This window comes from Coffea eugenioides, chromosome 9, assembly GCF_003713205.1.
Source record: "Coffea eugenioides isolate CCC68of chromosome 9, Ceug_1.0, whole genome shotgun sequence".
Taxonomy (NCBI): domain Eukaryota; kingdom Viridiplantae; phylum Streptophyta; class Magnoliopsida; order Gentianales; family Rubiaceae; genus Coffea; species Coffea eugenioides.
In genome coordinates, this window is record NC_040043.1 from 27,722,560 (window position 1) to 27,794,648 (window position 72,089).

The window sequence follows — 72,089 nt, forward strand, 5'->3', positions numbered from 1 at the left end:
AAAAATAAACCCTAGAAAATTAGAAAATTTCCGGGTTCTCAAACTCATTTTTTTTTCGGGGCGTCACAATCTCCCCTCCTTAAAAGAATGTCGTCCTCGACATTCCATCTTGTACTAATCAAGTCAAGACATCCCACAAAAATCACTAATATTGCAAACCAAACCCACAGTCCGGCATCCTAAACTTCAAGCCTAGGATACACTACAGAGATCTGAAGCCTAAGCTCTGATACCAACTGTCACGACCCCACCTCCCCCTAAGGCGAACCAGAGGGTTCGGCGGGCCGCCTGCCCAGCTCTCGCCGGGACTCAGTCGATCACTACAGTCCTCAAACAAATACAAGATAAAGTCTCAAATAGAAATCAAATATTCCAACATTTACATATCAAAAGCGAAGCGTCCACGCTTCCACTGCCACTCTGATCCTTGATCACAATTATTACACAGGAGGAAGTCCAAATCTTGACTATTACACATCCAATCAGTTCTAAACGTTCACTACAATCCTGATATGAATGAATACACAAAAGGAATCCAAATTCAATCCATACATGAGATAATCCATGAATAAACACTACAAGCCACTCCTTCGCCTTGAGCCCTGTGGAGGGGAATAAAACATTTTTGGGGTGAGCTAGAAGCTCAGCGAGTAACCAGTAAAATCAGTAATCAAATCTGTTTAACAATAGTTCATTTCAATGATGTCATTTCAATATGGAGTATCACTAATTCAAGAAACATTTACAATGTAAAGCGATAGTAACATTCATGAAAGGATACGTTCGTTCTCCTGTCATTTCATTTCATTTGTTTTCATTCGAGCATTCATTCACCCCGTCCCTGGCTTTTGGCCAGGCTCCACCAACCTACAAGGTAATACTCGAGTATACCGAAACGTTCACCCAAGTTCCTAGTCGCCCGACCGAGTCCGTTTCTGGCTCGAAACGACCGGTAACAAGGGGCAATGGCCAGTTCAGCCCAAAAGGCTTACATTCATGCGCAAGTAGCATTTAAACATTAATCATTGAAAATTTCATATTTATTTAGGTCGAGTGCGATAAAGTACACACTCGCCTAGAAAACTCGTTTTAACAATCGTTGAAAGCAAAATCAATAATAACAAGACACTAATGCAAGCACGCATGATATGTAAGAAACAGTTCCAAAAGTAACTTTGAAAACGGTTCAAAAGTAGATAATGCAGTAAAGCGGTTCAAAAGTAAATTTGGAAACAGTTTGAGGTCACTCACCTCCACGACTCAGAAATCATCCAGCATATAACATTGCCTTGCTCAAATCCAAGTCTTAGATCACAAACGCAATGCAAACAAATCCCTTCAACGTTCGGACAGCACTTCCCCTGAATTTGCTTACTTTTCCAGCCATCACGGCTTCATTACTTCCTCAAATCAGTCCCAAAGGTACACACACAACAACAAGTTCATCCAATAACCATTCAGCAAACTCCAAGTAGTACGAAGACAAGTCAAGCTAGGGAAAAGTCCGGAAATGAAAGTTAAGCTCAAAACCAGAAAAACAGTTTTGACGTCATTTTACGGTAATGGTATCAAAGGCGCTACGATTGTCGGATGGAGGTCCAAGACCCACCGTTTCGAAGCTAAGAACCAGGGATACAACAATGAAGAAGGTCACTCAGTCCAAATCCCAGCACAACTAAGTCCAATAGGCCAAATAACAAACCAGAACCGTAATTGCAGGTTTCCAAATTACACTATGCTGTAATCAGTACAATTCAGTCTATACAGGTCCAAATGCATTGATTCCAAAGGTATATGGTAGCTAAGGCATCAAGATACATTTCATCAGAAGACACCAACATCCAAATCCAAAGAAATTCCAGTCAAAACATACGATTACAAGCGCAGTTCGCACATTCTGATCAACCCAGAACAGCAAAAGTAAAATCGACATATGTCACTCTACACTACTCCAAATGACCTGAAATTTTGTAGGTACCTTTAAAATGTCATTCCCTACAACTTTCATGTTTTGAGCTAAGGCCAATTCGGCCTCTATCTAGGACCAAAAAATTCGGACAGAATGTTCATCACAAAACCCTCACTTTTCAATTTTTGGTCCAAAACAGAAATTGGTTGCAATTAATCACTTTTTCCACCTCCTAGAGTCATTAAACATCATTTCCAATCATCATACATAACCACATAATCATACTCATATTAAAACAGAAAAATCCCCAATAATTATAAAACTTCACCAATTCAACCAAAATCAAGATTTCATCCATAAATTTGCATCTTATACAACCACCAATCATGAATTACACATCATTAGAGGGAGGAGAGGGGCCCTTCTCAACTCACCTTAGTAACCAAAGAGATGGAGCAACCTTGCACTTAAATCTTCCAAATCACTTCACCAAGAACCTTAATCCTACCAAGAGAAGAGTTTTTATGGAGTAAAACTAAAATTAAACGGTTCAAAGTGAAGATTAAGCAAGCTTGGAGCAAAGAAATTGGAGAGCTTTTCTTCCCTTATTGCTTGAAGGTGGCCGGCCATATGAAGCTTAGAAATGAAGATATTTTGGTCAATTTTTGAAGTTATTATGGTAAATGGTAAAAGGTTGAATAGTAAGTCAAAGTCCAAGACTTAATCTTATGGTGACACTTGTCACCCTTAGGTTTAAAACTTATCTTTTTGTCTCTCCAAGTACAAATATCTTAACACCTTATAAAATAATATCACTTAATACAAAATTCCAACAAGTTGTAAAAAAATATAATGCATTTACCGCACTAGCGGGTCCCACGTCCAAAATACGCTTTTAATTTCTCAAAAACTAACCGATACTAGAAAAATCATTTTAAAACTATCTTTGCTCATAAACTTTATCTGGAGAATTTTTCTAATCAAGAAAATGTAGAAAAGGCGGGCAATTAAAAAAAATAAACCCTAGAAAATTAGAAAATTTCCGGGTTCTCAAACTCATTTTTTTTTCGGGGCGTCACAATCTCCCCTCCTTAAAAGAATGTCGTCCTCGACATTCCATCTTGTACTAATCAAGTCAAGACATCCCACAAAAATCACTAATATTGCAAACCAAACCCACAGTCCGGCATCCTAAACTTCAAGCCTAGGATACACTACAGAGATCTGAAGCCTAAGCTCTGATACCAACTGTCACGACCCCACCTCCCCCTAAGGCGAACCAGAGGGTTCGGCGGGCCGCCTGCCCAGCTCTCGCCGGGACTCAGTCGATCACTACAGTCCTCAAACAAATACAAGATAAAGTCTCAAATAGAAATCAAATATTCCAACATTTACATATCAAAAGCGAAGCGTCCACGCTTCCACTGCCACTCTGATCCTTGATCACAATTATTACACAGGAGGAAGTCCAAATCTTGACTATTACACATCCAATCAGTTCTAAACGTTCACTACAATCCTGATATGAATGAATACACAAAAGGAATCCAAATTCAATCCATACATGAGATAATCCATGAATAAACACTACAAGCCACTCCTTCGCCTTGAGCCCTGTGGAGGGGAATAAAACATTTTTGGGGTGAGCTAGAAGCTCAGCGAGTAACCAGTAAAATCAGTAATCAAATCTGTTTAACAATAGTTCATTTCAATGATGTCATTTCAATATGGAGTATCACTAATTCAAGAAACATTTACAATGTAAAGCGATAGTAACATTCATGAAAGGATACGTTCGTTCTCCTGTCATTTCATTTCATTTGTTTTCATTCGAGCATTCATTCACCCCGTCCCTGGCTTTTGGCCAGGCTCCACCAACCTACAAGGTAATACTCGAGTATACCGAAACGTTCACCCAAGTTCCTAGTCGCCCGACCGAGTCCGTTTCTGGCTCGAAACGACCGGTAACAAGGGGCAATGGCCAGTTCAGCCCAAAAGGCTTACATTCATGCGCAAGTAGCATTTAAACATTAATCATTGAAAATTTCATATTTATTTAGGTCGAGTGCGATAAAGTACACACTCGCCTAGAAAACTCGTTTTAACAATCATTGAAAGCAAAATCAATAATAACAAGACACTAATGCAAGCACGCATGATATGTAAGAAACAGTTCCAAAAGTAACTTTGAAAACGGTTCAAAAGTAGATAATGCAGTAAAGCGGTTCAAAAGTAAATTTGGAAACAGTTTGAGGTCACTCACCTCCACGACTCAGAAATCATCCAGCATATAACATTGCCTTGCTCAAATCCAAGTCTTAGATCACAAACTCAATGCAAACAAATCCCTTCAACGTTCGGACAGCACTTCCCCTGAATTTGCTTACTTTTCCAGCCATCACGGCTTCATTACTTCCTCAAATCAGTCCCAAAGGTACACACACAACAACAAGTTCATCCAATAACCATTCAGCAAACTCCAAGTAGTACGAAGACAAGTCAAGCTAGGGAAAAGTCCGGAAATGAAAGTTAAGCTCAAAACCAGAAAAACAGTTTTGACGTCATTTTACGGTAATGGTATCAAAGGCGCTACGATTGTCGGATGGAGGTCCAAGACCCACCGTTTCGAAGCTAAGAACCAGGGATACAACAATGAAGAAGGTCACTCAGTCCAAATCCCAGCACAACTAAGTCCAATAGGCCAAATAACAAACCAGAACCGTAATTGCAGGTTTCCAAATTACACTATGCTGTAATCAGTACAATTCAGTCTATACAGGTCCAAATGCATTGATTCCAAAGGTATATGGTAGCTAAGGCATCAAGATACATTTCATCAGAAGACACCAACATCCAAATCCAAAGAAATTCCAGTCAAAACATACGATTACAAGCGCAGTTCGCACATTCTGATCAACCCAGAACAGCAAAAGTAAAATCGACATATGTCACTCTACACTACTCCAAATGACCTGAAATTTTGTAGGTACCTTTAAAATGTCATTCCCTACAACTTTCATGTTTTGAGCTAAGGCCAATTCGGCCTCTATCTAGGACCAAAAAATTCGGACAGAATGTTCATCACAAAACCCTCACTTTTCAATTTTTGGTCCAAAACAGAAATTGGTTGCAATTAATCACTTTTTCCACCTCCTAGAGTCATTAAACATCATTTCCAATCATCATACATAACCACATAATCATACTCATATTAAAACAGAAAAATCCCCAATAATTATAAAACTTCACCAATTCAACCAAAATCAAGATTTCATCCATAAATTTGCATCTTATACAACCACCAATCATGAATTACACATCATTAGAGGGAGGAGAGGGGCCCTTCTCAACTCACCTTAGTAACCAAAGAGATGGAGCAACCTTGCACTTAAATCTTCCAAATCACTTCACCAAGAACCTTAATCCTACCAAGAGAAGAGTTTTTATGGAGTAAAACTAAAATTAAACGGTTCAAAGTGAAGATTAAGCAAGCTTGGAGCAAAGAAATTGGAGAGCTTTTCTTCCCTTATTGCTTGAAGGTGGCCGGCCATATGAAGCTTAGAAATGAAGATATTTTGGTCAATTTTTGAAGTTATTATGGTAAATGGTAAAAGGTTGAATAGTAAGTCAAAGTCCAAGACTTAATCTTATGGTGACACTTGTCACCCTTAGGTTTAAAACTTATCTTTTTGTCTCTCCAAGTACAAATATCTTAACACCTTATAAAATAATATCACTTAATACAAAATTCCAACAAGTTGTAAAAAAATATAATGCATTTACCGCACTAGCGGGTCCCACGTCCAAAATACGCTTTTAATTTCTCAAAAACTAACCGATACTAGAAAAATCATTTTAAAACTATCTTTGCTCATAAACTTTATCTGGAGAATTTTTCTAATCAAGAAAATGTAGAAAAGGCGGGCAATTAAAAAAAATAAACCCTAGAAAATTAGAAAATTTCCGGGTTCTCAAACTCATTTTTTTTTCGGGGCGTCACAATCTCCCCTCCTTAAAAGAATGTCGTCCTCGACATTCCATCTTGTACTAATCAAGTCAAGACATCCCACAAAAATCACTAATATTGCAAACCAAACCCACAGTCCGGCATCCTAAACTTCAAGCCTAGGATACACTACAGAGATCTGAAGCCTAAGCTCTGATACCAACTGTCACGACCCCACCTCCCCCTAAGGCGAACCAGAGGGTTCGGCGGGCCGCCTGCCCAGCTCTCGCCGGGACTCAGTCGATCACTACAGTCCTCAAACAAATACAAGATAAAGTCTCAAATAGAAATCAAATATTCCAACATTTACATATCAAAAGCGAAGCGTCCACGCTTCCACTGCCACTCTGATCCTTGATCACAATTATTACACAGGAGGAAGTCCAAATCTTGACTATTACACATCCAATCAGTTCTAAACGTTCACTACAATCCTGATATGAATGAATACACAAAAGGAATCCAAATTCAATCCATACATGAGATAATCCATGAATAAACACTACAAGCCACTCCTTCGCCTTGAGCCCTGTGGAGGGGAATAAAACATTTTTGGGGTGAGCTAGAAGCTCAGCGAGTAACCAGTAAAATCAGTAATCAAATCTGTTTAACAATAGTTCATTTCAATGATGTCATTTCAATATGGAGTATCACTAATTCAAGAAACATTTACAATGTAAAGCGATAGTAACATTCATGAAAGGATACGTTCGTTCTCCTGTCATTTCATTTCATTTGTTTTCATTCGAGCATTCATTCACCCCGTCCCTGGCTTTTGGCCAGGCTCCACCAACCTACAAGGTAATACTCGAGTATACCGAAACGTTCACCCAAGTTCCTAGTCGCCCGACCGAGTCCGTTTCTGGCTCGAAACGACCGGTAACAAGGGGCAATGGCCAGTTCAGCCCAAAAGGCTTACATTCATGCGCAAGTAGCATTTAAACATTAATCATTGAAAATTTCATATTTATTTAGGTCGAGTGCGATAAAGTACACACTCGCCTAGAAAACTCGTTTTAACAATCATTGAAAGCAAAATCAATAATAACAAGACACTAATGCAAGCACGCATGATATGTAAGAAACAGTTCCAAAAGTAACTTTGAAAACGGTTCAAAAGTAGATAATGCAGTAAAGCGGTTCAAAAGTAAATTTGGAAACAGTTTGAGGTCACTCACCTCCACGACTCAGAAATCATCCAGCATATAACATTGCCTTGCTCAAATCCAAGTCTTAGATCACAAACTCAATGCAAACAAATCCCTTCAACGTTCGGACAGCACTTCCCCTGAATTTGCTTACTTTTCCAGCCATCACGGCTTCATTACTTCCTCAAATCAGTCCCAAAGGTACACACACAACAACAAGTTCATCCAATAACCATTCAGCAAACTCCAAGTAGTACGAAGACAAGTCAAGCTAGGGAAAAGTCCGAAAATGAAAGTTAAGCTCAAAACCAGAAAAACAGTTTTGACGTCATTTTACGGTAATGGTATCAAAGGCGCTACGATTGTCGGATGGAGGTCCAAGACCCACCGTTTCGAAGCTAAGAACCAGGGATACAACAATGAAGAAGGTCACTCAGTCCAAATCCCAGCACAACTAAGTCCAATAGGCCAAATAACAAACCAGAACCGTAATTGCAGGTTTCCAAATTACACTATGCTGTAATCAGTACAATTCAGTCTATACAGGTCCAAATGCATTGATTCCAAAGGTATATGGTAGCTAAGGCATCAAGATACATTTCATCAGAAGACACCAACATCCAAATCCAAAGAAATTCCAGTCAAAACATACGATTACAAGCGCAGTTCGCACATTCTGATCAACCCAGAACAGCAAAAGTAAAATCGACATATGTCACTCTACACTACTCCAAATGACCTGAAATTTTGTAGGTACCTTTAAAATGTCATTCCCTACAACTTTCATGTTTTGACCTAAGGCCAATTCGGCCTCTATCTAGGACCAAAAAATTCGGACAGAATGTTCATCACAAAACCCTCACTTTTCAATTTTTGGTCCAAAACAGAAATTGGTTGCAATTAATCACTTTTTCCACCTCCTAGAGTCATTAAACATCATTTCCAATCATCATACATAACCACATAATCATACTCATATTAAAACATAAAAATCCCCAATAATTATAAAACTTCACCAATTCAACCAAAATCAAGATTTCATCCATAAATTTGCATCTTATACAACCACCAATCATGAATTACACATCATTAGAGGGAGGAGAGGGGCCCTTCTCAACTCACCTTAGTAACCAAAGAGATGGAGCAACCTTGCACTTAAATCTTCCAAATCACTTCACCAAGAACCTTAATCCTACCAAGAGAAGAGTTTTTATGGAGTAAAACTAAAATTAAACGGTTCAAAGTGAAGATTAAGCAAGCTTGGAGCAAAGAAATTGGAGAGCTTTTCTTCCCTTATTGCTTGAAGGTGGCTGGCCATATGAAGCTTAGAAATGAAGATATTTTGGTCAATTTTTGAAGTTATTATGGTAAATGGTAAAAGGTTGAATAGTAAGTCAAAGTCCAAGACTTAATCTTATGGTGACACTTGTCACCCTTAGGTTTAAAACTTATCTTTTTGTCTCTCCAAGTACAAATATCTTAACACCTTATAAAATAATATCACTTAATACAAAATTCCAACAAGTTGTAAAAAAATATAATGCATTTACCGCACTAGCGGGTCCCACGTCCAAAATACGCTTTTAATTTCTCAAAAACTAACCGATACTAGAAAAATCATTTTAAAACTATCTTTGCTCATAAACTTTATCTGGAGAATTTTTCTAATCAAGAAAATGTAGAAAAGGCGGGCAATTAAAAAAAATAAACCCTAGAAAATTAGAAAATTTCCGGGTTCTCAAACTCATTTTTTTTTCGGGGCGTCACAAATCACGCGCGCGAAAACGCGTAACTTCGATTTATGCGTGATAGAGTGAAATTTCTAATAAATTCTTATAACGATAGTATTACTAACTAATAATTGAGTACTTAAACATAAAAATAATTGTTTTAAAACTAATGTATGAGTCTTCAATCTCCAAGGTCACTGTACTCTCAAATCGACTATTGCCTCCAAACGCGTATTCGCTAAAACTCACTAAACGAGTTTGTAAAAATAAAATTTATTAAGGGGACATTTTAAAATATATGCAAGTCATGGATCCGAGTAAATTGTTCTAAAATGGTTGAAATAAATTATTCGAAGAAAACGGGTGAATAAATATTTAAATAAACCAATAATGTTCGATAAAAATAAGAAAATTTTCGGGTCCTCACAGATGGGCTAGTAATAGTACTCCAACGTTTGAGGGATAGGGCATTATACTAATGCAATTAGTAACATATATATTTTTTAAGTTTAGTGCTGTCGATTATTTTGTTATATTTTATTTTATTTCTTATATTGAGGTTTTAGAGTATGGGGATTGATGGTTGTAGTGGCCATAGAGATAGTGATATTGATTTAGGATGTGGGAATGTGAAAGGTTTGGAATAGTAGCACAAGCATTGAAATTTGATTTGTGTTGTTATGCATGTTCTAGTGTTTTGATATCTTTTTTATGAGTTTTATGGGAAAGTAAAATTAATTTCACAAGTTCATGATGGCATTTTTAGGTCATTCCATACAAATTATGTCCATAGAATAGTTTGTATTACCAAGATTTTTGAAACCTCAAATGTGAGAACTCAAGAAAATTATGTGTATGCTTTGCATTTATTTTATTTTATTTACTTTGATATTAGAAATATTACATATAACGAATAAGTGGATAAATTAAATGTCTAATTGAATTTTTATAAAAATTGAGAATGTAGAAATATCCTATAATGGTGTAAATTTTCTTATAGGAATATACAAATTAGAACAAATAAAGTTAGGAGTCAATGCATGAAATAATAAAACTATAGCCTTAGTAAGCAAATAAGTTAAAGCTAAAAGACCAATTTAACCTTGAAACCTAAACAAATAACCATGCAACCGAGGGAAAAACTTCTGGAGTGGAACCGAGTGGAAGCAAGGTAATCATCTGCTAAGTCTAAGCGGTGGAAGTGAGGAAACAAATAGAAATTGGCTTGCTAGTTTGGGTGGTGACTAATATCTGCTAAGTCAGCTACCAAAGAGAAATCAGCTGCCAACATTTGTTAAGTTAGGCGGTGACCGAGAGAGAAGCTAAGAGAAATCATTTGCCAAAATACTTGGGCAGTGGCTGAGTGGAGAAGCAAAGCTTCAATTCTTTTCTTTCCAAACCAACACCGAGAGCAAAACTGAGAAAGTGAGAGTGAGAGCTTGGTTAGCTTCATCACCAACTAACCAAGGACAAGAAAGAATACCGCAAGGAAAGTATTAGAAACTGGAGTTAAGACTTGAGGTAACAAAGCTGGAAAGGAAATTGATCCAGTCTGTAATTTATAACGTTTAAAGGCAAGAGGTAAACTTTCTGTGATACATATTTACTTGCTGAGTATAAATGAGTATTATTCAAACTGCAAGTTAAGTTCTAGCAGAGGAGAATGAGCTTCGGTAGGAGAAAATTCTGTTTTGAGGATGAAATGAATATTTGACTGAACTGGTAGGAACCGAGAGATAATTGACTGAGAATTACAAGTTGTTATCAATGGAAAGATGGAAGAGTAGAGTAGAAAATACATGAAAATGTTTGTTTCTGGTATAAGGTGAAATTTAGCTATAGGAACTTGTGAAAATTGGAACTATGAGCATGAAAAAAATCTGATGCAGGCTGCTATGCATCAGATTTTGCAGCCTTGTGTAAACTTGAGATTTAATCCAGTTTTTCTTTTGAATTCTTCTGGTCATAAACTGCCATGCTTTGCTTAAGATAATTTGTGATGGAATCAATATACTCTGTACGTTTGATTAGAATATGAAACTGAGGAGGAACTAAGAGGAAATATTAACTGCTAAGTTACTACCTGCTGGAACCTATTAACTTCAACCGAGATGAAAAGCTAGGAAACTCTAGATGTCCCCTACAAATTCTAGCCTCTAAGCTAACGTATTAAGCTGTAATATGTTGAAAGATCTCTTAACTGCAACATGCAAGACAGAAATGAGTGGAAACTAAAGTGAACATTGAAGGGAAGAATGAATTTAATTGACTGCAGGTAGGTTGGCGGAGGGAATGAAGCAGGCTATGCACCTTGTTGTTGCTGATTCTTGAACTTTTACTAATGAACACATGGAAAATATGTTAATCCCTTGATTTAATAGATAGGTGCCTTTGAAATTAGCAAACTTAAGAAAAGTCTAGCTGAATTTGGTAAAAGAAAGCTGATGCAATCTGCTATGATACTGAGAGGGAGGAAATCAACTTTGAACAGCTTTCCTTCCAATTTCCAACACTATAAACTTTCATAGATGATAGCCAAGGCTGCTCTGTGGTTTAGTAACTATGTTTAGCGCTATGAGTAGAGTTAAACTAAGGCAAATAAGGAGGAAAGCTGTGAATCAAGCTGCTGAATTACATCATGGCCGAGAGAGAGTGAAGAGTTTGATCAGTCTTTCCTTTGAGTTTAGCTACCAATTTTCTACGTTTTGTTTAAGGCTACTTTGTAGCTTAATATATATGATTTGCCTGTTTAGTTGGAACATGAAATTGAAAGGAAGGATTTGAGAAAAACAACAAATGTTAGACTGTTACACTAGTAGAAAATTTAGTTGGGGAATGCTATAGCTAATGACAGATTTTGTATGTGTTTTTGGCGGAATAACATGCTGAAATTATGAGTTACTCACCTTAGTTCATGTTGAACAGAATGTATGCTAAGTGACTAATGTTTGAGCAAGTGAAAGATGGAATTTGTTGAAGATTTAGAAACATTTGAGCTAAAATTCTTGCTTTGACTGACCGAATGTGTGACGCCCCGCAAGAATGAGGGTGTCATTTTATATATATGAGTGTGTGTTGGGTATATTAAGTGTAATTGTGTGAGGATGTAGGTCTCTTTGTTGGAAAAACGGACGAGCGTGTCGTTTGAATTTGGAAACAAAAAGAAAATTTCTTGGAGGCGAAATTTTGTACTGAATCCGGCCGCATATCCGGCCAGTTCTTGGCCGGATTGTTGTTGGAATTTGAAAAAAAAATAGATTCGCCACGGCCTTGAATCCGGCCTGGAATCCGGCCGGATTGTGACGTGTCGCCTCAGCAGGCAGGTTTGACTGGCTGTTTTTCCTTCATTCTTATCTTGTTTTGGCTGAAGTTAGTCTTCATTTTTGCTCCCTCTTGCCCGGCTCTCTAGAGAGGAAAAACAAGAGAGATTTCTTCATTTTTGCTAGCTTTAATCTTTGCTCAAATCTTGAGATTTCACCGATGGTTTTGGAAACTACCCCATACAAGTGTGTACTAAGGAGGTTTAAAGCTTTTGGTGGAGTGATTTTTGGAGAAGAAGCTCTAAGCTATTATCTTTCTTGAGTTTATAAGGTACCTTACTTGGAAAATTTCCTTTTTGTTCTAATAATGGTAAATTAGTGACTTATGGTAGCTAAATATGTGGTTTTGTGGAAGATTTCATGATTTGAAGTAGAGTTTGATAAATTTAAGATTTTATTGGTGATTTTTCTAGTTTTATATGATAATTGTTGGTTGGCCATGGAATGATGGCTTGATATGGTGTCAAATGGAGCCTTTGTGTGTTAATTATGGTTGTTTGCGAAAAATTTCAGATTTGTGCGGAAAATTTCAGTTTTAGGGTTTCAAATTTGGGGCTTTCTTATGGTTGGTTATTGAGCTCATAATTGGTTTAGATTTAAGGGTGTTGTGGCCCTACTTAGGTGTGTTTTATAGCTTATGATTTGTATGTGAATATGTGGTTGAATTGAGATGGTATTAGTGTTGTTTATAGGATGGAAAATAAGGAAATTAAAGGAAAATGCTGTCCAATCTTTGAGAGCATTTGATAGTTTTGTTATGTGTAATTGTGGTTATATACAAAGGTTAGTTTAGAAGTGTAATTTCAGTTTTACCTTGTTTCTGGCCTCAACTTGGACTGCACATTTATCCGTGTTTTAGACCGAACCAGCTTTTGGACAAAACATGAAAGTTGTAGAGATTTGAGTTAGCTATCTACTTGCAAAATTTCAGATCGATTGGAGTACTGTAGCATGTGAAATGACCGAAATACCCTTGACTGCCCTTAAGCCCTGTTCGCGGACAGTTTCCATTTTTCTCTTAGATTTCGGTTTTTGACCATGAATATGTATGATTTGGCTTTGGAGGTCTTCATAAGAAATGTTAGTATATGTCTTAGCTTCATAACGCCATAAGATTCGTTTCAATCGGATAAGTGTAGTTTCAATTGTGCTTAAAATGCCAAAAGGTGATAGGAACTTGATGCTTTTAGATTTCCTTTTGTTTGACATAATATTTGTGATCTAGGGCTTGGACTTGAATAAGGCAATGATTTATGATGGATGAGGTTCATGAGCTGTGGTTGGTGAGTGATTCCTCAACTATTTGCAAAGTTATTTTTTGAACTATTTCTTGCATTGCATACTCGATTGCATATCATGAGTGCTTGCATGTGGACCATGACATATTGTGGCTCAAACGGGTACTTGCAATTCGTGTGCTTAGAACCAACGTCTCTACCCCTGATTATTTGGAGCAAATGGCTCCCTTGTACTGTTTGACTGACTGGATCCATTTGAGCGTTGGAGTTCTAAGTACGATGATTTCACTGGCTCACAAGAGCAATAAACGTACATTTGATCATTGATTCATAATCTCATTTAAATGCACTATTGTGAAGTTTATTTGATTACTGATTTTATTGGACACTCACTGAGCTTCTAGCTCACCCCAAAATTATATTTTCTCCCCACAGGGCTCGAGGCGAAGGAAGTGCTTGTAGTACTTATTCATGTGACTAGATGAAATATCTCCTGTACAGTTTGTTTTGGAATTCATCATGTGTAATAGTTGGGATTGTATGAATGTTTGGAATTGAACGAATGTATGTGCACGTTCCACGCTTGGAACTAGTATTTGCTTCGTTTTGATATGTAATTCATGGAGAATTTGATGTATATGTGAGATTTACTTTGTAATTTCATTGAGGACTGTAGTGAGTGAGTGAGTCCCGGCGAGAGCTAGGCAGGCGGTCCGCCGAACCCTTTGGTTCGCCTTAGGGGGAGGTGGGACTGTCACAGAATGTGTGAAGAGATGAAGTTCTCATGAAATTTTTGAAAATTTAAGTTAAATGGTTGTGAATTTATATGGAGCATCTTATAACATCTTGAAACCATTTTTATGAGCATTTTAAAGAACTTAAAACTGGAAAATTAGTAAAATTTAAACGAGATTTAAGCTATATGCAACTTAGAATCTAGTTTAATCTAAAAGGAAAGAATGAAAAGTCTATTTGCCTTAATTTTAGAATATTGGATAGAAAATGGTTTAATCTTAGGCTAAATGTCTTATAAGACTATAAACTTGGAATATGTATATTTCTTCGTTTAAAATGATAAAGTAGATAAGTTTTGAGATAAATTTAAGAAAAGGTTGGATATATTATATCTTGTATTTGAAAGCCAAAACTTGACTTTAATAAGTTTAAATTATAAGGTCATAAATGATAAGTGATTATCTACGAATTGAATCTTCATTTTAGAGTTATAAATTTATCTCAGCGGGTAGCTGTGAGCCAGAAAGCAAACTCTAGACTCGAGAGTAATTTATTTGGAATTTGGTGAGTGTTTCTACATTTGTGTGTTTAAATTGCCTATGTGTTAGTTAAGTGATGTTTATGTGATTATGCTAGTGTTTTATTGTAAAGTGTTTTCAATTGTCCTTCGCCTTCTAAGTCGGGAGTGTATTTTATCACACTCGGCTTAATTGAGTTTGAAGGTTGATAATTGACCAAGTATTACTATAAGTGTGCATGATTGTAAGCCGTGTGTGTACTTTACCACACTGGCTGAACTGGGGCCCAAAACCCTCTGTTCAACGAACTATTCTAGCCGGCAAAGGGCTTGGTCGGGTGGGACGGTAGCTTTGGGTAAGTGTTTCAGTATGCTCGAGTATATTACCACGAAGTAGCAGATTACTGATATTGATCTGGCCATCTAAGTGAGGGAAGTGTTTGCTGTTTTGGAGGTAATAAGGAGGAGTTCGGTGGAGTGTGTAGTGCATTGAAGTGGCTCTAATGCAAGCATCGTATCCTTTTAGAAGTGATTGTTCAGTGAAGTGTTCTCTAATTCATTCAGTGAAGTGTTCCTTAGTTGCTTAATTTTGTTACTGGCTTAACTGGTTTAAGGGTTTATTGATTGTTGCTTGTGTGGAACCTCACTGGGCTTCGCTCAACATTTTAGCTTTGTTTTCCTTACAGGAGTTGAAGTTTGAAGGACAATCAAGTAGAGTTAGAGTGTTTTCAGAGGTCTAATGTTATATATTGATGTTAATACTTGCATTTGGTATCTCTTAATTGATAGATTTATATTTTACACTAGTTAGTGATGTACTTAAGAATGAGCGTTTGGATGATTTACTTTTGTAATTTGTAGTGGACAAAGCTTTTGTCTTACTTAGAAGTATTAAGAATGGATGTTTGGATGATTAATGAGAAATGTTACCTCTGAAGTTAATGTTAGTTAATGAGTCCTAACGAGAGCCAGACAGGCGATTTGCTAACTTCTAGGGTACGCCCTAGGAGAAGGCCGGGTCGTCACATCAAAAGCACCATGTTCTTTCTTGTTTTCAAAATGTATTGTACCGCACATTATGTTTTAACTAAAATGACCAATGTCTTGCAAATTGTACCCTTAGATTCGTGGGTTATATAGTTCAATTTGTGTGACGACCCCACCTTTCCCTAGGGCGTACCCCAGGGTTTGGCGGATCGCCTGCCCAACTCTCGCCAGGACTCACTCACTTACTTTGAATAAAATAAGTTACAACCTCAAGAGTAAAAGAAATAATAGTTCCCAAGCTTGGAATGTACAAATACATTCATTTCTATCTCAAACATTCATACAAACCCAACCATAACAAAAAATTTGAGCTTCAAATACATTCAACCCTAAACGAGCACTAGCGTGAGTACAATCGTAAAGTTTCAAAAAAAAAAAACTAGACTATATTAGCCTGTACCAGTCTCACGCCCTCGCTCGTACCTCCTGTAAGGAAAACAAATTTAACGGAATAGAGTAAGCTAAAGCTCAGTGAGGTTCCAAATAGCAAGTTGACCATTATTTAAAAGTGCAAGTATCACAGTAGCAAAGTAGCGAGCATAACAAGTCAAGAAAAGGGAGCAATACCACTTCATAAAGCCAATCACTGGATATTTAACATGTCAAGAAAAAGGATACAACTGCTATTGCAAAATAGCTCCGTCATAGCTTGATGAAGTAGTAGTTGACACTCTGTCAACTTTCAAGTAAAGTAATCAGTCCAGTAGTGCCCCACTTAACTCCAATCTCCGTCCATCATTCAAACCCCTTACTGGACCCGAACTCCAAGATAAACATTGGTGGTAATACTCGAGCATACCTATTAGTCGAGGAGATATCACTCCACTCGACAAAACTAGAGACCCAGGGTTCGTTATCTAATCGACCAGGCCCTTGCCGGTTCGACTCAATTAACTAGCCATAGGGTTTCTGGAATTCCAAACAGGATGCAAGTCATATGCATGTATATCAATTCAATTGCAACCAAGGAACGAGAATATATCACATTAGGGCAAGTGCGATAAAGTACACCTTGCCCGACCAAACCAATCAAATATCATCCGACCACGTTGGTCAAGCATTTAAAATAAGTATCAAGTTCAACCATGTATTTAGAAGCACTCACAAAAGACTTAGTGCTTGTCAAAATCACGCTCAGGTACAACTCCTTGGTTGGAGTCGAAATCTGCGATAAAATATCATTTAAGAGTTTAAAATCCACTAGGGTTTGAAACATAGGGGTTTCGCTTCAAGAAAATTAAGTAAATGAAACTTGTTTAAGTAGTAGGTTTTATGGCTTATCAAACTCTAGAAAATTCATGCTCGCTCTTTTAGTTTCGATAATGAAACGATTAAAACTTTTGAATTCACTCTTGGTATGAAAGATCGAGAAAATCATATTTTTAAGGGTCGCTACTTTCACTTTTTAAAGGGTACGAGTTTCGGCCAAAATTTCAACTTATGTACCTCTTACTAAAGAAAACTCAAATACCATAAACAATCGAAGTTCGCTTCAACCTCGAGTCGTCGCTCAAGTCTCGAGTTCACTCGCCTAATCCTCGAGCAAAAATTTGGGCAGCATTTCCCCTATTTTCTTACTTTTCCCATCCAAGTACAACTTGGATTCACAAACCAACAAACCTCCAATCCAACCACAAGTGATAACCAACAACATACATCTATTCAAGGCCTCAAAACCAACCAAATAAACCAAATAATAAACTTATCACCATGGATATCAAAGCTGGAAACCAGTTTAAAGAAGAAATTATAAGTGGCAGATTTGTCATCCTTCGGTGTTTTGGTTATAACTACAGCTAGGTATATCAGATCGAGGTAAATTTGATGACCTTTCGAAGCTAAGACATAGGCCTACAACTTTGATGAAGGCATCAAACACCAGTTCAAACATTATCAAGGTCGAAATTGGAAAAAACATAGACATAAAAATTCTATCGGAGCCAAAACAGGGTAACTGAACAGTTTTGTTAAAATGGCCATAACTTGGTGTAGAAAAATCGAAATTAAGCTCCGTCAGCGGCATTTAAAACTAGATTCATAGAGGTTTCCAACGGTATAAAAATCAAGTTCTAGTTCAACTGCTACAACTACCGGCAAGCTCAGGAACTTGACTGAAATTCACCACCAAATGCTGGAAATTCAACTTTCAACTCTAAAAGTAATGAACATATCACTTTACAAGTTCCATTTCCAAGCTCAATAACAACATTTGCTAGTTAAACAACATAATCATGGCTGGAAAATATAAAACTCTAGCTGAAATTTTCACTACACCACCAAAAACTAAAAAATCATCCATCATATGCCAAGATTAAAAGCTTCTATAGCATATTTAGCTAGATTAAGAAAGATAAAAGGGAGTTCTAGACTTATACCTTACAAAACGTTCTTGAAAGTGAGGAACCAAACAATTTCTCCAAAACTTTCACCACACCAAGCTTCCCAAGCACCAAGATCAACGTTTAATCGGTTTAGTTTTTCGCTTCAACTCAAATAAGGCAAGATTCAAGGTAGGAATTGAAGCTCCCTTCTCTCTTTTTTTCTCTCCAAACTCACAGCCAACCAAGCAAGAAATGAAGCCAATTTGGCCCAAGGGAAAGATAAAGTGAAAGAAAGTTATCTCAGTCAACCAACCCTTGGATCTTTGACACTTGTCAAAGCCAAGTTTTCTCTCTTTTTTTTTTCTTTTCTTTCCTTTTCCTTAGTCAATAATGGTGGCTGACTTAAGGGTTAATTTAGGGTAATTAGCTGAAATAAAAACAAGAAGATTAGGGTAAGAAAGTATTGGTCAAGTGGTGTACTCAATCGGTAACAAACGGTGCACGTCGGTTCAAACCTATTTTTCTTAACTCTCTTGTACTTGTGTTTTAACTTATGATTCACTAACTTATTATTAGCACTTCTAATCATACACTTTTCTTATCTAATACTCACTCTTATCCACCAAATTTAGTACACACACCTCACCAATTAACCACACTACCAAAATACACAAAAACCCTATTTTACCCTAATTATAAAACTAAGGGCAAAACTCTTAATTCTATTGTTTATTACAACTATTGAGGGAGTAAATGAGTAGTAAAGATATTATAAAGTAATTTAATCAAAATAAAAGAAGAAAATATAAGCAAATTTTCGAGTCGTCACAATTTGATACTAGTATAGAGAGTAAAATGAAAATTATTGCCAATATAAGATCTAATATTACAATTCACGTTGGGTTGTTTTACACTATGGTGAGATCGAGCAACCTAGTGATGAAGCAGACAACTCATGGTAAAGATGGTTATAGGTCATGCATATTAATTTGTTTGAATATCGATTGAGAACAGATAAAGATCTTCTAAACTATGAACAGCCCTGATTGGCCATATTAGTCTACCATTTTAGTCCTTAATCTTTACGTTTGTGTGCAATTCAATCATGTTAGGTTGAGAAGACCAGTTGTTTATTCTAGGAAAAATAGCATTTATAGGTTCTCCCATACGTGTTGGATGAATCCTTCAATTGACTTGATTCCCTCCGTTGGCAACTTTCTTTTGTGCCATTAGCAAATGCTATTCATGTTGCCGTCCCTCAATTTCATCAAATAACCCATACAGTTAATGTTTAAGACTAAATTACGTGAAATAACAAATTGGGGGACATATTCGGCCGTACAAAAAACGTTGGATGACTTAAGTGCAAGTCACATGAAATTTCAGATGCTTTCGGATTTGCCGGGAATTTGGTCTGTCATTTGAAGAGTAGGGTGGGCCAATATAAGTGTGGCCCAATGTAAACTGCAGTCCAATTCGCTAGTTGGCCCAATATATCTATTGGTGAAAATCACGCATAATTGTAAATTTGCAGGAATTTGGCCCATCAATGGACCAAATTGGTAGGCCAATATAAGTGTGGCCCAATGTGAATTGCAGCCCAAATCACTGGTTCGTCCAATATAGCTATTGACGAAAATAGTGAGTCTTAGTTTTCCAAATAATGGGTGTGCTTAGATTGAGAAGACTTGAAATAAAATAATCTGTTTCACAAATTTCAATCACGTTTGTATCTTTTCAATTACCTTTTTATCTCACATACATCACATCATAAAAAGTGCTACAATAATTATCTCAAAAAATCATCTAAACAAACTCCTATCCAAACAAATTCAATGGAATTTGCTACTGGCACAAATTCTACAATATCCCTTGTGTTCAGTTTTTATCTACTACAGGCATTAGCAATTGCCACTTGTCATTAAAAGTTTGCGTTTTGTTCAGATCGACATCCAAGGAGATCAGGCACATATCCCTACATAGGAATGAATGCAATGTTTAGAAAGAAGCAGCCAATACACAAAAGGTTAACCTTTTCAATACTTTTTCTACTGCAATTTTTTTATGGAGCTTACCTCATTGTAACGGGAATTTCCCCTATTGAGGAATTTGATACAATATGCATTAAGTAGTGGTTCTATACCTGATTCATGACCTCTAACATTATGTTCTTGAGTACGGAAAACATTCCACAACAAATCATCATTGTGCAAGTCTAACCATTCTTCAGAATTTCAAATACTTTAATATGCATTTGTATAAATACAACCTGATTTGCAGATGACAATCTCAGCCGCTGAGTACCATAATCAGAGTTAAGAAGCTGATGCTCACTACTATTGTTGTTTGATTGCATAAAGATGTCATCAGGTTCGATAAAATCTGCATTTGTAGCAGACATGGGTATTAGACTTTGGAGATATGCCTTGTCGAAGGGTCTGCATATAGGGACCGTGGTATGGGAGGCAGTCCTTCACTACTCGGGCATATGCTCTTATTATGTCCATCATGCAAGCTATGTTAGTTACCATAAACAATCTGATACTCATGCTCTAAATTGATACATCAGCCAATAATAAACAAAAAAAAAATTTGCATACAAGTGTGTGATGCACTGAATTGATGCAACCTAATTAGATTACTGTAAATGTGACACGTTTAAAATTCATTAAATGTGAAATACCTGCATTTTTTGCACTGCACTGATTTCTTCTTCCCTCGACTCATGTGATCACTCTTGGCTCTTGTTCGTTTAGGGTCCCTAATGCCACGATGGTTGTCATTTCTTGTTCCTTTTGGCTTTGAAGCACTACGATGTCCATCAAGTCCCCTCTGGACATAAGCAGGGGCGGAGCCAGAAAAAAATCTTAGTGGGGGCACAAATAATACTAAAATTTTTTATCTACTCTTTTTTTAATTTTTTGAGCAAAAAATAAATAAATTCACTAACAAGTACAATTGATATGTATATTCCATGAAAAACATAAAAAGACAAACTCAAAATTATTAATGTAATAATAATTTTATTTAAAAACTTCTTTTATTGTCATTTTTTGCACCTTCATTATCCTTGGCTTCTTCTTTATTAGATGGCTCTTTTTCCATTGATTTCCTCTTGAAATATCTCTCCATATCTAAAGAAATTAAAATCAATATATAAGATACTAATCCAATTAAAATATTAAATGTACAATAAAATCTAATAATCTATCCAAGAACTATTTTACAAGTTAAAGTTATTTATTAAATCATTAATCACAACATATCATTACTATATCAAATCACAACTTATTCATTCATTACTATATCAAATCATTAATCAGAATATATGAACCTAATCAAGTTAATTAGACAAAAGGATCCATATAAGAATAATTTAAAAGTTAAAATATATGTCAAATGGCCCTCTATTCATCATTACATTAACTCCAAATAAGAAACTAATCATGGAAAATAAAAAATAAAAAATAAAAAATAAATCTATAAAATCACCATTTCACAAGTTAAAATATTTATCAAATATCAAATAACCCATTTATTAGTTATTACATTAACTAATCAATTTTCAAATTTCTCTAAAACAGTAATAATCTCATGCTCTAGAAATATATTTGCAAACAAATTTAAAATAATAATAATAAGAAGTAATTGTTTAAAACCTGATTTCAATGGTCTCCCAAAATTGGTGAAAAGAGTTGCAAATCAGTGGCACTGTGGCAGACTTAGGTCCCTTTACTTCCTTTGTGCCCCGTATCACGTTATTTAATTGGAAAGAAGTCAGCTTCAAGGACTGGTTTCTTGCGGTTGAACTGAAGAAAGCAGGTCTTGGTTTTCAAAAAGCCTACTCCTTTAATGGAACACTGTTTGAAGTAGTCAACAACACCATTTTCATGACAGGAAAACCAGGATCGGACTATTTGATGGGAGAGACCATTTTCAGTGGGGACAACCAAGAGGCAAAAGAGGAAAAGAAAATTGGGGAATGGGGACAAAGGAAGTAAATGATTAATGATGATTGGATGAAGTAATACTAAAAAAAAGAGTAGTTAGTTGGGTGTGGAAGAAGAGGAGTCGTGGGTTGTGAAGTGAAATGGGGGACCACATGAGTAAAGGGAACTTGGAGAGTGGGGACCAAAAGTAATGACTGATATAATTGATATTTGGTCCTTAAAGGAGGAAAGTGAATGATATAAATTTTGTGACCCATTCTTTCATATTTTTTTAAAAAAATTCTGGGGGCACCAGTAAAATTGTATCAAATTTATAGGAGTATTATAGGAATTTAAGGACTGTAAATCCGCCCCTGGACATAAGTTGCTCACCATTTATGAGTTTCATTTGCAATCAAACCTTCTATGCTTTCAAAACCATCATCCATGTGAGATGCGAAAGTACATTTCATTACAACTACATTTAAGAGCTCCAAAGTGGGCTGTTTGCACCATTTGATCATACATCCCCTCTCCAAAGTGCAAACTTTCGTGAACCAATTCATCTCTTGCATTGCATGTCCACCTTTTAATAATGCAAGATTCTAGAATCATGGTCATACTTTCCATGACCATCACTCTAAACGTATGAGCTCATGACAAACCTTTCCATTCCATTTTCTTACAAAAGCATTTCATTTGGTTGGTTCCTCTGACCAATGAGACTGTCCATGTCCATTCATTGGTATATTTAGAAAATGAATACTTGTATCCACCATGTGTCTCCTCCTAGTAGAAGCAATCGTATAGCCTATGCCTGCCAACTGCCAATAGCACGTAATTTAGCCCCCAAGACAGTTGATGTATCCTCCATCTCATGAACTTCCTTCGAAGCCGTGTTCCTCAGGTGGTCAATTGCTAGTTCGTGCACCCCGATTGACTCGTACAATCTCATATTTTGATTAAGATATTGCTTCAAAAATGCATTCATTTGCTCACACCTTTGAGTACTTCTCATCCAGGCAAAGAAATTATCCCTTAGCAATGAATTAGCCCAACAACTCCACATTTTGAATATTTTTTCCACCCATTTGTTTCATTGGAGCCCACATCTTGCCACTATTATGGACCACTCCTCCACGGGGAATGCCTTCCGGAGAAATTTACAAACATTGACTTGAATCTTTTGATTTCACTTCGATATCCGCATTGTTCATCAAGTGTCATGTATATAGACTACATCGTGCTTCCGAAATTACATTTTTTATTGCCCACCACATAGCTTTGTCCCCATCCATCACCACTGAAATTGGTTTTTTTTCCCCCCATTGCTTTGACAAATGTTTGAAGTAGCCATTCATACTCTTCCACAGTCTCTCTTGCTGCTAATGCAAAACCATATACAATAGTGGCATAGTGATTATTGACCCCGCTAAAGACAACTAATGGCTTATGGTAGTCATTTATATTGTATGTTGAATCAAAGATTAAAACATCCCCAAAACATTTGTAATCCATCTGTGACTCATAGTCCGCCCAAAATAGGGTATGTAGCAAACCCTTTTCATCAGCATCATACTAAAAAAAAGATTGGCATCAGTAGCCTTTCTACCTATTAAATATGCAATAATTGATTTCGCATCAGCTTCCTTTATTTCAATTCTTCTTTCTGTTTCAAACTAATTGTACAAGTCTTTCAACACAAAACCGACATTTCCATATCCACCGCACTGCATTGCGAAAAAATTTATTACTTGACTTGTCTTTGCCCTTGCCAATCTCATTGTGCTTGCCTGAGCATAATCAGCATCAATTACTTTTCTATGAGATTGTAGGTACGGAATGCTAGATTTTAAGGCCATCTTGTGGTTTTGCTCTTTCACGAATTCGGTGACAGCATATTTTGAGTCTTCTTTGTCGTACTTTGTGCATAAACAAGCAGAGCACCCTACTCTTGTTTGAGGTCGAGGTTCCTTCATCTAGTTTTGCAGCTTATGCCATCTCTTGTGTCTGAATCCTTCTCTCGAGCAAGCAAATTTTCTATATTTTGCTGATCCATCGTCTTTTCGTTTCACGTCCACTTTTTAATGCTAAAACTGGCCAATTTTGCATACAAATAGTAGACCTCGTATGCATGTTCTTCACTTTCAAATGACATTTCCAATGCTTTTGCTTTGTCAAGGTCATCAACCATGTAATCTTTCTCTGATTGCTGAGTAGTTGCCCTTGCTTCACAATCACTCTGTAAGCACAAATTTTGTTGCCTAAAACAAAAGACAAGAAAACTGGTACAAATATCAAATTTATTAAATCAAACAATAAGTGGGTTACAATTTCTAAAAATTCTTGAACCAGATAATTTAATCCCCTGATTCTTTTCTTGGAATGAGTTCAATCGAAGGGCCCAAAAGGTTTATTCTCCGATCGAATGAGTGTTTCCTACAATTTCGACGTAGAAAACGATTGATTTGATGATGACGCCTAATACTTGGAACTCTTAAGTCTTCAACACCAATGGCAGGAGAATTTATTTGGCTTGATTTGGACTTGGATTTGAGGAAGAAAGCTCTTGAGAGAATTTGACAGAGTTTCTCCGAAAGTTAGGGATTTTCTAACGTCCTTTTATCCTGAGGGAAGACCTTTATTTATAACTAAAGTATGTAAACTAAGTCTCCAAGAAAACCCTTAGAATCTTCCTGCATTTTGGATCACTTGTAACTCAAGAAATCCATTTAACTTGGCTTAAATGGTGGGCTCATCTAAATAATCCATTGTGAATTAATAAATCAATTAATTCACTCTAACTTAAATGGACATTACAAAATTAATTTAATTTAATAGCTCATTTAATATTAGCCCAATTTGTCAGTCCAAAACATAATGGACCTTTATAATTTAATTTAATTTAAATAAATCTTGACTAAATAAATTTTCTTTATCTACAAATGCTCCCACTTCAAAATTTTCTTTATCTACAAATGCTCCCACTTCAAGACTTGGTGAGGCATTGTACAACAATTGCCAAAGACAAGGCTTGAAGTATTAACCTTGATCATCATCTTGTAGAATACTTGGTCCATTAGAAAGGAAACCAAAGTTTGTATTCTAGGCTCGTAATGTAGTTGAACACTCGAACCAAATTGATTCACGCATAAAATCATAATGGCCGTGGCTTCATTAGTTCAATTAATTTTTTACGAAGTCATAAGACCACTTCCCATTTGATCTGCCGTTGATACCATGAAAATTAGAAAACCATTTTCAATCATTTCATCTGCCATGATGCAGCAAACCAGTAATTGTCCAAATCGAGGCTTATGAGGAAAAAGTACCAAAACCCAAATTAGGCAACACAAGTTCACGAATTCCAATAGCTTTCCAACTTCAATGTAGATCTTTTGAAGTTACTATGTAATTTCCGAATTAGCTACTGGACCCATATTTCCAAGTGGTATGATTTTTAAAACAATCAATACTTACTCAATTAAAAATCTGCATCAAACCGAATGATAGCCCACTGATCATATAATTCCAAGTGCTCAAATGAAGTGATTAATTACGATCATTGGGGACTCAAGTTTCTGGACCACCGTCATGCGTTACTCCACTTTCCAAAACCCTCAAATTTTTTTAGTATCTAGCAAAGTATTGAAACCAGAAAGTGCCAACTTTAGGAACATGGCTTTTTCTAAATTTCAAAAGCTTCCTAAACCGCATGATACCAAAACCAGTTCTTGCAACTTTGGAGTATGAAATTCGGTTTCCTTGGATCTAACTTATATAAGTTCTATACAAAGTGACAAAATTTGCTAGAACATATGCCAACCACATAGAAATTCTCCAGCTTTCTTGAAGAATTACAACCCGTAAGCTTCACACCATGTAATTCACAATTTCATCTGGAAACTTTCTTGCTAAGAAATTCAATTTTCTCACGTTTGCTGCCGCTGGAACTTTAATTTTCATGCACTTGTTGGTGCTGAAAATTGGGTTTTGTCAAACTTTAATTGTTGCCGAAATCATTCGTGTAGCTTTGCACCTCAATTGTTTGTCAAATTGCCTCAGTGGTCATGCAACTCATACAATTGTATTAAAGCTCTTGCCAAACACCTGCTAAGTCCACCTCTATTGAACATGTTAATTCAATGGGTTCACGTATGTGAGGACCCGAATTTTTCTTATTTTATTTTGTTTTACTGGCTTAATTAATTATTTACTCACCCGTTTTCTCCGATTATTTTATTCCAACCTCTTTATACTCAATTACATGGAACTATGACCTACAAGTATTTTAAAAGTGCCTTGATTCGAAAATTTATTTCTGAAAGCTCGTTTAGAGTGAATAGTGGATGCGCGTTTGGAGACAATAATCGATTCGAGAATACAATAAGTTTGAAAAATTGGAGACTTGTACATTAGTCTTGAAATAGGTATTTTTATTCTTAAGTGTTCAATTATTAGTTAGTGATACTATCGTTATAAGAATTTATTGAAAATTCCACTTTATCGCGCACAAATCGGAGGTACGCGTTTTCGCGCGCGCGATTAATTGAGGAGCTTTAGACCTTTATTTTTAGACTATTAAGAGTGAATAATAATAGTATGAATGGAAGTGCATTAGAGGTTTAGTGCACTAGTAAAACAAACCCGAAAGGAATCGGGCACGAAACGCGCGCGAACATGCACTATTGAAGGGTTGACTTTTGGAACATTTTTTGCCACACACTTAAGGTTCCTCAAGAAGCTTTCTCATCAGCAAACACTCTCCTTTCTCTCTCTCTAACAACTGACCAGGAGGAGGAAGAAGACAACCCAAAATCTCCATCAATTCTTGCTTCATTTCTTCACCAAATCATCTCAAAATTCACACACAACTTGCAAATCACTTGGTGATCAAGCTAAGCTAGGAAAGGAGCTTCATCTCACGGTTTTTCTTGGGTTTAAGGTGACCGAAAATTTCTGCTCTAGCCATCTAAGGAGGTAAATGATGATCAACCTCTTGAATCTTGATTTATATAAGTTGTATTGCACTTGTGAGCTCATAGATTCATATGGGTAGCTTTATATTGTTGGAAATCTTGTGAGTGGGCTCTATGAAATCCCATAATGGCTTTGATGATCTGATTTGATGAGATTGGATGTTAATTGTGTTGATTAAGTGTTAATTTAGTAGAGCTAAGTGTTAAAAGTGAAAAGGAAATCAAATGAGGGGTTGCATGTTGAGGTGCCGGTTCTGCCCCTGCTTTGCCGCATCTATTGGTACAATTTTTTTGTGGTCCAATTGACTTTTTTTTTTATGTAAATGTGTAATATAGGTTGTGTATAAAGTTTCCTCAAAAATTTACATGATTTGGATGAGTGAATGTTGAGATTTCGAAAATTTACCAAAGCTGGAAACGGGTGTCCAGAATGCTCTGGCAGTGTGTTTGTTTCGGCCATAACGTTTTCCTCCGACGTCGAAATCGAGTGCCGTTTGTGGCATTAGAAACTAGACACTTCCAATTTTCTAACAGTATAAAATGCATGCCTTGATTCCACCTGAGTGAGCCGTACCAACCTTGTAAACTTGTCTATTCTGTATCTCGTCTGTACTGGAAGCCCTGTTTTGAGCTGTGACTTGATGCTCAATTATGAGCTAGTTGTGGACATAATTCTAAAACAATTCCTTCTGAGAAATTGTATCCTTATGAATTTAATTTTCAATGCCACTAACCACGCTCAATTCCAAGTTGAATTGAGTGAGTTGTGGCTGAATTTCGAAACTGACTCAGTGATGAAAAACCCTCTTTTTGGCTAGTTGAATGACTCTTTTTGAATTGGGACTTGTGATCTTGAAATTCTTGGTGTTAATCAACTACCAAATGTATCTTGGATATTTCTTAGAAATTTTTCTTCATAAATGGACCATGTTTGAAAAGATTCATTGGCCAAATGTTTTAAAAAAAGGGAAATGGAAGTACAAGGCAGCTTTGCCTTGGAAAATTGGAAATTTAGTGATTTTGTTAACCCAATTTTCGAATGGATTTTTCTATGAAAATTGACAGAGTAATAGCGCTTATATGGTAGTGTAATACCACCAAATTTGGTGCCATTCCGAGTCTATTTCAATGCCCAACTGAAGTCCCAAAGTTCATGTTTCAAATCTGGAAATTCTTGATCAATGAGGAATTTTTAGCCAATTTTGAGCTGCTATATCTTGGCGCTCAAAACTTCAATTCTTGTTCCATTTATTTTGTTTTAAACTTTGATTGTAACTCTAATTTAGTTTCAAATTTGAGAGGCTAGTTCGCATTTCATGAATTTTGCCGAATTTCCGAAATTTGCCGAAAACCAACTCCAAAGCTGTCTTGGGAGTTCAAATTAGAAAATTGAAGCCAAAATTTGAATGTCTTCAATTTGGAATCATAGAAAATTTCCTTCTAGGAACTTTTAGTACTTTGGAATTAGTTTCCAACGGTACCAAGTTTTCCAATTTTGGACTTACAGAGAATGAGATACGATTTTTCAAAGATTGCTTGTCAAAACTGAAATTTCCGAACTTAAAGGAAATTGAGTTTTTAGAACTCACCTTTTTCCTTCAAGATTGCTTGACCATTTTACACTTGATTTCAAGATGAAAATCAAATTTTGCTTGTATTATTTAAACCCCACTTCGAGTCTTGATTTACGAGAAATTAAGGCTCATTCTAGGATATCTTCTTAGATTGTACATGAGTGCAATCTTCCTTGGTAATTAGGAGTTTTAAGCGATAATATATAATAGTTCGTTATTATTTGCTCAGGCACTCAAGAGGACCTTCAAGAGGAACTCGAAATCGACGCCTAAACACTTATTTGAGCACTTACTTGTTTTGAATAGGTGAGTGTTCCATATAGGAGTACGTGACTTGAATAGTTTTACGACATGTTTACTCTATGGTCATTATGTGTTTAACTGTTAAGTGTTACCGATAATTGCTCCTATGAACTTTTCCACCATTTTAAGGCGAGTGTATGCTTTATCTCACTCGACCTACTAAAATGACAAATTTCTACCGTTAACTGTGAACCATTTACCGTTTACCGATTTATTTGATTACTTACCGTTTACCGATCTATTTGATTACTTACTGTTTACCGATTTACTTGATTACCTGCTTACTTGATTACTTGATTACTTGATTATCGTAAATTACATGTTCATATGAAATTGGCCATCGTTTTAAGGCGAGTGTGTACTTTATCTCACTCGATCTACAAAATTGACAAATTTTTACCGTTTACCGATTTACTTGATCACTTATGCATGTTGTAAGTTCTAAGCTGAACTGGGCCCTGCCCTTGGTTACTGACCTACTCGAGCCAGGACTGGGCTCGGTCGGGTAGGTTGGAACCCTGAGACACCGTTTCAGTGTACTCGAGTACTACCACTGGAGGGATAAGGTGATGGCCAGATAAATCAAGGAGATTCTGAAGTTATAAGGTGCAGTTGACCGAAATGGTTCCAATGGAACACCGTATCCTTCAATGTGTGTTTATTTTACATAATGATAACTGTTTCATGCTAATGTGCCAACATGCGACCCTGAGCCATACCTGTGATATGCTCAAATTACTCGTACAACGATAACTGTCTCATGTTAATGTACCAATGTGCAACCTTAAATCATACATTGGGTATGCTCAAATTACTTGATTTATTAGAACTGCTAGAGTGTCTTGGAACCTCACTGGGCTGTGTAGCTCATTCCACGTTTTTGTTTTCCTTAACAGGGTTCGAGACCAAGTGCTCGTGAATAGTGCTAGATTATTTTCTTTTGGGGAAAACTTTAAGTTGTATTACAGTAGATGGCTGTAGTAAATATTCTTTTGGGTTGTATTAAGCTTGAGAACTAACTAATTGTAAGTATGAAGTGTTTTGGAGTACTTTAAATATATATTGAAGTTATTTGAAGTATTCCTAGTTTTGAATTATGGATTATACCAAATCCTGGCGAGAGTTGGGCAGGCGTCCCGCCGATACTCTTGGGTTCGCCCTTGGGAGAAGTGGAGGCGTCACAACGTACAATAGTCATATGATGTTTGGTGGCAACTGGAAATTTGGAAAGACTAGAAAGACTTCAACGTTCCCTTTGCATGATAGAATTGTTGAATATTGCTCGATTTGAACCCCATAAATCCATCTTGCCAACTATTCATGTTACTCCGACAAAAGTCAAATCATAACATTAGAGAAGATGCATCTCAGCATGAGATTTATTCCATCGCTTACTCCCTCCCCTTTTTTATTTGTTTCCACTAAAATTGCATCCTACATTAACACTTTGAAACTTTTAGTTGGAATAAATATCCCCCATATAACACAGCTTATTGGTTAAATTTGGGGATACCAAAATTATTCAGGTAAGCCATATTGCCCTCGGCTTTTCTTTTTTTTTTTTTTTTGAATTACACCTTGTGTTGGTATCCATTATTCAAGGTAAATTGATACCCTCCTTGTTTTTTAGACTGCAAATAATGCTGTATATTTACCTCAATCGTGAGCGCGATTCTACAATCGAGGATTTTATCACTCCGAACATTTAGGTAATACACCTACTCCATGGCTTTTACATCTTGTCAATGCCAATTTCTCCTCTTTTTTTTTTGCGCAATGTGAAAGGAATATCCCTCGTCACAAACATATATGGTGGACACTCAATTTCAAGAATGTGTAACCGCCAACTCCCACGAGAGCCATACTATGGCTTGAGGAGTACATGAAGGAGGTGCTACCAAGATTTGAAGAAGGCGTAACCACAAACTCCCATGAGAGCCATAATTGCAAACTCCCACGAGAGCCATATTATGACTTGAGAAGTACATAAAGGAGGTGCGACCAAGACTTGAAGAAGGCGCAACCGCAAACTCCCACGCGAGCCATATTATGGCTTGAGGAGTACATAAAGGAGGCGCAAATGTCCACCGCAATAAGAGCTTGCCAAAGCTCTAGAAGCCCCTTTATTTATCTTATGCTAACGATTTAGTACTCCACTTACTGTCTTTGATCACGCCATTGTAACCTCTTTTTTTTTTTAAGGTTAGTCCTGACGAAATGGCAATATTCAAGGAAGTTACCACTTGAAACAAAAGATACCTTCTTATCACCAACAGTCGTGATGACTCTGGTGACAACGAAACGAAATTATTGGTGCATCCCCCTATACAAGGAACTTACTCCAGTAAATGGCCTTCTCACTAGTACCCAAAATTAAAGGATTGGTCACTCGAACTTTCTCAAGATGATGGCACGAAAGTTCATTCCTTGAAATCCCTTATTCATAATAAGGAGCCAAGGACAATTCCCTTTCAAACCCTTTGCAGGCGAATCATAGACGGAGATGCACACTGGGGTCCTTCCTTGAGACTTAGTGGTAAATTTAGTTATATCAAAAATTACTGGGAGTGGTTGGAGGATATCCTCGGAAGGAGCAAACAAGTGCTCCGTGAAAATCACTTGTTTGACGCCTTACATGCTTCACTTTACGCATACGATAGGAATCCTCATTTACTTAGGGCATTTTGTGAGGCATGGTGCCCGGACACCAATACCTTGCATACATCTGCCGGAGAATTGTCTCTCTCACTTTGGGATTTGCACAAGTTAGGAGGACTTCCAATCCTCGGAGGTATCTATGAAGAGGTAATCCCATGCGTAGAGGAGCTAACTGGAGTCAATGAAAATAAATCGAGGCATATTCCTCAAAGTTGTGAATATTTGTTCGAGGCCTTGCATCACCTTCAACATGGAGAATCCAACAAAGCTGGAGTTTCTACTAGCCAATGGATTACCTTTTGGTTTAAAGGTAAAATGAGATATTCAAAACCAAAACAAAGAAGGATAAAGAGGGCCTCTCATGCTTAAGCGACCCAGAATCCGGATGGAGAAATTGGTCAACGACACAAGTTTTCAAGTCAAGACAATGGCGTATTTGATACCATCAGAGTTCAATCCCATTTGCGAGAAGAGACCTATCTTGCAGCATTTATATCTTGTTGGCTCTGCGTCTTTGCGTTACCAGATGAGGACCTCTGTTATATTAGGCCATCTACTTTCAAAATGGCTAGTGTGATGGCTGCCGGTCGTAAGACTTGCCTTGCTGTTCCTGTCTTGCTAAATATCTACCGCGAACTCAATAAAATTTCAAATTCATCTACCCCAGGGTGTGCGCGCGCGGCTTTTCTGGTGCACTACGTATATGCTTGGCTAGCGAGTTATTTCTCTACCCATTATTTAACTCCAAATACCATGCTTGGACCAACAATGACCAATTATTCTGGAGAGGGTGTCGAATGATACTTTGATGAAAACAGTGTTCGTGATCTCATTCATCAGGGAGACAAAGCAACTTGGGGGACAACTTCTCTTGTGAAGAATGAAAATGAGCTTTTTGTTGATAATGGCAAGTTAGCGAATCCAAAACTAAGTTATTTTGTAAGTGCCTGCTCAAATTACTTAGTTTTACATGCTGAAGGAGATTTCCTTGTTGAGCCAGATAGCCCATATAGATTCACGCGGCAATTCGGGTTTTATCATGTTCCCCCACAGGAACTTGAAGCAGATGTTCGTTCCACAAATTATGACTTGAGTCGAATACTTTGACGCATGTCGCACCCCATTTTTTAATGAAAAATAAATAATTACGATTTACGGGTTTAGAAAAATTAATTTGATTTAATTTTGATTGAAAATGAGTTTTTGATTTTTAGAAAATAAATAAAGAAAATGGGCCTAGAATGGGACTAGAAAGTGTGACGATTTTGGCCCAAATTAAAAGTTTAAAAAGGGTTTTTAAAGAAAAAATAGGAGTCGCCACTTGGTATTGAGTTAAGGTGTACCAAGTCACCTAAAATGAATTTTAGATAAAAAGAGAAAAACCCTTTTTAAACGACTCCAAGTCTACGCAAATCAAGAGAAAAGGGGTCAGGAGTCACATTTGAAAAAAGCGAAGGCAAGGATAAAATCCAAGGCACCCAATCAACCTAGCCAAGATTAGTTGCATGATTTAGTAAAAAAATTTCTTAATTTAATCTAAAAATTTATCACATTTGGATGTTACTATATGAATGCAAAACCTAGACCTAATGGTTATCAGAAGGGTCGAAATATCTCTTTGAATTTTAGTTGATGCAAATCGCATTAATTGCGACGCCTAAAAGTGATTATTTGAAGAGGTCACGAATATGCAACAATGAGACTCGAAAAAATTAGAAAAATTATAATATACAAATATACGTGACTTAAGGGAATGCATCATAATGGGTGCGGGGGAAACTAACACTCATAACTTCAATTTTCCCTTTAATAGAGGGAATACGAGCGTGTTAAGGCTAGAAAGCCATACTCGTCTATATCCCATATTCGAGGGGTATTTCCTATCTAGTCAAGCAAATGATCTAACCTATTTTAATTTTTCTTAAATGAAATGCAAGTCTAATGTCATGTTCACGCATAGGGATAAGGAATATACATATAGGGGAAATATGGGATAAGAGATATACATATAGTGGGAAAATGTCATGCAAAATGAAAAAATCCTAAAAAGTAGAAAATATGCATGAAAATGTAGTGATTGCCACACAAACATGATCTAGCGCGTGAATGATCTCTAAGGGTTTTAGCGTTGGATTAACCAATGTCTATAAGTTCTCAATAGTATTGGACTAGTGAGAAATCGAAAAAGAGGGCCACGACTAGCGTTGGACTAGTGTGGAATCAAAAAAGAGGCCACAACTAGCATTGGACTAGTGTGGTGACGATGTATATTTATTATAATCAAATAAATCATATAAAACATAATAAAAGCAAATAAACACATAAATCACATATAGCACATAACACATAAGTATGATATCTAGATGCAAAGGCCCTAAGAAACCGAGTAACACGTAAACACACAAGCATGCAAAACACACAAAGCAAATAAAGCAAATAAAGACCTAACTATTACATTTGGGACCCTAACTACAATCTAAAGGGGGGAGTAATAAAATAAATAATAAAATAAATACCTAACTATTACATCTTGGCATTTAAATGCCTCTCAAATAGGGATGGCAATGGGGCCCGCGGGGGGCTAATGGGAAGGGGGTTGGGGCGGGGGGAATTTTTTTCCCCCCACTTAGAAACGGGGCTGGGGGTGGGGGAGTGTACCCCCGCCCCATCCCCCGCCCCGCTACCCGCTTTAAAAAAATAAATATATGTATATAATTATATATATAATATATAATTTAATTAGTTACAAACTTATGATAATGATATTATTAGTTATATGTATTATATGATGTCTATTAGTATATATAATATAATTGATATTATTAATTATACTAATAATTATATATGTGTGCTAATACAAATTATTAATTGGTTATACTAAATTTACTAATACATTTATACTAAATCCCTAATTACATTTAATACAATAACATTTTTTTCTTAAAAAAAACAAAAGCACAATAATGAATTAGTGATTGTATTTGTGCCAAAAGTGAAAAATTGACTACTATAGTTATATTTATTTCATCTTGTTGGATTGTATTCAAATAATTTTTGTTTAATTATTTTTATAAGTTTCAATTGTAAAATTACAATGAATAATAACTTGATGATGTGTTGATATTTTAGTACTTGATTATTTGCTAAAATTTAACCATAATAAAATTATATAACAAATTTTTATTAGTCTCACGGGAGCACCCGCGGGGGAAGCGGGTCGGGACGAGGACGGGGCGGGGGGAGCGGGGGATGGGGGATGGGGCGAGGGCGGGGGGAGTTTGTAGGCAACGGGGCGGGGGATGGGGGAGGGGTTCCCCGCCCCGTTGCCATCCCTACTCTCAAATGACTAAAATTAAATTGAGATAAATATACAAAATTTAAATAAATAAAGTGAATAAAGAAATAAATGAAATAATAATAAAAAACATTCAAAAAAGCATGCAATTTCACACATAAAATCACATAGTAGCACTTAAGATCAAGTAAAATCGAAATAAAGAAGTAGAGTGTACCTCCCTTGAATTGGTGACCTAAAGAAATGAAATTTTTCTTATTTACCCTCCAAAACAAAGAAAAGGGTCAAGGCATCACTTTAATTAACAAATAATCACAAGAAATGGAAATAAACACGAAATTGAATCAATCAAAACATTCAAATGAAAGTAAAGAACCCATATTCAACCAATTAAGACAAGCAAGGACCCAATTGAAAGAATTAAAGAAGTTTGAGGGATTAAAAGATTATTATTACAAATATTAAGGGTCTAAATGAAAATAATAAAATTAAGGGCTTAAGATGAAACCTATAAGTGCTAAAATTCACAAAAATAAATCAAAACCCTCTCATCAAAACCCAAAACAAAAATATTACCCAGATTTAAACCAATTTTACAAAAATCCAAATAAAAAACTATAAATCTATCAAAAATTGATAAACTTTCAAATTTTATCCCAAAATTCACCAATAATTTATCCCAAAAAATCACATTAAAGCATGTCAAAGAAAATTAACATTTTAAAGGGACAAGACTGATTGATTTTTCCAATTTTCTGGGCCATAGGAGCATAAGGGGAAACTTGAGGGGTTAAAGTGCAATTGTCAAAAATGTTCATGAAGCCATGGTCGAAGCTTTTCTCTTCTGCGCTAGTTCCTTCCTCATTCATTGCTGGGTTTTGTATTCAAGCAAAGAAATCATTCGTAAATTTGAACAAGACTTCATGGATGCATCAACTAACATAAAACTTCATCCCAAACAACATAACAACATAATTAATGACTCCAGAAACCCCCCTTCTTCCTTTCCTTCTCAGGTTTGCAAGCAAAAAAGAAACAGAATACTTCCATTTACATACGCCAAACGTCAAACTTTATTCTAGTAATCAGAACACAGCAATTCAAACATCCAAACACGCGAAAAAATCAGAATAGGAATCTGCAATTCTCCTTGTGCAAGACTCCTGACATGGGAGACGAAGGAAAAGAAATGCACGGCTAGTGGAAAACAACTCTAGTTGGGTTTTACTCACAGGTTTTACTCACTAGTTTACTCACTCATGAAAACAAAATCACGACATAAAGCCATAGTTCAAGTTCCCCTCCCCAACAGATTCGCAAATGGCAGCAAATATAGAAGGAAGAAAGCCGACAAGGAGCATTTCGACAAGAATTTCAATTTTCTGATGCAGATTCAACACCATATGAGTGGAAAAAAGAAGAAAGAGACTACTTTTTTGCACCTTAAAAGGTAGAAAGAAGTGTGTAACCAGGAATGAACACCAAAATATGAGAAATCGCAAAAGTAGAAAAACCCAGTTTTGCTGCAAAGCTGTTCAAGAACTGATGAGTCCGCACTTTTGGGCCCAGATTTGAAGGGTTAGAGTCGTTTTCGCCAAACGCTTTCTCTGCAAAAGTTATTGATAGGTGTCCAAGGATGGTGCAGAAAAAAATATCTCCTCCAAATGGGCACTATCGAGACCGGAAATCAAGAAATACAAAGGCTGATGCATCAGCCTGGTGAGAGTTTTTTGCAGCAGATTTTCTCTTTGTTTTTTCTTTGTTCTATCTCCTGATCTTTCTCTTTCGTCCCCAAATTTCCCCAGATTCTTCCTCAAGCTCTCCCTTTTCTGGTTTCTTCACTTTTCTCTTTCTTTTCCCCCTCCTTTCCACGGCAAAACTTTTTCTTCTCTGGTTTTTCTTTCTTTTTCCTCCAGCCGAAGCTTTTCTCCCTCCTCCTTGCTTTCCAGTCTCTTTCTCCCTTTCTTTCTTACCTAGCCTTTTCTCTCTCGGTTTTTCCCTCTCTTGCTCTTGCCTTGTTGCCCCCTGTAGCATCTTTTGGTTTCTTTTTCTTTTCCTTTTTCCAGTTCCTTTCTTCTTCCCCCAGCTCTTATTGCCCGAAGCTCTTTCCTTAGCTTTTTCTCTTTTTCTAGATTTCCCCAAGCTCTCTTTCTTGCTCAGTTTTTTTTCCTCCCCAAGAAAACTTTCTATTCTCCGCAACCTTTTCTTCCTCATTTTTCAACCCCAAAAACCCTCATTTTCTCCTCCCCTTTTCCAGTTTCTTTCTTTTTCTTTTTTTCCTACCCGAAGCTCTCCACTTTCTCCCTTTCTCTCTTGCTTTTTTTTTTTTATTTTCTCTCAAGCTTGTTTTCAGTCACTTCCCTTTCTGTTCCTCCCTTGCCTTGCTCGAAAACTCCTCCTTTCCCTTCCTCCCTGGTTCCTTTTTCCCCTGTTTCTTTCTTTTCCTTCCGAAGCTCCTCTTGCTTTTTCTTTTTCTTTTGTTTGTTTTTTTTTTCAAATTTTTTCCTAGGCTTCCAAGTGTCCTAGCCACCTATCCTCTAGATATTGTGGTGTCAACAAAAAAATGAGGACACTTGTCCCATTTGCATGCACTCTACCTAGCTATTGTGCATGTGTTCCACATATCTTTGCAGTTTCTTTTATTTTGTTTATTTTGTTTTTCAAAACAAAATTACCTTACAAATTTTATTTGGAAGAAATTGAACTTAAAAAAGATTGAAAACAAATTTTTGGTGAGATTTTTCTTTTTTTAGAAATTTTAATGCAAAAATGTTTTAAAAAGAAATAATGATGAACCTAATTTACTAAATAAATAAACACTAACTATCATTTTGCAAACCTAGTCAACTAAAATAAAATAAAAATAAGAATAAATAATAAGAAATAAAACTAAAATTGAATTAAATAAAATGAAAATTTTGGTATCTACAACGCACTGCTATTCGCAATAAAATAGAGTCAAAGGTGTTTTTTCCTATCTATCCCTTGAATGCTAGCAAGCATACATCTTCAGATTTTCAAACATGGTGGTCTATGGTGCATGATGACTATCTCCTCAAAGGACGTGATGCTTTGATTAAGAGCGTCCAATCAAATGGGGAACAGAAGAAATCAAAGCGAAGAAACTTGCAAACCTGAATAATTCTTCCAAGGTTGGCAATAATCTTGAGATGAAGCAGAAAATCACCAAGGCTTTGACAAGTGAAGACAAAGTTTTGAATAACTCAAGCAACAAGGTTGCTGTTCCTAAAATCCTAACTTCTAATGAAGAATCCCCGAAGGGTACGTCATTTCATCTTCCTTCAATAATAGTGAAGGCTACGGATCATGATTCTTGCAATTCTCATGAGAAGAAGAGGACCGACTCTTTTGATGAGGAGGATGAGCAATCCACTAGCACGGATCAGCACTGGAAATGCAAGAGATCCAAGGTAATGACTTTCCCTTTGGATGATATTGCTTTAGATCCTAAAGAATTCTTTAAGGGCATTCCAGACATATCTGGCCAAGGGCACCTCAAGTGTCTGAGTTTTACCCCCAAACTGTGATCTCAACAGGTCATCGAGACTATATTCAAATGCTGTGGAATAACTTGAGGGTGATGATATCCCAAATAGCCCTGGAGAAAGTCTGCTCTTGAGACGAAAGAAAATGAAATCATAGAGGAAATACAAAGTTTCAATGCCACATATATCTCAAATTTTCCAGGCCTTTTAAAGGTTTTCTTTGCAAATGTAACTCGTTACGTTGCAGTGAGGTCTTCTCTCTCAAATAAAATCTCAGCTGAATCATATAATGAGTTGCTTTCTATGGCCATCCAACATCTTAGAGATGCTCAGAGTAAGGATAAACAACAAGCATAAAACATCTCAACACACATGTTGAAACTTAAGGAGATTGATCGCGAGGAAGTAGAGTTAAGAAAACGACTTGAGTTCTTGGATACTCACAAGAATGAGACACTTTCACTGTTACGAGAAGGGCAAGATGAGCTTACCCGAGTGCAGGGTAGGATGGTCGACTTGCGAAATGAAGTTTGAAAGATTGAGAATTCCCCGCCCCTACTTGTTGAGAAGTGCCAAACTTTTGACAAGATGCAAGCATTACTTGAAAGCAACCGAAAAAAGCTGTCGTCATTTGAATTCTAGGAACAGTTGCAATCTTTTTCTTTGTTTCAAGTTTCATCTATTGTTAATCGTTCAAAGCCTGCAGCTATGAGCATAAACATTTCATAATGAAACTTGATCTCTGCAATTATCTTTTTTTCTTCATGACATTCTTGTAGACGTCTCTTGTTTTTCCTTATTCTTTCAATAGCCACCATTTTAGGCTATCAACTGCAATATAACAATTCCATCTTTCCATAATTTTGATCACACTTGAAAAGATAATTGTCCAAATAATTTTGATAATCTGAACAACACACTTTCAAGTGTATGCCGCAAAATATTTTGAATTGTCCTAAAGAGGAATGTTCTTTTTTTTTTTGCTATAAAAGAATCATCAGGGCAAAGAATTTAGTTTTATAGGGTTATAACTGAACTTAGAAGTTACCCTCTAAACAGTCTATGTATCCCAAAAGGGAATCAAGTCACATGTAGTTCCTACCGTTCATAGTTTAAACTCCTGCGGGTCAGGAGTATCCATTTATTTACCACCTTAGATTTGGTGGAGTGTTTCAGCAGTTTAACCACGTGCTACACTATTGGTGGTTGTTATCCACAGTTTTAGCTCATGCTGGTCAGGGGCAACATGTAGTTTAGACTCACGCGTCACGGAGTAAAATGCAGTTTAGACTCATGCGTCACAGAGTACTTCATTTATTTTTTTATGGCATGTATAACTTCATGAATTTTCCATTTATAGGACCAACCTTTACGCCATCTTTGTCCACCAGTTTATACGCGCCATTTGTGTAGACCTCTTGAACAATATATGGCCTATCCCATTTGAAGACAAATTTGTCTTTGGTACGATGAGTCATAACTATTGGCCTTCGAATTGCAAGCACCATATAACCAATTTGGAAGGAACGATGTCGAACTTTCTTATTGAAAATTTTAGAAAGGTGAGCTTGGTAGCATTCAAGATTTTGCTAAACTTTCAATCTCTTTTCATCTAAAGTTTCTAATTCTTCAAGGCGCCGGCGAACATTTTCTTCCTCCGTGAGCCCTTCATGGATAGCAAATCTCAGAGAAGGAATTTGTTGCTCAAGAGGCAGGACAGCTTCTACACCATAGACTAAGGCATATGGTGTGGCTTGCGTTGGAATTTAATATGTGGTGCGACAAGCCCAAAGAGATTCGCCTATTCTTTCGTGTCAATCCCTCTTTGATTTAGCCACCACTTTCTTCAACAGATTGCACAAAGTTTTGTTGAATGCCTCCGTGAGGCCATTGGCGGGGGGATTATACATGGAGGACTCGCGTTACTTGAGTTTAAATTTCTCACACAACTTATCCATTAAGCTATTGGAGAAGGGGTTTTCATTATCAGTGATAATGTATCGGGGAACTCCATAACGTTAAATAATATTCACACGAATAAAATTAACCACATTTTCTTTTCAACTTGCTTGAGCGGTATGACTTCAGCCCATTTAGAAAAGTAGTCGGTTACAACCAATATATATAAATGTTGACCGGATGACTTTGGTAACCGCCCCACAACATCAAGACCCCAGACATCAAAAGGCCAAGAAACAACGGTTGGGTGTAATGGCTCGGGTGGTTGATGAATGTAATTTGCATTGCATGAAATTGGCAAGCTTGACACCTTTGAGCATATTCTATGCAATCTTTGAGCATAGTAGGCCAATAGTAGCCCATCCTTTTAATCCGAAAATGCAGTTTGGGACCAGATTGATGAGCTCCACACATTCCGAAATGTTCTTCGTGCATTGCCCGATATGCTTCGTTTTCACTCAGACAGCGCAAAAATACACCTTCAAATGATTTTTGGTATAGCGTATCCTTGTACAAGATAAAATGAGGGGCACAACGACGGATGTCAGCTCTCCTACGTTGCTCCTAAGGTAATTTTTGATATTTGAGATAATCAACGAGGGGTTGTCTCCAATTTTCTTTGTCAATTTCATATGTTGAGACCACATGAGCGTCGCCTCCTTCAATATCTTCATCATCAAATAGCGGTGGAACTATCCACTTTTGGCATACATGAACCTATATCTCATAATTCGGCATAGTAAGTGAAGAGGCAAGCACAGCTAACGCATCAGCTTACTTATTTTCTCTTCTAAGAACGTGCGTAATACTTGCACCCCCAAAGCTATCTCATAAGCTGTATTGCATATTTGTGATATGGAATTAATTCGGATTTTTTGACTTCATAACTTCCCAAGAGTTGGTTAACCACTAATTGCGAGTCACCATAGATTTGAAGTTCCAGCTATTCTATGTCAACAGCTATTTCAAGTCCGAGTATGAGAGCTTGGTACTCAGCGACATTGTTTGAACAATATTGGTTTAGAGTAAAGAGTATAGCAGAACCTCTCCATCAGGGGTTATGAATACAATACCTGCTCCAACTCCATGACGATGAGCAGTACCATCAAAATATATTTTCCATGGTGGGCGAATCTCAATAAAGAGTACATCCCCATCTGGTAGGTCATCACTTAACTCCCATTCAGCAGGTATAGGGTGATCAGCAAGAAAATTTGCCAGAACTAGTCCTTTTACGGCCTTTTGAGGCACATAAATAATTTCAAATTGTTGTAACTGAAGATACCATCTAGCTAGACGATCGGATAGTACCGGTATGCTCATCACGTATTTTATGGGATTCACCCTGGAAATGAACCTCACACTATGTGCTTGAAAGTAGTGTTTTAACTCCTGTATTGCAAAAATAAAAGCTAAACACAACTTTTCAATCGGCGAATAGTTTAGTTTGTTGGGGATCATCGTTCTGCTTAAATAATAAAGGGCAACTACTTTTCCTTCATTATTTTCTTATGCAAGCAATGCCCCCACTGAGCGTTCCTGGGCAGCAAGATAAAGAAATAATGGCTTTCCATGAATAGGTGCAGCCAAAACAGGTGCTTTCATAAGATAAGATTTAATGCTATTGAATGCATTACTGCATGTCTCATCCCACTGAAACGGCACACTTTGCCTCATAAGGCGACTAAATGGTTGACACCTTCCCGTTAAATTTGAAATAAACCTCTGTAGATACGCTAAACACCCTTGAAGACTTTTTAATTCATGAATATCACGAGATTCAGGCATCCTTAATATAGCATCAATTTTGGCCTTGTCAATTTCAATACCTCGATGACGAACCACAAAACCAAGAAATTTTCCCGATGTGATTCCAAATGCAATTTAAGGGGATTTATTTTGAGTTGATACTTTCTCAACCGATCAAAGATTTGTCTCAAATCCCGCAAGTGATTACTTCTTTTTTTTGATTTAACAACCAAATCATCCACATAACATTCAACATTTTCATGAAGTATGTCATCAAAGATATTTTGCATTGCTCTTTGATATGTAGCTCCGGCATTTTTAAGATCAAAGGGCATTACTTCATAACAATAAATACCCTTAGATGTGCGAAATACAGTGAGCTCTTCATCCTCAGGTGACATTTGAATTTGATTGTAACCAGAAGAGTCATCTATAAATGACAAAACCTCATGCCCAGTAGCTGCATCAATCATGAGTTCGGTGATAGGTAAAGGAAAGTCATCTTTGGGACAAGTATTATTAAGATCCCTAAAATCAACATAGATGCGAATTTGCCCATTTTTCTTTCATACAGGCACAATGATCGAAATCCATATAGGATATTTAACTTCATGAATAAACCCAACTTCAATGAGTTTATTAACCTCAATTTCGATCAAGGGAACCAAATCTGGTCTAAATTGCCGTTGTGCTTATTTTATAGGTCGAACTCCTTTTTTGATAGCTAAACAGTGGACAGCCACTTTTGGATCTAGACCTGGCATTTTTTCATAAGTCCAAGCAAAAACACCTCGATACTCTTGCAAGAGGTCAACATATGCCTTCTCTTCGTCAGGACTTAATAAAGTACTTACATATATTGGACGTGGGTCCTTTGAAGTGCCAAGATTGATTTCATTTAGATCATCCACAGTGGCCTTAACATTTTCTTCCAATTCAGGTGGAGCGTCTTCAGCATCTTCTTCCTCTCCAGGAGAGTCGCCGTCAGTTATAGTTATATGATTGCTTGAAGCAACACTCTCTTTATCATCTTCTTTTGGTCTTGTGTACACCACGGTATGCTCCCTGACCTTCAACTCAGTCCCACACTTTATTATAAGGTCTGTGCATCTTCTCATTCTCGAAGGAATAATGCTACCAAATTTATGAGAATGTTCGGAAGGCTCTGCAAAATTTTTTAATGACTTTGCCAATCTCCTTTTACTCTTATAAGAGTTTTGAGGCTCTCGACTTTTTTGTGGTCTTAACCTCTTAAAAACAGATACCCGTGGAACTTTATTCTCATTTTCATGAAATGTTTGGGATTTATCGGCTATTTGAGAAGACTCATCCCCCACATCAATATATTGGCCACTAACTCTATTGATCTTGATGTGGATTGGTGTAGGAAAGGAATAGCCGAGACCAAATTTGAGATTTTCAATGGCATATCCTTTTTCCTTCAACATCTTTTGGGTAGGATTCAACCCATGAATCCTGTCACTAGTAGGTTGAGAGGGTGGAACATTTAACACCACAGATTCTTTGAAATCATATCCAGCCTTAATGAGAAGCTTATAAATAATAGGATCAAAACCTTCTTTGGTTCTTGACTTTGGTATGGTGTCTTGTTCAATTTCAAATTCTTTGCTTAAAAGGTTAGACCTTTTAAGTGAAGGAGATGTCACCTTCTTTGTATCAAGATGAGCCACAGGAAGAGTCAAACCTTTCAGAGGTTCATGCTGAATTGCAGGTGACTGTCCCTGTTCCAATCTTGACTTGGGAGGGCAGCGAAAGACAATTGACTCATTGTTTGGTAATGAAACATCAGTTTTTTCATGAACTTCCTTTTTGATTTCAAAATTATCACTTTCTCCCCTTTTGCACTTGAAGATTCGGGGTTCTGGATTTTAAACACAGATAGAGATTGCTCGGACTCATTCTTCACATTTTGCCTTTTGGCATCAGCGATATACATTTCCACTTCAGTGAAAGGATTATCATCGGCTTTCACACTTCTTGCCACCCCATTTTGGCAATGCTTGAAACATTGATGAAAAGTAGAAGGTACAACTCCATTTTCATGAATCTATGGCCTTTCCAATTGTACGTTGTATGTTGTTTTGGCATCTATTACGTACAACAGCGCTCTAGACGACATATCATCAATGGCTATCTCCAAATTTAGTGATCCAAGAGTTCTTTGCTCTCCTTGATTGAAGCCTTGAATTATCAGTCGGCTATTGGAGAGTTCATCAATAGGGATGCCAAGTTCCTTTAGAGTTTTTAAAGGAAGAATATTGACTGCGGAACCTCCATCTACCAAAATTTTATTCACCTTTTGCTTCTTTGCATAGCCAGTCACAAACAAAGGATGGTTATACGGTGTTGACCCAAGTAACAAGTCTTCACTAGTGAAAGTGATACTTGTTACATTCACCACTTTATTGCCGGTAGGCGCCGGGGCTATCTCACAGGGAGATTCGCGAGTATTATCTTTTTGTTCTTCAATATGATCTACTCACGTTGTGTGACTTGTGACCACATCAATATCAAAGAATTCTTTAGGCATGAATTCTTTTAGAGTGACAGGAGTTCGCGACTTTTGTTTGAAGACTTGATTTCCTTGAAGATTACAGTAATCATTACTTTTCTTTATGTCCTTCTCTTTCCCCTTCCAGATCACCAAACTTCTTGTTAAGGCCTTATTTGCCTTATTGGATGGACGAGGTTTTCGCCTCCTTTTTCGTGTAACTAGAGTCCATCCTTCATCATTCACATCAGGTTGTAAGGCCTTTCCATCTTTGTATGCCTGTTCTTGAAGAATTGAAGGAGTAACTTCTTGTTCGACTTCTGTGGGATCAAATGATCCAAATTGAATTGTTGGCAATACAGGTACCATGACCTTTTCAACTCCCTTGGCAATCTTTTTAACCTCCATGGACTGCAGGGAATCAATGGACGTTTGATTATCGCTAGCCTCGTCTTCTTCAAGAAGAATTTTTTCGTGTCTCGCCAATTCCAATACTTTGTGTGAAAACTCATGTTTTTATTCCTAATTTAGCCTATTTTAAAATTATTTTCATTGGTATTATTTAATTTTATTATTTCAGCGTGAATTACACTTAAATTATACTTTTATCGCTTACGCGTCAAAATTTTTTAAAAAAGTCGTGCCGGTACGACTAATCGGAGATTTGGAGAATTAATTTTAGACTAGTAAGAATGGGTAATTCTAGTGCTAGAGGAACAATCTTGGAGGATTAGTATTTAAGTATAGCAAACCATAAGGAATTGGTAGTACATGTCAATATGACCTCACTAGTCAAAGTTGACTTTCTTATCTAACAAAAAACTACCCTTCTTCTTACCTTTTCACCACAAATCAATACTTCAACTCCCTCACTCTCTCTCTCTACTTGGCCAAAATTTGGAGCTCAAAAGGAGGAAGGAAAAGCTTCAACCTTTGGCCTTAATCTTGCTCAAAGATCCACACCCAACCGTCAAGACCTTTGGATATTGCTCTAGCTAGAGAAAAGTTGCAATCTTGTGGTGGGTTTGGTGGATTGTTGGTGAAAAACCTTGGCTCTACCTAGGGTTCAAGAAAGCCTTCAAGAGGTAACAAACTTTACTCCCTTTGATCTTTAATTTTTCAAGGATTAGTAATGGGTAGTGGTTGTTGCATGGATTTGGAAACCCTACCCAAAACCTAAGCTAGAGGACTTGAGGAAAACCCCTGTTTCTTGCTTTATATCCAAGGTAGTGGCCTTGAAGTGAACTTTTAGGTAGAGGACTTGAGGATTCTTGCTTGTTTGATTGTATTCTTGTGGATTATAGTTTGGTTGTTGGCTTGAAAGTTGGAAAGAAACTTGAAGGTGAAGGGGAAAGGGCTACCAAAATTTTTCTGAGTTATTTCCTTGATTTAATTTCAAAATTTGTTGCTCAAATGGCTGCAAAAATGCTTGCTATACGTTGTGTTGTGTGGGTAAAAATTATCTCTCAAAAATTGTTTCAATTAGTTGGGTAAAACTTGAGTTTTGAGAAAAGAAAGAAAACTGGAAAAGTTGCCCAGGCCAACCGACTAGGGGCTCTTTGACTGCTCATAAATCTTTGTACAAATGTCAAAATCAAGTGCTATTTGTGGCATTTGAAACCAGACACCAAGAGCTTTCCAACGGTATAAACTTCCCCTGCTAATTCGTTTTGAGTGAGCCGTACCGAATCGGCAAAGTGGACTGACCTGTTTTACCTAGTTGTTCGAGAGAAACTGTGTAGCTACATCTTGTTGTCTCAATTTCATCCCTCTTGTGAAAGGAGTTTGGAAATGATGTCTTCTGATGATTTGAATAATTTTGAATCTAGTTTTTAACGCCATAAACCATTCTTAATTTGGACTTGTGTAGAGTTAGATATGGTCTGATTTCAAAACCGTGTCAAAACTGGTAACTGGAAAATTGTTGAACAGGTTGTGAAATCCAACCATCTTCAAACTGTTGTATCTTGCGGATCAAAAAAATTTGAATTTAGTTCCGCTTGTTGTGTTCGAAACCTCACTTGAAATTCTTGCTGTGTTGTAAATTTCAGAGGTTAATTCAATACCTGCGAATTTTGCCAAATTTTCAAACTTTGCTGAAAAACAAGAACTGGTTCTGCCCTGTCTTCATGAAACAGTAACTTTGAGTTGAAATTCGAATGATTTCTGGTTGGAATCTGGGAAAAGTGTCTTCGGAAAAGTTTTAGTACTTTGAATCTAGTTTCCAACGGTATAAAGTTTCTCATTTTTGGACTTGCCAAACTCGAGATATGATTTTCCAAGTATTGTCGCGTAAAGCTGAAAATTTCTGATTTCTTAAGAAATAAACTTTTAAGAACTCCCAATTTCCTTTTGAGATTGATAGTCCATTTTAAACTTGATTTCATGGATGATACAAGTTTCCCTTGTGACTTTAAATCCACATTTTTGAATCTCGATTTTCGATAAATTAAAACTCTTTTAAGGCATTGTTTAAGTTTTAAGCAAGTGCATTTTCTTCCTTGAATGTTAAGCGGTCTAGAGTATATGTGAGTGATGGTTGGTCACTATTTTTTCAGGTGCTCAAGAGGGTTTTGAAAGGAATCCCGGTGCGGACAACTAAAGGGCTTTATTTACTCACTTGCTTTTGAATTGGTGAGTGTCAAATGCATGAATTGTGGCTAAATACTTGAATTGTTTCTTGTTAATTAAGTGATTTGGACTTGTCGAGACGAGTGTGCACTTTATCGCACTCGTTCTCTTTTACATGACTAGATAATTGACTTGCATGAATGTGATTTGACAATTGAATCGCGTGAACTTGGCAAATTGTACTGTACACCAGGGGATGCCCAAAACTTATTGGCTAATCTTGTGACTCGAGCCGGCATGGGTTTGGTCGAGAAACCTGGTGAACCATGAGAAAATTTTAAGTTTGACCTTTTGAGGTCTTACTTGGCATACTCGAGTAGTATTGCCCTTCCAGTGAGTGTTTGGTTACGCATCCGAGAGGGAGAAATGATGGATGGAGGAAGTAAGCGGGGTTTCTACGGACTTGCTACCTACCCAGTTGACAGAGTGTCATCACGTGGAGGTATTGGATCAAGCCTTGGCAAAGCAATGGGAATTTAGCTCCTAAGAGCTCCCGTATCCTTATTGATTGTGCTTTACTGTTATTTGTGAATTACATGAACTTTCTAGCTATATTTTTTGTGCAAGTGTTATTGTTACTTGAACTTATGTGTTTGCATGCTTTTCTTGGTCTCACTGAGCGTTAACTCACCCCCGTAGTTTGTTTTCCTTAACAGGGGCTTGGAATAAAAAGATTTTTGGAGAAGCTGATTTGATTACCCTTTGATTAGAATTTGGATGTAAATGGTTTACTCAACTTTGGATAGTTGTAAATGGTTTATTCAACTTTGGATGTAAATGGTTTACTCAACTTAAATTTGGATGTAATCGGGGTGATACTTGTTCAAAGGCCATTGTATTTTGCTTAACTGTGCTACCTACCTTTTGAAGCACTTGAATGTTACTTATGATGTACTTGATTTTGTTGCTCTCTGACTTCTAATCTATGCCTTGGGTTGTACTTATTTGCACTTATTTTGATGTTTCCCTTATTTATTTTTCGTCTTGCATGATTAAAGCGCCATTTTACTTCGCTTATGCATATTATTTTGCATCTATACCTTTAGAAAATTACTAAGACTATGGACAGCTGAAGAAGTGGAAGGGGCCAAGGGCGTGGGGTTAGGCAACCCCAAGCTCAAAGCGATTATCAAGGATCGGCAACTGGACCGAGCTAAGGGCAAGTAAACGAAGGGGATAACCAAGTAGCTACTGCTATCGACCGTATGACCGATATCTTAGAACGGTTAGCAGAGCATCAAGGTCCAGGACCTGTTAATCAGCCTGGGGCTCAGGAGAGAGGGGAGAATAGAGCCTTGGAGCGATTTTTGAAGTTTGCCCCGCCTAAGTTTCTTGGGGGATCTGATCCTGAAATAGAGGAGAATTGGCTGGAGAGAGTGACTAACATCTTTACCGCGTTAGACTACACTGAGGAGAGACGAGTGAATTTGTAACAGCCCCACCTTCCCCTAAGGCGAACCAAAGGGGTTAGCGGACTGCCTGCCCAGCTCTCGCCAGGACTAACGAGCAGTTACATGCGATCTAGAACATTTCGGGAAAGTAAAAGTGCGCTCGGACAAGCCACAAATATCAAAAGAAAAAAAAATGAAAAAAATGAAAACGATGAATAGTGGCCTGGCACAGCAGAATCCGGCCGGATTACCGGCCGGATTCTTGGTCGGATACTGTCCAGTGAGCAAGGCCGGATTTTCAAAAAAGATCCCAAGGCAATCCGGCCGACAATCCGGCCAATTTCTGGCCGGATTCCTGGCCGGATTTGGCCCTGTTCATTCCCGCCAGAAATTTTTCTTTCGCCGTTTGAAATACGAGTTAATCCGAAATCCAACCAAATGTCAACCAAACACATATACATTGAAATGTAACATTTACAAGCCAAAAGCCAAAGCGGCATATCAAAACGATTCATCATGGATATACATGTTCGGTTTGCCAATCAAAAGAAATTGAACCCAATACACATTAGGGTTTCATTCAGAGAGCTATTCAAAAGACATTTACATGGGCTCAACTTGACAACCAACTAACACAACCTTTTCCAAAAGTGGTCATTTCCTGTAAGGAAAACAAATGGAACGGAATGAGCTTAAGCCCAGTGAGTTACTACCACATAAGCAACAAAGATCACTTAAGCATAACCTTTCATTTCAGTACACAATTAAGGAATAAAACAAATCAGTAAAAGGATACGGACGGCTCTCAAGAGCCCATTTCCACGCTTACATTCTTGATCCGATCTCATTGACTCTCCGTCAACGTTTATGAGTACCAACCGTAGAACCCACTTCACTCCCATTCCTTCCACCAAACATACCCCAACCGGGCCCGCACTCCAATCAGTAGCTTTTGGTAATACTCGAGTATACCGGAACCAAGAGTCCCATTACTACAAGATTCCCCAGTACAGTCCCCGTGGCATGTCAATTTTCACGACCAAGCCCTCGCCGGCTCGATTCAATTGACTACCTACGGGGTTGAGCTCAGTAATACAGTAAGGCCGTTGGATATTCGTCCAAACGACACCAAATCAGTTTTCCATGAATGGAATTCAATATCTCATATAGCAAGTGCAGTATTTCAGTGAAACGGTAAACAGTCATGAATGGAATCACAAGGGGGTGAGGGCGGTCAAGTACACCCTCACCTCAATCACTTCCAATAGCCAAATAAGCCTTCAAGGCATCACATTCACATATAACAAAGCCACATTGTACCATTAAAGTGAGTAGTATACTCACTTATCAATTAAGTGTTGTTTCAAGCACTTCCGTCAAGAGAATGTCGTGAACCACCGTCACGCCCTAGAACACGTAAACAAGTACAATGAGACTCGATAACGAGTCATAAAGCAATGCCAATCACAACCCCAATAGGGTTTTATCAACATATACAAGCATTATTGCAAACCAGAAAATCAGGAAATGTAACTCATTTGGCCTAGCAACAAAAACAGTTTTGTCCTCAATATGCGGTAATGGCACAACATGCGCTACGCTTATCGGATGAGGGTGTAAGACCCACCATATCGAAGCTAAAAGACAGAGCTACAACAATGTAGAAGGCCACTCAGTCCAAATCCTAGCACAACTAGGTCAAATATGCAGAATACCCAAACCAGAACCGTAATTGCAGGTTTGCAAATCACACAATGCTGTAATTAGTCCAACTCAGTCTATACAGGTCCAAATGCATTGATTCCAAAGGCATGCGGTAGCTAAGACATCTAGCTACATTTCATCAGAAGACACCAACATCCAAATCCAAAGCAATTCCAGTCAAAACAGACGATTACAAGCGCAGTTCGCACTTTCTGATCAACCCAGAACAGCAACAGTAAAATCGGCATATCTCATTCTACACTACTCCAATTTCCCTGAAATTTTACAGGCACCTCAAACACATCAATACCTACAACTTTCATGTTTTAAGAAAAGGCCAATTCGGCCTCTAACCATATGATCCAAAATCGGACAGAAAGGGGGTTATGAAACCCTAACTTCCTCAAATTCCTTCCAAACCCAAAATTGGTTGCAATTTCCTATCATTTACATCCACTAAAGTCATAACCCCTCATTACCAACCATGATAAATAACCACAACATCATGATCACATTAAACCAGAAAATTCCTCAATAAAATAAAAACTTCACCATATCATCCAAAAGCAAGAAATAAATCACAAATGTCAACACTTTAGCCACCACTAGGCACAAATTAAACATCATTAAGTGTAGGAGGAAGTGTAAGCACCACTTACCAAGTAAACAAGAGAAGAGGAGTTGTAGACCACCTTAGCTTACTTAGAAACTTCACCAAACAACTTACTAGCACCTAATCGAAGGATTTTATGGAGTAGAAACTAGTTTAGGCAATTGTTTTTGGAAGATTTGAGCTAGTTGGAAGCTTGAAAATTGGAGAAGTTTTCTTCCTCCTTGAGCTTAAGAGAGTCGGCCAACATAGAGAAAGAAATGGTGAATTTTGAGTCAATTTTGAGATATTTAATCCAAGGGTAAGAAAGGTCAAAACAATGAATAGTTGTCTTAAGCTTCCTCCAATGGCAATGTGACACTTGTCACCCCATTAAATGCATTTCTATCCTTTTGTTTCTTCTCACATCAATCACATCTCATTCTCTACTTATCTCCTAACACCCGATAAATTTTACACAGTATCCAAAACTTACCCTTATTGGCCGAATTTTTCCGAACTTCTCACACTAGTGGGGCCCACGTCCATAATCCATCCGTAATTTTTCAAAAACTAACCAATGCTAGAAAAATCATCTAAAAACTATAATTACTCATAAAATCCACCAAGAAAATTTTCCTAAGCCAGAAAATGCAGAAAACATGCAATTAAAGGAAATAACCCTAGGAAAATTATTAGGGAAAAATACGGGTTCTCACAGAATTTCACTGTCTTTCAATTTGAGGGTGCGGCATGTGCTTGGTGGAACGTGATTAAGGGAAAATAGAAAATAGCACAGACCCCTTAGACCTGAAAAAATTTTGTGAGAGAGTTTAATGAGAAGTTTCTTCCACCCATGATTCAAGAGAAAAGGGAGGATGGATTTATAATGTTGAGACAGGGGACTTCTAGCATGGCTGACTATGAAGAGCGATTTATTAAACTTTCTAGGTTTGCTCCAGAGTTAGTGGTCACTGAGAGGAAAAGAATAAGGTGATTCGTGCAAGGGTTTAATGTGGAGATTCAAGAGGGGTTGGCAGCAGTCGAAATCTCTACTTTCACTGAGACCCTAGAGAAAGCGCAACGAGTTGAGAGTGCAAAGTTGCAAGTTAGAGATTTTCATGCCAAGAAAATGGGCGCTCCTAGTAACCCTCCTAGATAAGCATATAAGGATGCTCCACCTCCTAAAATGGGAAGAAGAGCGGGAGAAGTAAGAACTGCTAGAGCACCAAGAGGGGCTTTATCAAGAAGAGGCCGCAATGGGAAAGGTCAAGTGAGAGGACCCCTTCTGGTGGTCAGGCCGTGACTCCTCAAGTTGGTTGTGGCTACTGTGGCAAGTCCAACCATGCAGAGAATGAGTGCTGGAAGAAATTGGGGAAGTGTCTGTATTGTGGAAGTACCGAGCACCAGATCTCAAAGTGCCCAAGTATACCAAAGGATAGAGGTAGTACTCAAAGGCCAAAGAAGTCGGCATCTAAGCAGTCTAGTATTGGAAGGAGTCGACCTAAGATATCGGTTAGGGTTTATGCGTTGGACCATCAACAGATTCCTGAGTCCACTAAGGTAGTTGAAGGTACGATTCCTATCTTCCACTGTTTAGCTAAGGTTTTAATTGACCCTAGTGCAACACATTCTTTTGTAAACCCTAAATTCATGAGTGGGGTAGACGTGAAACCGATTAAATTATCCTATGATTTGGAGGTTAGAATGCCTACTGGAGATCAAAGTTTAATTGCTAATTTGGTGTATAGAAATTGCGAGATATGGGTTGGAGAGCGAAAATTATTGGCCGATTTGATGAGTTTAGCTATTAAGGAGTATGATGTCATCCTAGATATGGATTGGTTAGCTCGCTACCATGCTCAATTGAATTGTAAAGCGAAAACAGTAGAGTTATGTATTCCAGGAGAGACAACCTTAAAATTGAATGTAAGGGGTAGACTAACCTCATCTGCCCTTATTTCAGGAATTCCAACTAGAAAAATGTTGAGTAAGGGAGGTCAAGGATATTTAGCTTTTCTTATCAATACTCCTAGTGATAAGGTGAGGTTGGAGGATGTGCCAGTGGTAAGGGACTATCCAGATATTTTTCCTGAGAAACTAGTCTTTGCCACTAGAAAGAGAGGTAGCATTTAAAATTGATGTGACTCTAAGAGTAGCACCTATTTTTAAGACACCTTATAGAATGGCTCAGGCTGAATTGAAAGAACTGAAGTTGCAATTACAGAATTTACTAGAACGAGACTTTATAAGAGAAAGTGATTCTCCATGGGGAGCTCCAGTGTTGTTTGTTAAAAAGAAAGATGGGAGCTTAAAATTGTGTATAGACTACCGAGACTTGAATGATGTCACCATTAGAAACAAGTACCCTTTATCCCACATTGATGAATTGTTTGACCAATTGCAAGGGGGAGTAGTATTCTCAAAGTTAGATCTCAGGCAGGGTTATTATCAGTTGAGGATTTTGGAAAAAGATATACCTAAAACTGCCTTTAATTCGAGGTACGGGCACTTTGAGTTTGTAGTGATGCCATTTGGGTTAACTAATGCTCCTGCAGCTTTTATGGACTTAATGCATCGAAACTTTAAACCCTATTTAGATCAATTTATGGTGGTGTTCATTGACGATATACTGGTATACTCTAAAACTTTGGAGGATTATCCTGCAAACCTTGAGAGAACATCAACTGTATGCTAAATTCAGTAAATGTGAATTTTGGTTGAAGGAAGTAACTTTTTTAGGTCATATAATTTCTAATGAAGGAATTAAGATGGATCCGACCAAAGTTGAAGCAGTTTCTAAGTGGAAGCAATCGAAAAATCCAACTGAAGTTCGAAGTTTCTCAGGGTTAGCGGGGTATTACCGGAGATTCATCAAAGATTTTTCTAAGATTGTGGGACCCCTGACTGAGTTGACTAAGAAAAGTGAAATGTTTATATGGAGGTCTAAGTGTGAAGAAAGTTTTCAGGAGTTAAAGAAACGTTTAACAAGGGCACCTGTCTTAGCTTTATCTAATGGAAAAGATAGTTTTGTTGTGACGCCCCGAAAAAAAATGAGTTTGAGAACTCGGAAATTTTCTAATTTTCTAGGATTTATTTTATTTAATCGCCCGCCTTTTCTTCATTTTCTTTATTAGAAAAATTCCCCAGATAAAGTTTATGAGCAAAAATAGTTTTAAAATGATTTTTCTAGTATCGGTTAGTTTTTGAGAAATTAAGAGCGTATTTTGAACGTGGGACCCGCTAGTGCGGTAAATGCATTTTATTTTTGACAACTTGTTGAAATTTTGTATTTAGTGATATTATTTTACAAGGTGTTAAGATATTTGTATTGGAGAGACAAAAAGATAAGTTTTGAACCAAAAGGTGACAAGTGTCACCATAAGATTAAGTCTTGGACTTTGACCATTTGACTTTACCTTTACCTTTACCAAATAAATATCAAAAAAATTGCCAAAAATCATCCTTATTTCTAAAGCTTCATAGCCGGCTCTCTCTCAAAGGAAAAGAAAGAAAAGCTCTCAATTTCTTCCTTCTATTTCTTGCTCAATCTTCAAATCCAACCAATAAAACTCCAAATCATTCCATAAAATCTCTTTGCTAAGTGGTCTTGAGGTGTTTTGTGGAGTTGTTTGGAAAGCTAAGGTGACTAGTTGCTCTATCTCTTGTATTGCTAAGGTGAGTTGTGAATGACCCCTCTCCTTGCTCTAATGATGTTCAATTCATGATTAGTGGTGATATAAGGTGCAACTTTATGGATTAAATCTTGATTTTGGTTGAATTGGTGAAGTTTTATAATTATTGGGGATTTTTCTGTTTTCATATGAATATGATTATGGGGTCATGTATGATGATTGGAAATGATGTTTAATGACTCTAGGAGGTGGAAAAAGTGATTAATTGCAACCAATTTCTGTTTTGGACCAAAAATTGAAAAGTGAGGGTTTTGTGATGAACATTCTGTCCGAATTTTTAGGTCATAGATAGAGGCTGAATTGGCCTTGGCTTAAAACATGAAAGTTGTAGGGAATGATATTTTAAAGGTTCCTACAAAATTTCAGGTCAATTGGAGTAGTGTAGAATGAGATAAGCCGAAATTACTATTGCTGTTCTGGGTTCATCAGGATGTTAGAACTGCGTCTGAAATGGGTTGTTTTGACTGGAATTGTTTTGGATTTGGGTGTTGAGGTCTTCTGATGAAATGTATCTTGATGTCCTAGATACCATATTCCTTTGGAATTTCTGCATTTGGACCTGTTTAGACTGAGTTGTACCGATTACAGCATAGTGTAATTTGTAAACCTGCAATTACGGTTCTGGTTTGGTATTTGGCATATATGACTTAGTTGTGCTGGGATTTGGACTGAGTGACCTTCTACATTGTTTTAGCCCTGGTTCTTAGCTTCGAAATGGTGGGTCTTGTACCTTCATCCGACAATCTTAGCGCCTTTGATACCATTACCGCAAAATGACGTCAAAACTGTTTTTCTGGTTTGAGCTAAACTTTCATTTCCGGACTTTTCCCTAGCTTGACTTGTACTAGTACTACTTGGAGCTTGCTGGATGGTTATTGGATGAACTTGTTGTTGTGTGTGTACCTTTGGGTTGGAATGAGAAATATAATGAAGCCGTGATGGCTGGAAAAGTTAGCAAATTCAGGGGAAGTGCTGTCCGAACTTTGAAGGGATTTGTTTGCATTGAGTTTGTGATCTAAGACTTGAATTTGAGCAAGGCAATGCTATATGATGGATGGTTTCAGAGCCGTGGAGGTGAGTGACCTCAAACTATTTCTAAAATTATTTATGAACCGTTTCTTGCATTATTTACTTTTGAACTGTTTTCAAAGTTACTTTTGGAACTGTTTTCTTACATATCATGCGTGCTTGCATATCAGTGTCTTGTTATTATTGATTTTGCTTTCAATGATTGTTAAAACGAGTTTTCTAGGCGAGTGTGTACTTTATCGCACTCGACCTAAATAAATATGAAATTTTCAATGATTAATGATTAAATGCTACTTGCGCATGAATGTAAGCCTTTTGGGCTGAACTGGCCATTGCCCCTTGTTACCGGTCGTCTCGAGCCAGAAGCGGACTCGGTCGGGCGACTAGGAACTTGGGTGAACGTTTCGGTATACTCGAGTATTACCTTATAGGTTGGTGGAGCCTGGCCAAAAGCCAGGGACGGGGTGAATGAATGCACGAATGAAACCAAATGCAATGAAATGACAGGAGAACGAACGTATCCTTTTCATGAATGTTACTATCGCTTTCCATTGTAAATGTTTCTTGAATTATTGATACTCCATATTGAAATGACATCATTGAAATGAACTATTGTTAAACAGATTTGATAACTGATTTTATTGGTTACTCGCTGAGCTTCTAGCTCACCCCAAAAATGTTTTATTCCCCTCCACAGGGCTCAAGGCGAAGGAAGGGCTTGTAGTGTTTATTCATGGATTATCTCATGTATGGATTGAACTTGGATTTCCTTTTGTGTAATCATTCATATTGGGATTGTATTGAACGTTTAGAATTGATTGGATGTGTAATAGTCTAGTTTTGGACTTCCTCCTGTATACTAATTGTGATCAAGGATCAGAGTGGCGCTGCGGAAGCGTGGACGCTTCGCTTTTGATATGTAAAGTTTGGGAACCTTTGATGTATATTTGATATATATATCTTGAAATTCAATTGAGGATTGTAGTGAATGACTGAGTCCCGGCGAGAGCTGGGCAGGCGGCCCGCCGAACCCTCTGGTTCGCCTCAGGGGGAGGTGGGGCCGTGACATTTGTGATCTACATAGATGCTTCAAAAGAAGGCTTGGGGTGTGTATTGATGCAGAATGATAAGGTGATTGCATATGTCTCTAGAAAGTTAAAACCTCATGAGAGAAATTACCTAACTCATGATCTAGAGTTAGCGGCAGTAGTGTTTGCATTGAAGAAATGGAGGCATTACTTATATGGGGTGACGTTTGAAGTTTTTACAGATCACAAGAGCCTTAAGTACTTGTTTTTTCAAAAAGAATTGAACTTGAGACAGTGTAGATGGGTGGACTTTTTAGAGGATTATGATTGCACGATTAATTATCACCCAGGGAAAGCTAATGTGGTAGCCGATTTCTAAGTCGTAAAGTACAAGTGGCAAGATTGATGATTAAAGAATTGCACTTGTTAGAAGAGGTTAGTATATGGAACCCTCGTCTTGAACCAAGAAAGGTGATCTTTGGAAACATTGTTGTGAAATCTACTTTGCTAGATCGTATCAAGGAGGCACAAAAGAAGGATTCATAAGTACAAAGATGGTTGAAGAAAGTTAAAAAGGGGGAAAAGTCGGATTTTAATTTGGGAATAAATGGTGTACTATGGTTTCAAAATCGCATAGTAGTGCCAAAGAATGAAGGGCTAAAAAGGGAAATCTTAGAAGAAACTCATCGTTCTAGGTATACAGTACATCCTGAAGGAAATAAAATGTACTAAGACTTGAAGAGCTTGTATTGGTGGGAGAATATGAAGAAGGAAATTGCTCGATTTGTCCAGACAAGTCTGATTTGCCAGCAGGTTAAAGTCGAGCATCAGAAACCATCTGGCCTATTGCAATCTTTGGAGATACCCGAGTGAAAATGGGAGAATATTACCATGGATTTTGTATCTGGATTACCAAGGACACAAAGAGGTCACGATGCCATTTGGGTGATAGTAGATAGATTGACCAAATCTGCTCATTTTCTGCCGATTAATATGAAGTACTCACTGGAGAAATTAGCTAAACTATATTTGGATGAAATTATAAGGCTAAATGGGATACCAGTAAGTATTGTGTCCGATCGAGACCCTCGGTTTGTTTCTCGGTTCTGGCAGAAGATGCAAGATATGCTAGGAACTAAATTGAGTTTTAACACTACCTACCACCCACAGACTGATGGACAGTCAGAGAGGACAATTCAGACCCTCGAGGACATGTTGAGATCAAGTATTTTGGATTTCGGAGAGAGTTGGAGTAAGTACTTAACATTGGTGGAGTTTGCTTATAATAATAGCTTCCATTCATCCATTCAAATGGCTCCTTATAAGGCTCTTTATGGCCAGAAGTGTAGATCTCCAATTTGTTGGGATGAAATAGGTGAAAGAAAGATCTTAGACCTAACTGCGGTACCATGGATTGAGGAGGTTTACGAAAAGGTGAAGTTGATACGTGAAAGGATTCAATCAGCTCAGAGCCGCCAAAAGAGTTATGCAGATAATCGAAGGAAGGATTTGGAGTTTGCAGTTGGAGATCAATTTTTTTTTAAGATCACTCCTCTAAAAGCAAGTTTGATGGCAGGAAGAGGAAAGCAAGTTGCAACGAAGATTTGTAGGACCTTATAAGATTCTCCAACGTGTAGGAAACGGGGCCTATAAGTTAGAACTACCACCGAGTTTGTCTCGAATCCATATTGTTTTTCATGTATCTATGCTCAAGAAGTATCATCCAGATCCCTCCCATGTACTACAACCAAAAAAATATTGAGATTGACTGGGCACTAATGTATGAGGAGAAACCAATGAAGCTTCTGGATCGTAAGGTAAAGGAACTAAGGAATAAGTAAATTCCTTTGGTAAAAGTTCTATGGAGGAATCATGGAATAGTGGAAACAACTTGGGAGGTAGAAGAAGAGATTCAAGAGAAATATCCAGACCTATTTCCGAATCAAGGTATGAATTTCGTGGACAAAATTCTTTTAAGGGGGAGAGGATGTGAGAACTCATGTTTTTATTCTTAATTTAGCCTATTTTAAAATTATTTGCATTGGTATTATTTAATTTTATTAGTTTAGCGTGAATTTTACTTAAATTATACTTTTATCGCTTACGCATCAAAATTTTTCAAAAAAGTCGTGTCGGTATGACTAATCGGAGATTTGGAGAATTAATTTTAGACTAGCAAGAATGGGTAATTGTAGTGCTAGAGGAACTACCTTAGAGGATTAGTATTTAAGTGTAGCAAACCATAAGGAATTGGTAGTACATATCAATATGACCCCACTAGTCAAAGTTGACTCTCTCACCTAACCAAAAGCTACCCTTCTTCTTACCTTTCCACCACAAATCAAAACTTCAACTCCCTCACTCTCTCTCTCTGCTTGGCCGAAATTTGGAGCTCAAAAGGAGGAAGGAAAAGCTTCAACCTTTGGCCTTAATCTTGCTCAAAGATCCACACCCAACCCTCAAGACCTTTGGATATTGCTCTAGCTAGAGAAAAGTTGCAATCTTGTGGTGGGTTTGGTGGATTATTGGTGAAAAACCTTGGCTCTACCTAGGGTTCAAGAAAGCCTTCAAGAGGTAACAAATTTTACTCCCTTTGATCTTTAATTTTTCAAAGATTAGTAATGGGTAGTGGTTGTTGCATGGATTTGGAAACTCTACTGAAAACCTAAGCTAGAGGACTTGAGAAAAACCCTTGTTTCTTGCTTTATATTCTAGGTAGTGGTCTTGAGGTGAACTTTTAAGTAGAGGACTTGAGGATTCTTGCTTGTTTGATTGTATTCTTATGGATTATAGCTTGGTTGTTGGCCTAAAAGTTGGAAAGAAACTTGAAGGTGAAGGGGAAGGGGCTGCCGAAATTTTTCTGAGTTCTTTTCTTGATTTAATTTCGAAATTTATTGCTCAAATGGCTGTAAAAAAGCTTGCTATACATTGTATTGTGTGGGTAAAAATTATCTCTCAAAAATTGTTTCAATTAGTTGGGTAAAACTTGAGTTTTGAGAAAAGAAAGAAAATTGGAAAACTTGCCCAGGCCAAGCGACCAGGGGCTCTTTGACTGCTCATAAATCTTTGTACAAACGTCGAAATCAAGTGCCGTTTGCGGCATTTGTAACTAAACACCAAGAGCTTTCCAATGGTACAAAATTCCCTGCTAATTCATTTTGAGTGAGCCGTAGCGAATCGGCAAAGTGGACTGACCTGTTTTACCTGGTTGTCCGAGAGAAATTGTATAGCTGCATCTTGTGTCTCAATTTCGTCGCTGTTGTGAAAGGAGTTTGGAAACGATGTCTTCTGATGATTTGAAGCATTTTGAATCTAGTTTCTAATGCCATAAACCATTCTCAACTTGTGTAGATTTAGATATGGTCTGATTTCAAAACTGTGTCAAACTTGGTAACTGGAAAATTGTTGAACAAGTTGTGAAATCCAGCCATCTTCAAACTGTTGTATCTTGCTGTTCAAAAAATTCAAATTTAGTTTCGCTTGTTATGTTTGAAACTTTACTTGAAACTCTTATTGTGTTATAAATTTTAGAGGTTAATTCAATACCTGTAAATTTTGCCAAATTTTCAAACTTTGCTGAAAAACAAGAACTAGTTCTGCCCTGTCTTCATGAAACAGTAACTTTGAGTTGAAATTCGAATGATTTCTGGTTGAAATCTGGGAAAAGTGTCTTCAAGAAAATTTTAGTACTTTGAATTTAGTTTCCAACGGTATAAAGTTTCCCATTTTTAGACTTGACAAACTCGAGATATGATTTTCCAAGTATTATCGCGTAAAGCTTAAAATTTTTGATTTCTTAAGAAATGAACTTTTAAGAACTCCCAACTTCCTTTTGAGATTGATTATCCGTTTTAAACTTGATTTCATGGATGATACAAGTTTCCCTTTTGACTTTAAATCCTTTTTTTGAATCTCGATTTTCGATGAATTAAAACTCTTTTAAGGTATTGTTTAAGTTTTAAGCAAGTGCATTTTCTTCCTTGAATGTCAAGCAGTTTAGAGTATATGTGAGTGATGGTTGGTCGCTATTTCTTCAGGTGCTCAAGAGGGTTTCGAGAGGAATCCTGATGCGGACAACTAAAGGGCTTTATTTACTCACTTGCTTTTGAATTGGTGAGTGTCAAGTGCATGAATTGTTGCTAAATACTTGAATTGTTTCTTGTTAATTAAGTGATTTGGACTTGTCGAGACAAGTGTGTACTTTATCGCACTCATTCTCTTTTACATGACTAGACAATTGACTTGCGTGAACGTGACTTGACAATTGAATCGCGTGAACTTGGCAAATTGTACTTGTACTGTGATGACCCCACCTTTTCCTAGGGCGTACCCCAGGATTTAACGGACCGCCTGCCCAACTCTCGCCAATACTCACTCACTATTTCGGATAATATAATTCATAACTTCTTAACGTAAATAAATTAACAGTTGTCCAATTTGAAACATACAAATACATTCATTTCTGTTTCAAACTTCCAAACAATCTCAAATACATCAAAAGATTGGAGTTCCAAATACATTCAACCCTAATCGAGCGACTAGTGTGAGTACAATTACAAAATTTCAAAAAACTAGACTACGCTAGCATGTACAAGTCTCACGCCTCGCTCGTACCCCCTGTAAAGAAAACAAAACTAATAGATTGAGCTAAAGCTCAGTGAGGTCCCAAATAGCAAGTTGACCAATAAGTACAAGTGACAATATCATAATAGTAAAGTAGCGAGCATTAACAAATCAAGAAAATAAGCAATAATACTTCAGATGACCAAACATTAAATATTCAGCATTTCATGTAAAAGGATACAGCTGCTCTTGTAAACTAGCTCCACCATAGCTTGATCATATAGTAGTTGACACTCCGTCAACTTTCAAGTAAGGTAACTAGTCCAGTAGTACACCACTTAACTTCAATCTTCGTCTACCAACCAAACCCCTTATCGGGCCCGAACTCCAAGATAAAAACTGGTGGTAATACTCGAGTATACCGATTAGTCGAGGAGATAACACTCCACTCGACAAAACTAAAAAAGTAGGGTTCGTTATCTAATCGACCAAGCCCTTGCCGGCTCGACTCGATTAACGAGCCACAGGGTTTCTGGAATTCTAGACAAGATACGAATCATATGCATATACATCAAGTCACTTTCAATCAATGAACAAGAATATGGCACATTAGGGCAAGTGCGATAAAGTACACCCTTACCCGATCAAACCAATCACATATCATTCGATCACATTGGTCAAGTATTGAAAACAAGTATTAAGTTCAATCAGGTATTTGGAAGCACTCACCAAAGATTTAGTGCTTCTTCAGATCACGTTCAAGTATTACTCCTGGTTTGGAGTCCAAATTTGAGATAAAACATTGCTTAAGAGCTTTGAAATCAACTAAAGTTCGAAACTTAAGCGTTTCGTTTAACGAAAAACAAGTAATTGAAACTCATTTGGTTTCAAGTCCTAGACAACTCATGTTCGCTCTTTTAGTTTTGGTAATAAAGTGAGTAAAACTTTGCAATTCCCATTTGAGTCGAAAAGACGAGAATAACATATTTTTATTGGTCGTTACTTTCATTTTTCCCAAGGGTACGAGTTTCGGTCAAATTCCAGCTTATATATCTCTACGAAAGTGGACTCGAATACCCTAGTCAAATCAAGTTCAATTTGTCCTCAAATCTTCGCCCAAGTCGCGGGCACACACGCCTAACCCTCGAGTGAAAATTTGGGCGGCACGCCTTTGTATTTCGCTATTTTCCAGCCATTTATGGCTTCATTATTTTCCTCAATTCAGCCCCAACTTCAAACATAAACAATTTTAACACAATAGCCCTTCAAATAGGCTCAATGTCATACAATTACAAGACAAGTCTAGCAATGCGACCGAAAACCAATTTTAAAGGCAAATAGCTAAACAGCAGATTTGACGTCTTATAGCATTTTGATCACAACTGAAGGTACACTTATTAGATTGGGGTAAACTTTATGCCGTTTCAAATCTAAGACATAGACCTACAAGTCTTATGAAGACATTGACAGCCAATTAGTTCATTTTAAAGGTCAAAATGTGCAATTTCAGAGAAAACAAAACACTGCCCGCACAAAAAGGGCATTTGGCAGTCAGGGGTAATTCTATCATTTCACACATTACAGTCCTCCGATTGAGTTGCAATTTGACAGGCATCTATATAACTCCATTCCCTAAAACTTTTATGTTTTGATCTAGACCTGATTCAGCCTCTATCATACTCGAATATACAGGTCAGAAACAGGACAGATTGACCTACAATTTCTGGAATTTGATGATTCAATGCTTGAAAATCACATTTATGTCTTGAATCACTACCCTAAGTTACTAGATAAAAACAATAATCACAACTGAAAATATTAAACCCTAGCTAAACATTCCACCATATCATACAAAACTCAATAATTAACCGCCATAAACCAAGATTAAGAGCTTCTATCCAAACTTTGGCAAGATTAAGAAGAGAAAAAGGAAAGGCAGCCAAGATACCTTCCAAAAAGTGCTTGTAGGTGAGAACCACACCCCTTTCTTCCACAACTTTTACCACACAAAGCTTCCTAAGTACTAAAATGAAAGTTTAATCGGTTTGGATTGGGTGATTTCTCTCAAACTAAGATGATTCAAGGTGCAAGTTGGAGTTTTCTCACTTGGTTTCTTCTCTCCTCAAGATCAGCCAAAATGTACAGAAATGAAGAGGAAATGAAGAGAATTTGGTGATAAAAATGAAGGAAATTGGTTGGTCAAACAACCCTTGGATGGTTGCCACTTGTCACTCCAAGATTAAGTCTTAAAGTTTTCTTCTTTTTCCTTTATTTTTAGTCAACAATTTCAGCACTCCCAAGGCTGATTAAGGGGCTGATATTTATGAAATAATAACAAGGACATTAAGGTAATAAAGTGGTGGTCAAGTGGTGTATTCAATCGGTAGCGAACGGTACACGTCGGTTCAAACCGATTTTTCTTAAATCGCGTGTACTAGGGTTTTAACTTAAGATTCACTCACTTATGATTATTACTTCTAAACATACACTTTTTCTTATCTAAAACTCACTCTTAATCACCAAATTGAGCACACACTCCACACCGATTATTCACTCTACCAAAAGACGCAAAACCCTAATTTACGATAACAAGAAAATGAAAGTAAAAATCCTTGATTCTATGTTTGATTGCAATTATTGAGGGGGTGAATGAGTAGTAAGGCTATTATAAAGGAATAAATTCCAAATAAAAGGGAATTTTAAGAAAAATATGAGGAATTTTACAAGTCCTCACATGTACACCTAGGGACGCCCAAAACTCATTGGCTAACCGTGCGACTTGAACTGGCATGGGCTTGGTCGAGAAGCCTGGTGAACCATGAGAAAATTATAAGATTGACCTTTTGAGGTCTTGCTTGGCATACTCGAGTAGTATTGCCCTTCTAGTGAGTGTTTGGTTATGGATCCGAGAGGGTGAAATGATGGATGGAGGAAGTAAGCGGGGTTTCTACGGACTTGCTACCTACCCGGTTGACGGAGTGTTATCACGTGGAGGTATTGGATCAAGTCTTGGCAAAGCAATGGGAATTTAGCTCCTGAGAGCTCCCGTATCCTTATTGATTGTGCTTTACTGTTATTTGTGAATTACATGAACTTGCTAGCTATATTTCTTGTGCAAGTGTTATTGTTATTTGAACTTATGTGTTTGCATGCTTTTCTTGACCTCACTGAGCGCTAGCTCACCCCCGTAGTTTGTTTTCCTTAACAGGGGCTTGGAATAGAAAGATTTTTGGAGAAACTGACTTGATTACTTTTTTATTAGAATTTGGATGTAAATGGTTTAGTCAACTTTGGATGGTTGTATTTTGGGAAATTTGATGTATCTTTTGGAAACTTTGTGATGTAAGACTTGAATGATTATATAAGGATGCGACTTTTCTTTATATCGATTTTATTATTGGTTGATTACTTTTAAGTTTAGATTTGACTAGTATTGAGCCCTGGCGAGAGCTAGGCAGGCGGCCCGTCAAAATCCTAGGGTTCGCCCTAAGGAGAAGTGGGGTCGTCACACTTTGTCTTTGAAGACAAAGCATTTTTGAATGGGATGCCCAACCAAGCGGTGATACTTACAATAATTTGGATCATCAGTGTTCCTGACTTCGTCATGTCGCTTCATCTCAGGAAGCGTGATCAAGTTTATACTTAACAGATTGTCAAACATACCAGGGACATCAGAATCAAGGAAAGGGTACTTCTTATCTTGCATCTCCTTGAGAGTCGGTTTTCTCTTTTCTTGCTCTTGATGCGCATTGATCTTCCTGTCTTCTCTCCTGGCAGTTTTGGGAATAATCTTAAAAGTGTTATACTTGTTTCCATGGCCTCCTTCTTTTCATTTTTGATTGGTGGCTTGCCCCTTTTCCTCACTTCTTGTCTCTCCTTAGCCTTGTGAGGGTCAGGAACTGGCGGTTCTTGTCCATCAAGATTAATTTCCAACTTGTGGGCTTTTGTGGATAATTCATCAAATGTTTCTGGTTGCACACCTTGCAAGATGTATCTGAGTCCCCAGTTTGAGTCCCCAGTGCATACCTTGAATACACATCTCGATCGCGGAAGATTCAGAAATTCGATCCTTGCAATTTAAGCTCAGATTCCTCCAATGATCGATAAAATCAATGACAGGTTCATTCTTCCATTGACGTGTATTTGAGAGTTCAGTCATACTGACAGTTCTCTTTGTGATACGGGACTAGCTGGTTTTAAAGTTTATCAAGTCCGTTTGCATCAAACTAGAGTCGTTTCATTGTGTTTTCATTGTGTCTTGGCCGAATGGTCTCCTTTATGAGCTGTTTGTCGCTTATTTCCATTGTTTTATGTCGTTTGGTTAATTCCAAAATTTAAGTTTGGTCATCTTAGTCAATTAGTTAATAAAAGGGCTCAAGGTCATGTTGACCACAGTTAGTAGCCCAGTTGGAGTTAACTCATAGAGTTAATTGGAGTTAGGCTTAAGTTTCTTACTTCTTAATGGGATTAGGAGTTTGGTCTTGTAAAAGGCTATAAAAAGCTTTGCTTTAACGTTTAATGGGTCATTGAATAAACTTGAGAAAATTTTCCTGATTTCTTTCATGAGTGAAAGAGCTCTTCTTGGCTTGTGAAACCACCATTGAACATCTTAGAGTTGGCCTAAGGTGATTCGCCAACTTATCAGTCATGTAGTCACCTTGATTGTGGCGTTGTCTTACCCGTTCTAGTCTTTCTTGTGCGGTCCAAGATAGATTATGAACTCCATAATCAAGCGTTGATTCCTAACCTAGATCCGGGCTTGTGGTTCATGTTCTTGATTCGTTTTGGCACTTCAAGAATTACATCAGTTTGTATCAGATCTAGTTGGAGGTATCACCGTTATATCCTTTTTGTTTTGTGTCGTTTAGGGTTTCGTTTGTCTCAACCTTGCTGTCCGAATTTGTGCAGTCCAATTCATGACTTGTCTTGGTGTTTTCCTTCATAAATCATGTCTTGTTTTGTGTATTTTCTCTTCGTTGTTTCTTGTCTTGTGTGTTAAACAACTTGTCCGAAATTTTCCTTGTTGAAATGCTAGGGTTTCTTGTGTCTCCATAGCTATTCTTGTTTGTTCATTGCTGTCCATTGTTGTTCCTTAGTCCAAGTCATGTTTGAGTGTTGATTTTGTGTCTTGTTGTCTTGTTTCTTCAAGTCTTGTGTCAACTAGAGTAAAAAAAAATATGATCAAACCTCTTTCTTAAAGAATCCGTGGCTGGTTCTCTAGTGTTTTGGGTGCAACCATGGCTGATTTGTCTTGTTGTGTGGAAGTGTTCAAGGTTCTTGAAATTCTGGACCAAAACTCTTGAATTTCTTAAAGTTTCTGGGACGGAATCTTGAAAATCTTAGAGTCCTTGGGTAGCATAATTGGGTTTCTTGAAACTCTTAAAGCAAAAGTTTCCAAATCTTGACATTCTTGGAAACCCTAGTTCGTGTCTTGGTTTGTGAATTGCGGCTGCCTTGTTCCTTGATCCGTGGAAAAAAAAAAGAAAAGAAGAAAAAGAATCTGGTCTTAGTCTGTATTAAAAAAAAAAAAAAGACTAGACAAACGGATCACCATCTTGAATTCTTGAATAGGCAGCCAATTGTGAATTGGAGAACCAAAGTGACTTGGATCTTTGCTTCCAAAGCTGGACAAAGAATTCTAGTTCAATTTGGATTACAATATTCCATTCCCAAAACCGAAATTATACCTGGACAATATCCCAAAGCCACACCGTATCTCCCAAAAGGTGAAGCCAAGATCCATTTGCAGCAGCTTCTAAATTTCCAGCCTTGGCACCTAGTCGGGTAGAATAATTTCTAGGCTTCCAAATTTCTGCCATAGTGTCTTGTTGCTCCAGTATTGTCTATTCTTCTAGCCATGAAATAACTTTATTTGGACTCATATTCTCAGTTTAGTCATGTCTTGTTAGTTCCAAATCAGTCCAAATCAATTTGGGACTTTAAGAATACTAGTTTCCTAAATTGAGTTGTTCCTGTCTTTCCAAATTCACGTGTCATTCTTGCTGAGTCAAACCAGTGTTTTTTCCCCAATTTCCAGCCACCATATAAGCATCATTTGAGTGTCAAAATTAGGTCTGAAATTGAGTTCAAACAGCCATCAAATAGCTCAGATAAATCTATCATTCATTCGAGTTTCTTGGGGATTTCTTGTGCACAAGTTAAATCTAGAATTTCTAGCACCTTTGTCCATATTTCATCCTTGTTGTTTACTTGTGAAATTCTGACCATGCCACACTCTTGTGCTTACTTCTTGATAAGTAGAGTTTCAACTTGAGGAAAGCTCTAAGTTATTCAATAAGGCAATTAGCAGCCTTGAGAGCTTATGTTGTGAGCTTAGAGAGGACTTAAACACTTGAGCGCAAACACGAATGTGAGGGTAAACATTTGGGGAGTAAAGTGAGGAATTTTACTACTAACCTTTCTCTTTTGCAGGTTGAACTGAATATGTCTCAAAGCATTCGAACTGTTAATACACCTTATGACATGGGGCATATTATCGAGGCGTTGAATCAATTGAACAAAAGGTTTGACGCATTAGAAAGCAAGGTGGAGCAATCTGGTCCATCAAAAAGTACCACCAAAAGGAAACCTCATTTAGATGAATCAAGTGATTCGAATAATAAGGATGACTGTGAGGCCCATGAGGACCGAACTAGAGGAGCAACGCGAAATTCCAAGCGCGGAGATGATGATGAAATTTGAGGGATTAAACTCAGAATTCCTCCTTTCCAAGGCAAGTCCGATCCGGAGGCTTACCTAGAGTGGGAGAGGAAGATGGAACTGATCTTTGAATGTCAATCTTATTCGAAGAGTCAAAAGGTTAAGCTCACAGCTATTGAATTCACCGATTACGCAGCAATTTGGTGGGATCAACTTAGCACAAGTCGGAGGAGAAATGATGAACATCCCGCAAGGACATGGGATTAGCTCAAAATATTGATGCGGAAACGCTTCATTCCAGCTTACTACCATAGAGATTTGCACAACAAATTGAAAACTCTTACTCAAGGTAGTATGACGATTGAAGATTATTTTAAGGAGATGGAAATGGCCATGATGAGGGCCGATGTTCATGAGGATTTGGAGGCCACAATGGCCAGATTTTTGCGTGGATTGAGGGATGAAATTGCTGAGATTGTGGAGTTGTACCATTACCTTGATTTAAATGAGTTGTTGGATGAGGCGGTGACGGTGGAAAGGCGCCTCAAGAGGAGGGGTAACACTCGCTCAAATTCCAACTATCAAGCTAGAAATTGGCGAAGTTCGCCTTCAAGAGGTGAGGACAAGACCGTAGGGATTTCTCAACCACCAAAATCGAGGCCTAATGATGCTAAACCAGCACCTAAGGTCAAGATGGAAGCTAGCCAAAGAGCTCCAAAACCGCGAAGTCGGGATGCTAAATGCTTCAAGTGTCAAGGCTTTGGACACATAGCATCTCAATGTCCCAACCAAAGGACCATGCTTATCTTGCCTAATGGAGAAGTGGTGTTAGATAATGAGGATGATTGTGAGGGTATGCCACCTTTAGTAGAAGAAAGCGACCACTCGGAGGAAGAAGTGCCATTTGAAGAGAATGTTGGAGTTTTGGTTGAGAAAAGTACTTGTTGCCCGAGCTTTAACGGATGAGGGTGAGCAAAGGGATAACTTGTTCTACACTCGTTGTCATATCAAGGACAAGTTGTGTAGTCTAATAATTGATGGAGGGAGTTGTGTAAAAGTAGCAAGTTTGTTCATGGTTGAGAAATTGTCTCTTCCAACCACCAAGCACCCTAAACCATACCGCCTTCAATGGTTAAATAACAATGGTAGTGAATGTGTTTATAGGCAAGTGAAGGTACCATTCCGCATTGGTAGGCATGAAGATGAGATGGTATGTAATGTGGTACCTATGCAAGCATGTCACTTGATCTTAGGACGACCTTGGCAATACGACAAAGGTGCCCACTTCGATGGTCGAAGTAATAAGTATTCCTTCATGCATGGTGATAACAAGATTACTCTTGTTCCTCTTACCCCTAGACAAGTCCAAGATGATCAAGTGAGGTTACATGAGGAATATGAGTTAAGAAAATAAGAAAAGAGTGAGAATGAGAGTAGTGAAGAGAGAAAAGCACTCGTGAGTTCAGCCAAAGGGGTGTATAAAGCTATGAAGCATAGTTTGTTAGTAAGGGCTGAGTGTGACAAAGTTCTTTCTTGTAACTTTACTAACACAATTGCTCCTAGTTTTTCTTCCTTTTTGCAGGTTAATCACACGGATATGGAATTGCATGATTGCTATCCAATTTCACCCAACCTTGCTGCCATTCCTTTTTGTGAAGATGTCGACAGCACCATTCCAGAAAATTTTACCTTATAACCTTCGTTTCTTCCTTCTTATCATGTCTATGTTTTCTTTCCACATTTATCTCGTTTTGGTGAGCTGTCTACTAATCTTTGTTGTTTCATTTTTTTTAGACATTGGGGCTGATTGTATATCACAAGTTTAAAGCAAGAGTTCCTCAATGAGCATTACAACTTCTATCTTCCACTTCTAGATCCTCCGTGTGAAGCTTCCTTATCTCCACATCCGATTTTGTGCTATGCACCCGTGATTGCGATTAAAGACATTGGATTGTGGGAAAATGTTCCACACCAATTTGAGGATCCATACCTCATTGATACACAAGCCTTGAAGCTGGTTCGTGAGCTTCAAGGTACTACAACTAATCCTTTCTAGCATTGCACATGGTGGTCCATATATTGGATGCAACCCTTGAACGTGATCATCATCAAGTTGTCCCAACGACATGTAACTCATCTTGTGACCCTTCGTGCTTCGATTTGTGGGCAAATCGCCTTTAAGAGGAGGGGAATGATACGGGACTAGCTGGTTTTAAAGTTTATCAAGTCCGTTTGCATCAAGCTAGAGTCGTTTCATTGTGTCTTCATTGTGTCTTGGCCGAATGGTCTCCTTTATGAGCTGTTTGTCACTTATTTCCACTGTTTTATGTCATTTGGTTAATTCCAAAATTTGAGTTTGGTCGTCTTAGTCAATTAGTTAGTAAAAGGGCACAAGGTCATGTTGACCATAGTTAGTAGCCTAATTGGAGTTAACTCATAGAGTTAATTGGAGTTAGAGTTAAGTTTCTTACTTCTTAATGGGATTAAGAGTTTGGTCTTGTAAAATGCTATAAAAAGCCTTTGCTTTAACGTTTAATGGGTCATTGAATAAACTAGAGAAAATTTTCCAGATTTCTTTCCCGAGTGAAAGAGCTCTTCTTGGCTTGTGAAGCCACCATTGAACATCTTAGAGTTGCCCTAAGGTGATTCGCCAACTTATCAGTCAAGTAGTCACCTTGATTGTGGCGTTGTCCTACCGGTTCTAGTCTTTCTTGTGCAGTCGAAGATAGATTACGAACTTCATAATCAAGCGTTGATTCCTAGCCTAGATCCGGGCTTGTGGTTCATGTTCTTGATTCATTTTGGCGCTTCAAGAATCACATCACTTTGTGCTATAGAAGCGGTTAAGAAATTCATGCTCTAACTGCTCCCAACTATCAATGGTGCCAGGCTCTAGATCGGTGTACCAATCAAAGGCATTACCCTTTAATTAGCAAACAAATTGCTTAACAAGCAAGTCACCATAGTGCTAGCATTTTTGCAAGTTTCAACAAAGTGCGCAATATGTTGCTTAGGGTTGGCCTTGTCATCAAATTGTTGAAATTTTGGAGGCTGATATCCCACAGGCATCTTCAAACTTTCCACTCTTGAGGTGTAAGGTTTGGTATAACTGCTATACGACTTGGTACTTCCACCAATCTTGTCCTTGATCATACATTCGATAAATTCCTTTAGATTATCAACGTGAATGGTGCCATCGGGGGAGATTGAAAACTCCTTCATTGTTTGTGGCTTGGCGTCCTCTTTCTCCTTTTCCCTTGATGATGAGTCACCTTCATCTTGCGCCTTGGATTTCTGTTTGGACATGCTAAGGCTATTTTCGCCTATATTTTTCGTCATAGCCATTAGTTTGACTATCTTGGCGTCTTGACCTTGCGCATGCACCACTAACCCTTCGACAATTTTGGCTAGATTCGAAATTTGATCTTCAATAGTTGTGGTTTTAGTCATCATAACGGGCATCACCACAGAGGCAGCCGAATCACTTGGGCTATCAATAGATTCACCATGGACTCCTTTCTTGTTTGGAAGCATCTCGAGGTTTGTTTCTTTAGTCGCAACATTCGCCTTTTGCCTTCTCTACTAACTTCTTGGCCTTACTCCTTGTCAGAGGTGCAGTATACTGCATCTCTTGAGTTGTTTGAGCATCGGCAACTAAAACTTCAAGAGAAAAGTTCACCTTCTTGAACTGCATTGACTTTTGAAACTGGTAAGTTGTTGGAAGAAAAGAGATGAGAGACAAAGATTGTCCCACCGGGCATGCCAGAAATTTGTAAGCACAATTTTTGTTGCCTAAAATAAAAGACAAGAAAACTTGCATAAATATCAAATTTATTAAATCAAACAATAAGTGGGTTACTATCTCTGAAAATTCTTGAACCAAAGAATTTAATCCTTTGATTCTTTTCTTCGAATGAGTTCAATCGAACGGCCCAAAAGGCTTATTCTTCGATCGAAAGAGCATTTCCTACAATTTTGCACGTATGAGGTGCTTTCTTATTGAGGGGAGGGATTGTACCATTAGATGCGATCGAAGGTTCTAGGGTAACTACCTCCCATCCCCAAAATGCAATCGCGAAACAAGTAAAAGTAAACAAATAAATGAACCATCCATTCATCACATACATAGTGTGCGAAGAGCGATTATGCGCGTGATAGATGTAAAATCCCTAAAAAGAGAAAAATGGCAAAAAGGAAAAAAGAATGCAACCCTAAACATCCAAATGCAACCCTAAAAATCAAATTTGCTCGAACTCTCTAAGTCCCCAGTGGAGTCGCCAGCTGTCGCGCCCCATTTTTAATAAAATAAATAAATAAATGGTTTAAAAAGTGAATGTTTGATTTGAAAAATGAATAAAGAGCAC